This window comes from Papio anubis, chromosome 8 (assembly GCF_008728515.1).
Source record: "Papio anubis isolate 15944 chromosome 8, Panubis1.0, whole genome shotgun sequence".
NCBI lineage: Eukaryota > Metazoa > Chordata > Mammalia > Primates > Cercopithecidae > Papio > Papio anubis.
The window spans coordinates 98,033,393-98,104,954 of NC_044983.1; the positions used below are offsets into that span (position 1 = coordinate 98,033,393).

Sequence of the window (71,562 nt, forward strand, 5' to 3'; positions counted from 1 at the left end):
CTGATATTCAAGCTTCACACAGCTTAATCAGAGAAACAGGAAACTGCTTCTACCACAGCCTGGGTCATCTTTTCTTCATTTCAGGTTATTTCTTAACTTTTCTTCTCAGAATTTTATATAGATTTTTCTAAACCCAGACTGTGCCTCCAGTTTAGAATTAAAATTTAGAATTAAAAAGTAAATTCTTCCAAGAAAATAAAAGAAAGATAAGGTGTCACCTTTTTATATTTTGGGGGCATTTTCTCCCTTTCAGCGTCTGGCTGCCAAGCTGGTCAATCAAGGTCATGCAGGGATTGTTGGCATCCATGGTAGAGAGCCATGAATTTCTAATCTCTGTCAAGATCAGGATGCCAACTGGCAGGGGAAGCTTAAAACAACAGACGGCTCCATTTAGTTTTATTCCTTCCGTTAGAACAAGCCAAAGATGAGAGAGTTGTGCTTCCTTGGAATTCTGTGTCTGTCAATTTGAGGCTGCATTATGTGGGCAGACCTGGCACAGGTGTGGCCTGATGATTTCCTTGGGGCAGGGATGTTTTTGTCACTCATGCTGATCCTCATTCCCTTGGGATTGTGAATTCCTAGAGCTCTGGGCATAACTTTATATCATTTTTAGCCCATGCTTGATGGGCATCTGAGATTGGGCACTTCATCATGAATGAACTAAATTCAGACTTGGAGAATTCCCTCAAGCTGCGATCATTATAAAGAGAACAAAGGGATTTCGGTAAATTGACGAACTCAGTTCATACATTGGAGGCTTCTATGGTAACTCTACCCAAATGTGTGCTTTCTAATTAAATGATAAGTACTCATGCTCTAGCTTTCCTCAGCAAATGGCCATGGTTTCATGCTTTGTGCTTTCCTTCCCATTAGGTTGACCTCACTGCAATGAGATTTACTGTAAATGGGGTACCCAAATAATTACCATACGTAGGTAGAAATGTGGGCACCCTGGGTATCAAAATTCTCTAATCATCCAGTTCTAGGTGGCTTCCCTTTTTTAGAATTGGCAGCCACCCTCAGTGGGCATTCTAAAGCATCTGCTGCCATGCGTGTGTTCCCAGACACCGGTGCTGTAATGGTGCCAGCAAACATCGAATGCATTATACTTCCCAGGGGCTTTTGTGTACAAAACTTTATTTGAACTCATCAGTAGCTTGATGAGCTGAATAGGGCAGGTGCATTTAGTCTCATTTTTAAAGGCAGACCCAGACCCAGAATGATAAAGCAAGCTTCTTAAGGAATAAACTAGTTATCAGTGTAACCAGGACTGGAACCCAGGTGTGGTGTTTTGTTTGTTTTTGTTCGAGACAGGGTCTCACATGCTGTCGCCCAGGCTGGAGTGCAATGGCGCAGTCACAGCTCGGCAGCCTCCCAGGCTCAAGTGATCCTCCTACCTCAGCCTCTAAGTAGCTAGGACTACAGGTGTGCACCACCATGCCTGGCTAACTTTTTATTTATTATTTTTATTTTTATGTATGTATTTATTTATTTTTACTTAATCCCCAGTGTGATGGTAACGCCTGGCTAACTTTTTCCTTTTTTTTTTTTTTTTTTTTTTTGTCCAGAGGGGATGTCCCTATCTTGCCCAGGCTGGTCTCAAGTTCCTTGGGCTCAAGCAATCCTCCTGCCTTGGTCTCCCAAAGTGTTGGGATTACAAGTGTGAGCCACCACACCTGGCCCATGGTGGGTAATTGTATGTGACAACTCGATTGGGCCACAGGATGCCCATATATGTGGTCAAACATTGTGGGGGTGTGTGTGAGGGTGTTTCTGGAGGACATGAACATGTGGATTGGTAGAGTGGATATAGTAGATTGCCCTCCCCAATGGAGATGGGCCTCATCCAATCAGTTGAAGGCCTGAATGGAGCAAAAGGCTCAGAAGAACCCTTGCTGCCTGACTGCCTTCGAGCTGGGACTTTGTCTTTGTTTTCCAGCCTTTGTAGTCAGATTGAAACATAGTCTCTTCCTGGTTCTTGAACCTGCTGGCATTTGGACTGGAACTACACTATCGGTTCTCCTGGGTCTCTAGCTCGCTGACTGCTGATCTCGGGATGTCTCAGTCCCCATAATCACATGATCTGATTCCTTTTATTCAGTTTCATATAAGGAATACATATGTGTATCTGTTCTGTTTGTTCCATTGGTTCTATTTCTCTGGGAGAATCTTAATATACCAGGTCTTTTAATTTGATCACTACTCTTTCCCTGATACTGACACCTCCAGGGCACAGTTACCTGTGTAAAAAATTAGAGGCAGTGCTCTTTGAAAACCAGCTTTATCATTTTTCATGCTTTGCTTAAGTTGGTCAACAAAATGCCAGGACTGGATTAAGGCATCAGAATAAAATTCCCCTAAGGTGTTGCCCAGAAGATCTTATCTAGTTCCAGGGCTTTGCTGATGTCCAGTGCGCTTGACGGAAGTCTCCATTTCTGTCTCCGCCTTATTCTGAAAGTCTTCTAAACAGAAGGGGTAGGGTAAGAGCCAAGGCAACACTTCTCGGCCCTTCCAGGCTGAAGCATTAGACTCACACGAAGGGCCTTAGTGAGCCTAGTGTATGTCTGTCTTGATCAGAGTTCTTCCCTGCCCCCTTAAAAATGCAATGAAGAGAATTCAAATGCCATGAGACTTTTTAAGAGTTTGGAAGATGGAATAAATGGTCCTTCCAGCATGATCAAAGAATGATGGGAACAAGAAAAAGGCAATCTTCAGCTTCTCGCCTCCTTTTTCTGTATCCTGCACGTCATGTAACAACTTCCTAGTTGTTCTCCCTCCCGAAAATTGCACAGGCCTCTTTGTGGCTCAACTTTCAGTTTGGTAAAATTGTTAAGCCCCTAGCACATGTCGGGGACTGTGCTAGATGCTGGTAATGTAGCAGTGAGCTAGACCCACAGGATGCTTGTCCTCATGAAGTTCTACAGTCAAGGAATAAAAGACATGAAGTAAAGGGTAATAATGATTATTATGATAGTGAAAATGTCAAAGCAAAAGGGCAGGGAAGACCGGGCGCGTGGCTCACGCCTGTAATCCCAACACTTTGGGAGGCCAAGGCTGGTGGATCGCCTAAGGTCAGGAGTTCAAGACTAGCCTGGCCAACATGATGAAATCCCCTCTCTACTAAAAATACAAAAATAAGCCGGGTGTGGTGGTGGGCACCTGTAATCCCAGATACTTGGGAGGCTGAGGCAGGAGAATCACTTGAACCTGGGAGGCAGAGGTTGCAGTGAGCCGAGATTACGTCATTGCATTCTAGGCTGGGCAACAGTGAGACTACGCTTGGGGGGGGGGGTAAAAAAAAAGGGGTTGGGGGGCAGGGAAAACATTCCCGGAAGACATAGCACATAGGAAGGCTCGGAGCTTAGACACAATGTACAGTATAAGATGGAAAGTGGTGTGGTGGGAGGTTGGTAGAAGCCAAAAGGTGCAGGGTCTTCTAGACCTGTTTAGTCCACTGCAGCAGCCGCCAGCCACCTGTGGCTACAGAGCACTTGGAATGAGGCTAGTCCCTACGGAGACTAGACTAGATTGCAAAGATTACTACGAACATTAAATTAAATGTTTTTTAAATAAAAATTTTAAATTTAAATATAAACTTTTTTTTTCTTTTTTTTACTTTTTTCATGTGGCTACTAGAAAATTTCAAATTACATATGGCTCACATTATATTTCTATTAGACAGCACTGTTCTAGACCATGTTATAAAACCTAAACTTGACTCTGAGGGCACTGGGAGATTTCTGAAGTGTTTTAAACAGAAAAAGTGGCATGATCAGGTTTGCATTTTCAAAAGACTCTGTTGTGAGGAGACTGGATAGTAAGAAGACAGGACAGAGTCAGGGAGGCCAGTTAGGGGTGGCTGCACTGGCTTGAGTGAGAGATGCTGGATTAGACAGGGTGGCAGCAATGCAGGTAGAAAACACTTTTAAAGGCCGGGCGCGGTGGCTCACGCCTGTAATCCCAGCACTTTGGGAGGCCGAGGCGGGCGGATCACAAGGTCAGGAGATCGAGACCACGGTGAAACCCCGTCTCTACTAAAAATACAAAAAATTAGCCGGGCGCGGTTGTGGGCGCCTGTAGTCCCAGCTACTCGGGAGGCTGAGGCAGGAGAATGGCGGGAACCCGGGAGGCGGAGCTTGTAGTGAGCTGAGATCCGGCCACTGCACTCCAGCCTGGGCGACAGAGCGAAACTCCGTCTCAAAAAAAAAAAAAAAAAAAAAAAAAAAAAAAAAAAGAAAACACTTTTAAAAAGTAGTTACTAATACCAAACAGGTCTCGTTCCAGTGAGAAATGATAGGTTGAACCATATAAAATTTTCATCTTCAGTTATTAAAAATGGTTGAATACTGAAAGAGCTAATAAGGGCTGAAGATGGAACAACTGAGTCACAGAATAATTAAGTATACTGTTAGAACTCAAAGAATGAGATAAATATTCAAGTCCATGCTGACATTTAAAAAAACTGAATAAATGGAGAAGAAACAACTCTTACAGAATTCCAACTTAATATATAATGAGGGAATTAGCATATCACAGTAATAATTGCCCCAGGCAAGATTTCCTTAAGGATACTAAAATAAATGGGGAAAAGTGTAAGCAGAAACAGGTTATTTGCATAGTCTTAAAGTATGTCTCTCTGCATATTTAATAATTATAAAGAGAAACATGGTAAATTTACAGTGGAAAATTCCAGCAGATATTACCCTAGCCAAAGTGAGTGAGGTTAGCATCACTAGTAATGCATATGGACACCATGTGTTCGTAGGTAAGATGTGTTGAGAAGGGCATTATCACTCTGGGGCATCTTTCCCACATACCCCATAGCCTCAATCTAATCATGAATAAACATCAGACAAACCCACATTAAGAGATATTCTGCAAAGTAACTGACAAGTAATATTCAAGTGACAGGACTCACAAACCACTACAGATTGGAGGAGGCTACAGAGACATGACAGCTAAATGCAGTTTGAGATCCTGGATTAGGTCCTGTAATAGAAAAAAGCAGAAAAGCTAGTAAAAAATTAAGCTAGTAAAAAGGTGTTTGTGCTTCAACTTTTCTCCATTTTAGTATCCTTATGAAAACTTAATAGTATTGTACTAAGTTTAACTTATTAGTTTTGGGCGCCTGTAGTCCCAGCTACTCGGGAAGGCTGAGGCAGGATAATCACTTGAACCCAGGAGGTGGAGGTTACAGAGCTGAGATCATGCCACTGCACTCCAGCCTGGGCAACAGAGTAAGACTCCATCTAAAAAAAAAAAAAAAAATTAGATCCTGCTTCAACATTCAACTCAAAAACAATAACTCTATTTACAAGATTCTTAAGGAAAGATCTCGGATACTAACTAGGACTGCAAAGAACACAGCCAACGGGTGGCACAGTTTCACTGGCCACATGATTACAAAGGACTGGGCATTAGGGGAGGCAGAGAATATTTCAGCCGTCTTCCTCCATTCCCACTTCTGGAGACCTGCCACCATGAAAAGCTCTAAAGGAAGAGGATCTTCCAGGCGCCCAACACCAAAGCTACACAAGAGGCCAGAATGGCAAAGCCTCTCTCCAGCAGCTGTGTCATACTCATGTGGTATTAAGTTTCCAAGAAAAGTAGCAACAGGTGTACAGATGTCCCAAGACACTTGTCCTACAACTAGTGCCAAGTCAGTACACGGCCCCTTACCATGGTGTTTGTTCAACAGTAAGGCAGACTCTAGGTCACTGGTTAAGTTGGGCATTGTGGAAGATGTTCTCCTGACCACAGGGGGATTTCAGTGCAAGCTAAAATAGTAATCTACAAAATTATACTCTATGCACCAAGTAGCATTTACAGCCCTTAGTTTTTTCTACTGATGAGTGACTAACAAGTGTTTCTTTTCAGAAGTGGATTACTTTTCATGCAGCTTAAGTACCAATATGTTTATTGCATTTAAGGCATCACTTAATTGTCCGAGTTAACTTCTAGAGGTGAGCAATTTACTCACTGTTTAATAAGTCAGCCTTCTTTTCATTTGCCACAGCAGTTTCATTGCTTGTAATTATTCACTGTGGTGTTCCCTTCAACTTGAATACTACTTAACAAGATTTTATTGAGAGTCGGGGCTGTATTTCAACCCCAAATCACCAAAATATTCAAGAATGCTTAAAAAGTAGCACTTTGGGAGGCCAAGATGGGCAGATCACTTGAGGTCAGGAGTTCGAGACCAGCCTGGTCAACATGGCGATACCCCGTCTCTACTAACATAAAAATTAGCCAGGCGTGGTGGCGCACGCCTGTAATCCCAGCTACTCTGGAGGCTGAGGCAGGAGAATCACTTGAACCTGGGAGGCAGAGGTTGCAGTGAGCTGAGATCATGCCACTTGCACTCCAGCCTGGGTGACAGAGTGAAACTGTGTCTTGAAAAATAAAAAACAATGTTTAAAAATTAAATGTGGTTTCTTTAGAACTGGGTGGTTCACATATTACCTCACCAGATAGATAGATACTTGGCCTTACTTTGTATACTCTCTAAATCAATTCATGTTAAAGACATACTCCTACAGTTCTAAATTTGAATGAGATCCTTAGAGAAATTCAGACGCTAAGTCCTTGGATAATAGAAGTGATCAATGTCAAGGTGAGAGTTGAGAATGGTTTTTAAGAAATGCAATGACCATTCTATATACCAAAGGAAATTCTTTATTGTAAACAAGATATAAAGTACAACAAAAGAAATATTGTGCAAATTGTAAGTCACAAGGAATTTTTTTAATTAAAACTTTTGTTTTCCAAGGGTCCGAGTTTTGATGTCAGAAATCCACACCCAATATACAAAAACAATGTTAAATGGGAAGATATAGTGACATTTTTCACTATATATTTTAAGCAATTTACTTTTGTTTTGCCACTGTGTATATCATCCACTATATAACAGAATAAAAGAGAAATACTGTTAACAAAAGTGAATGTTCTAATAATAATTTTTCTACCCAACTACCTCCACATCCCCAAAAAACTCCTATAAATTAACAGGACAACATTTGTCCACCTGTGAATAATGGTCACTAATTTTCTAATTCCATAAAGCACACATTATATCCTCATAACATAAAGGTACTTTACTGATGACATAAGCCATCTTTTTCAAGAAGTTATCTAAGATTCTTAATATCCCTTCTTTACAATATATATTTTCATCTTCAGATTTTTTTTCTAAACAAAGTGCAGTGTATCTTAGAGTCTACAGAAAACACATTGGTATACAATTTTCAAATCTACACAAGAAACTGCAGGCAAACTAAAGTTCAAAGCATAATGAAATGCCTAGATACAGTCATTTGTTAAACTTTCAAAACAAAAATACAAAAACAAATTGTAGCTGTGCTTCAAAGCAATTAAATTAAGGAGGATTCCAATTCTTTGGGCCCTCTTAGCAATATACAGCCGTTCAATTCCAAATATTCACAATAGTGTAAAAACGACAGTTCTAGATATATTTAATCACTACATCCACGATGTTGACTGGAAAGACTAGGAATAATAAAGAAGATAACTCTAGAAAAAGATGACAATATTTGTAATAATACAAACTGATTTTACATCTCCATCTCTGTACCGTAATGTTTATTTCCAGCCTCCATATTCTTGAAACCAGTGCTTTAGAAGAATCACATTGAAAAGTTGGTCTCAAGTATAAACAGCAAAAGTAAAGTAACAAATATGCACACAGATTCAAAATCTGTGCTACCTGTGTTGACCTCATCTGAAACCTTCAAAAAAATATTCAAAGGAATAAAAGCTTTCTCATCTCTCTTATGTGATAAGAAATGAAACCTGCCATTCTGTGACCTGCCTGTGGCCGAAGCCCTTTTTGTCACCTAACCCAGGAGGGGCCTTCGCACCAGGCTATGGGGCTTCTGCTTTAAGCCCATGTTGTGGGGCCACAGACTTGCAGTGGAAGCATTTTTACATCACCACTGGCTCCCGCTGAGACCAAAGTTAGTTCTGACTCTTCACTTTCCAGTCTGTCACTGTGTGGGAGCAGGGGTTGGAGGTAGAGCAATGTCGTTTAACTTGCTCACTTCCATCTGCCAGTTTGGTAGTTTCTTGGCTGATAGATGGCGCCGTGCATGCTTGGTCAAATGGTCACTCCTCATGAACCGCCGGTCACACATGGGGCACGCAAATTTCTTCTCACCCGTGTGGGTTCGCCTGTGTCTGGACAGTTCATCAGAACGGGCAAACCTCCTTTCACAACCTTTCCAGCTACAGCTGAAAGGTTTTTCTCCTAAAACAAAGAAATACAAATCATTGTTATGCATAAGATTGCGGTAAATTATATGTTCAATTCTATCTAAAAGTATATGAGGAGATATATTTTAAATAATAAAAGCTAATAAATCAAACCATCAAATGAATACGAGATATGTATTGCTCCAATTTCAACTTGTCACTTGATCACATTTACAAAACTCTTCTCCTCATGAAATAAGGCAGCCGAGTGGGGTGGTATGTATCTGTAGTCCCAACTACTCAGAAGGCTGGGGCAGGAGGATAGCTTGAGCCCAGAAGTTTGAGACCAGTTTAGGCAACAGAGCAAGACCTCATCCCTTTAAAAAGCCAAAAATGAAGACTTCCAAAAATGAAAAGACTTCCTGACTTCAACTATGATTCAAAAGCTTTAAAGATACCTTATTAAAGTAACTACTCAGACATCTACAGAATCATCATTTGAGAGACTGAAACAAAAGCACATAAATCAAGTCTTTATTTATACACTTATTTATTTTTAAATTATTTGTAGAGATGAGGTCTCACTATGTTGCACAGGCTGCTCTTGAACTCCTGTGCTCAAACAATCCTCTCACCTTGGTCTCCTAAAGTGCAGGGATTATGGCACTCGTGAGCGGCCTCCAATAAAGCCTTTTGGAGGACCTTGCACTGGTAAATACCATCCTCTAAACTAGCTAAGGCAAGTTCTTCCTTATCATCCTGGGTTTAAATGTGTGATCACAGCCAAAACCTCTTCATTTAAACACTAAAGACATAAGTAAGAAGTGGCTGGTACCTGTGTGCGTCCTCGTGTGGGCCTTCAGATGGGAACTTTTAAAGTATGTCTTGCCACATCCTGGGTGGCTACAGATGTGACTTCTTATCCTTGATGAGTCAATCTGAGGAGTGACTTTTGCTGCTGAAGGGGAAAACCCAGGAGCAGGGGCAATGGGAGAGAGTCTGGTGCCATTCGGGCTCACCACTGGAGGCTTTGAACTTTGCACAACGGGCTGGGGTACCACAAACATGACGGCGCCTTTGGGGACCTGTGTGCCCATGAACACAACAGGGGGGCAAACGGCTGGTGGCTGGCTGGGAGGAGTGCTGGGAACGACTGTTGTCACAACAGGGTTGCTGGCAGGAAGGGGAACCATCTGGCAGATGACTGGCATAGGTGGCACTCCCCCTGCAGATACTGCAGGTGGAGAGACCAACACTGACTTCTGCTGTGGGGACACGGGGGCTGGCTGAGACCTGCAGATGACCGTCTCTGAGGAAGGCACGGAAAAGTCATAAAGTGCAGCACTTGCTTTCTCATCAACATCTGCCACTGTGCTTCTCTCACATTTGGATCTGTTTGGTGACACAGCGGCACATGGTATGTTCTTTCTTGCAGCCTCAACAGTTAGGTGGGTTCTTCTTCTAAAAGAATTGTCCTGATAGTTGAGGATGCTGGCTGCTTTCACTGGGCAGGACTGGTGGTTACACAGCTGGGCATCAGCTGTATGACGAATCACACTTGTTGCCTGAGCTTTGGGGAGTTTGGGGGCAGATCCTGGGCTCTTTTCTTCCTCTTTGAAAGGTGCAGCAATGTGAGGTCTGGCAGTATCTGAGAGTGACTTGAAGTGTACAGTAGATGGCGCTGGTGCCATCAGATTGGACACTTGAGAGGGTTCAAAGTCAGAAGGACTGTAAGGTGGAGTCAAACACTAAAGAAAAGGGAAATATATAAGCATGAGAAATCTACAGTTTATTATGTAAATTTTAAGAAATTCTGTAATTTACGTCTATCTTAAAAACAATAATACTTACAAATGCTGGGATTGTATGAAAATCAGGTGTTCCAGGAAGCAGATTCTCTTCCTCTGACAAATCAGATACTGGTGTAACCGGTCTGTTTTCAACGTATTTCTTAAAGTCAGACTTCCAACTGCAGCTCATTGACATAAGTGCTTCTACAGCTTCAAAATCACTTTTCTCTGCAGTTTTGTTCCAGGAATACATACTCTCTTTTGGCCTTTCAGAAATCATTTTCATTCTTTCTTCCTATAAAAACAAGAGGAAAGTTTATAAGCATATTTTTTTTTTTTTTTTGAAACGGAGTCTTGCTCTGTCGCCCAGGCTGGAGTGCAGTGGCCGGATCTTGGCTCACTGCAAGCTCTGCCTCCCGGGTTTACGCCATTCTCCTGCCTCAGCCTCCCGAGTAGCTGGGACTACAGACGCCCGCCACCTCGCCCGGCTATTTTTTTGTATTTTTTACTAGAGACGGGGTTTCACCGGGTTAGCCAGGATGGTCTTGATCTCCTGACCTCGTGATCCGCCCGTCTCGGCCTCCCAAAGTGCTGGGATTACAGGCTTGAGCCACCGCGCCCGGCCTATAAGCATATTTTTTGTCATCCAAATGACACACAGAGATATGAGCAAATACTGTTTTTTTTATTAACAACTCACACAACTTTCCAAGTTAAAATCAGAAATAATTTTCCTCTCACACCTACTATGATACTTAGGAAGTTCAGCTACACTTGTTAGGTAGGTAACCCAAACCTCACAGTAGTGGCAATAAAATCTTCCTCATTCTTTCTCTAACACTTAAGACTTTAACATTGATATCCTTTCATGGGAGAGAGGCACACCTAGTCCCATTAAGGGGACTAAGACGAAAATTATCAATGCATTTGTGATCCAAAAAGAGAAGTATTCGGCTAAGAAGAAAAAAAAGTGTTTTATAAAGACTTTCCAGAGTAGCTACTTGCAACTAGAGTCGGACAAAATAAGGGAGAGTGCTGCGAAAACTTTATCTTTTTAAAATATTACAGGTATGGTATGAGGTCTTTTGAGGTACAAATTCCTGATAGACAAAAAGAAAGCCAAAACCTTCTAATAAAGACAAAATGTAGTAGAGCTCTGGCCTGTTGCTCTGGGTCTGACCTTTGGAAAGTCACTTTGCACTTTGGGATAAAAATCAAAAGATAAGGGATCCTCAGGGTATCTTTCAAGTTAAAATTGTACTATTTAAGATCTAAAGTTATTTGGTAACTTGATTATGGTGAAGAAAAATCAAGTGAAATACATAGAAAAAAATTCCAACGCTTATTTTAATTAACTTTCAACCTATTCATATTTATGCTCCCTTTTACTGAATCTATTTGACACAATGGTTTGCCATGCATAACTACAACTTAGTTAATGCAAAATTACTAAAAACTGGATAATCAAAAAATGTAACATTCTACTTGGAATTTGCGAAAACCGACTTTAAAGAGTGAGCATAATCAAATAGAATATATTTTAATTCCTTAAAGAACTGCTTGATGACAAAATAACAGCACGTTTTGCACTTATGTGTAGACTTCCTACCTAATGTTTTATAGTAAACTTCTTTGAACTACACTATAAAAAAAGGTACTACCCACCATTTCTCCTATTTTTCATTAAAAAAAAAACAACTGTTCAGACTTGTTTGGTCAAAGCAGAGATTGTGTAAAAATACCAAAAAAAAAAAAAAAAAAACCATTCTTTACGTTGCAAGGGACTATCCTCAATACTAGTTTTTCAAAAATGCATGATGCTTTCGTGTTGAAATCCTGACAACGAGCCATTGCTCTCCTCTTGAAATATCGCTAACAATGCAATTGCATAATCGCGCCCGCCTTTATGTAAGCTGCAATGGACAGCGCGCGTGTGTGTAACAGCCCCAAGACGCCAATGCAAAGAAAGGAAAAAAGAAAGGCAGGCGGCAGGAAAGGAGAGCGTGAGCTGGGAAAGACAGGAAGGGAAACAGGGAGGGGAGGAAAGGGAGTGGGGCGCGAGGCAGGAAAGGGAAGCGCGGGCGGAGGAGCTGGCGGGGGAGGCAGACGAGGGGCGGGGGCGGACGGCGGGGGAGATCCTCGCTGGCCGGGACCGACGGATGGGGCCGCCCTAACCTCAATGAGGCTAGCGGGTGAGTCACTGGGAACATTCCTCGCCGCTCGCACGTCCCCGCGTCCCTGCCCCCGCCATTGGCCGGCCGGCTCGGCGGCCCGGGCCCGGATTGGCTGTGCGGCCCGGGGCGGGGGCGTGGGCGAGGAGGGGGCGAGGCATGTGAACAAAGCGTGATCAGCGGCTGCTCCGGGAGGCGCAGGAAACGTGAACTGGGAATTGCCGCGCCGTCACCTTTCCCCTACTTCCTGAGCCTGCGGGCCCCCGCCCGCGCCCGACCCGGGGGAGGGGCCGCGGGCGCCGCCGCCAACCGCCCGGCCGTGCGCGCCGGGCCCTCGGGGAGGGGCGGGGCTGCGGGCGCCAAGCTCCGGGAGGCGCCCGCCCCTTCCAGCTCCCCGCGAGCCGCCGTTCCCTTAGGAACCGACAGCGGGGCCGGGCCTCGCTCCCGCCCCTGGCGGAGGCCGGGGCTGGGTCACTCGGGGACGAGAAGCTCCCCGGGCGCACCCGCTCCCGACCCACCCCCGGCCTCCGCCTCAGATGCGGGAGGAGGAGCCAGGTCCCCGCGGAAACCCGGCCGCCGCCCTCCTCCCGCCAGCAGCCCCCGGGAACCCGGCCGAGCCCTCGGCACTTCCCGCCCACGCGGCCCACGGGACCTCAGACCACCCCGTCTCTCCCTGCAGACGCGGCGCCCCCTCCCCGTGGCTTCCGGCAGCTCCAGGCCCCTCCCGCCGCGCGTCTCCACGGGTTCCCAGACGTGCAGCCCCCACAGGCCCCGGCTCCAGACGCGCGGCCCCCGCGTCTCGCGGCCCAGCTCCCCCCGCCCACCTTCCCGCCCCAGCTGCTAAGTCCCGCTTCCCACCCTCCCGCCCCCGAGGCGGCTCCCCGCCTCTTCCAAGGGGTCGTCGGAAGGCGGCCACCTGCCCCTGGGGTAAGAGTCCCCCTCCAGACGTCTGGAGGAGCAACTCGTCCCCCAGGGCGGTCGGCGGGCCCTCGTGTCATCCCCTGCGCCGACGCCAGGCGCCCCTTCCCCCAGCCGCCGGCTGTCTGCTGAGCAGCCCCCGTCTTCCAAGCGTGGGTTCAGACCCCCAGGATGGGTAGCCCACTAGCCTCTCCTGTGGACACCCCGCCTCCCGAGTGCTTGCGAGCAGCCCACTCCTACCCTGGCTCGCGTTCCTGAGCCAGACCGGGCATCTCTCCTCGGTGCCAGGTGCAGGGTAGCCCCCTTGTCCCTCTCACGACTCCCCTTACATGCCGTACCCCAACCTCGCTGCAGGGCAGCAGCCCCCTCCTCACTCCTCCCCCGCTCCACAGTCGTCCTCCTCCTCACCAGCCCTCTCGGGTCTCCATGCGGAGTTGCCCCTTCCCCTCCTCAGTACATCTAGAGCAAGACCCCTGTCCCCGTCTCAAGATCCGAGCCCCCGGCTTCGACCCCCTCCCCAACACACACGCCCTCACTAATGCCCATAGTCTGCAGGCAGGAAGCCCTTTCCTTCCCCACGACTCCGCTGCAGCCCCGATTCTCAGGCGTGGCTGATGTCAGGGGCTCGGGGTTCGCGCCCCCTTTGACCCCCCCAGACACGACCAGGCGAGGAAGCACAGGGGCATCCCCAAATGACTTACCGCAGTCTGCTGGAGAGAGGCACCGAAGTTGAGCATGGTTGGCTGCTTGGCCGCCGGCGGCAAGCTGACTGGCTGCTAGGCTGCTGGCTGCTTGGCCACAGACGGGCGCCCGGAGACACTCGACGTCGCTCCCGCCGCCGCCGCGCTCAGCGCCGTCTGCCCCCTCCCCATTCAGGTAGCCGCTCAGCCTGCCCCGCGCTGCGGGCGGGGGCGGGGGCGGAGCCTGAGGCTGGCCAATCAGCGGCAAAGGTGTGTGAGGCGCCGGCCAATGGGCTCGCGGGGCCACGCGTGATCAGCGACTGCCCGGCAGCGTGAAGCTGGTGTCAGTGGAGCGTGTACACAATCCCCGGCAGCGTGTTCCCTCGGCCCTGCCCGGGGGAACTCCAGAGGCCACCTGATTCAGTGACGCCCCCCGCCCCTCGCCCACTCCTCGCCCCTCGTCCCCCGCCCCTGCCTAGAGAGGCGGTGCAGCGGGCGGGGAGGCGCGGCGACGGCAGCGCGCCCAGGCACTGCGGAGGGCCGGCCCCACGTGGGGGGTGGGGAGGGATGCCCGCTCCGCCCAGTCCCCTCAGCGCCGGGCCTCGTCTCAGCCCGCCACGGAGTGGGCGGGACGCCAGGCAGGCGGGGGACGCGGCGGCTGCCAGCCAAGGGGCCGGAGCCAAGAGATTTGCATTGGAAGCGCCATCCTCTTGCGCGTCTGATGAGGAAGCAGAACCCGGTGACCGACTGAGCTGCATTTCTGAAGCATTTGCTGGGTTTTGCCTCGCTGAGCCTCGGGGAGCACTGGGGCGCGGGATGGGGGACCCTGTCACGGAGCCGACACCTGCTCGCGAGCCCCTCCCCCGCTCACGCCGTGCCGCGGGCTCGCCCTCCCCATCTGCAGTGCCCGCAGCGCCTGCCCGCCCCGCCCATCCTTCCTCCTGGGCAACCGAGAGGACGGCGTGAGGACTCCTGGAAGCCCCAGGACGGGCCCAGGGGCGTGGTAGGGAGCTGTAGACCCGAGTTTTTATCGTCCTCTGGCGCCGACACTCGGCTGCGGAATCGAGTTTGAGCTCGGTGTAGCTGAAGTTTAAATTGTAGCTGTTTCAAAGGTAGACCCCATCTCACCCCCACCCCCGACCAAGACCTCTGGAAGCGTCCTGCCTGGAAGCCGCTTGTGGGGAGGGCTTTCCTAGGGTCTCCAGGCTCCCGCTGGAGCACACCTGGAGGTGGTTTGTCGGCCGTCCCCAGAAACCGCCACCACTACCGCCCCACCCACCCGCTCCAGCCGGTGGGAGGCAGGCTGGGTTTCTGAAAGGAAGCCGCCCGCGTGTTGCGCCCGGGGCTGGGGCTGGGCCTTCTGATCAGGAAAGCCCATGGCTCTGCTTTGGCACGGATTTGCTCCCTTTTGGCCGTTTGTGCGCGATCACAGCAGCTGTTGTTGGAGAGGAAGGCAGTGATAACGGGGCTTAAAGCAAATCGGAGATAAGATCTCCGATTTAGACAGGCTGAATTTAAGGCAAAATTCACTGTCCCTCCTGCGAGCACTCACGTCTCTGTAACTGAAAGGCTGGTAATGCAAATGGCATTTCTATCCCAATGATCACAGAATGAGCCTAGAAAGGGAATTAATTGTTTTATAAACTGCCAATGCTATCCGTATCTTCCGATGTTTTTTTTTCTAATATATCTAAGGCCCAGGCTAGCGAACAACAGCAATAATAATGATAATACTGTTGGCCAGGACCAGAGAGGCCCAGGGCTGCGGGGATGAGGACGGAATGGCCTCCTGTCACCGCCCCTCCTGAGTCTGCTGGAAAGGCGCCAGCTCAGCAGCCCGGCAGCTCTTCCTGCCTCTCCCCACCCCATGTCCCTGCTTCTGTCTGCGGGGTGTCCCTCCCCACAGGCTTCCTTCCGCCTGGGCTGTCCCATCCTGTTGACCCAGCCTGAGGGCTGGAGCAGCTGGCCCTGGACACTGCGGCGGGAGAGGAAGCTCCTGTGTGCCCCTCCGCAGGCCTACCTTCCTTCCTGTCGGGGCCCTCCCCTGGGGTGGCTTCTGCCAGACCCTCCAGGCGAGAACCCTGTCCCTTCCTTACGAATGTGGGGCCTGCTGGCCTGGCTCCCCAGCGGGCTGAGAAGCAGGGAGCGGTCTTGACTTGTGAGAGTGATTCAAAACAGGAAAGAAAAGAGAAAAGGGGTAGGAGGAACAGTGTGGTGGTGGCACAATTCCTAGAGATTCAGAGAAAGATGTTTCCCGGACTCCTCAGATTCAACATATCCAAAACTAAAATTGCTGTTTCTACTCCTTCCCGGATGCAAACCTTGCCTCCTTCCAGTCTTCACCTTCTCTCTCAAAGCCCTGGATCTGATTGGTCCCCAGGACCCAGCAGTTTTGCCTCAGAAATGTCTCTGTTCTCATTTTCCATTTCTACCCTGGAAATGTTGCACTAGATCAATCTGTCATCAAGTCTTGCTCGGATTAAACAATCTGCAATCCCCCCACCCAACCTCCACCCACACTCCAGCTTATTTTCCACTGCCCAAGCTCCACACTGTGACTGGAATGGCTTTTTAAAAGTCATGATCCAATCATAACATTCTCTCCTTAAAAATGATCCGTGGCTCCTGTTGCCAGGAGATGAAAGGCCATTCAGTTCTGAGCTATCCAGTCCGCCTCCAACTATAGGACCCTCCCAACCCTCCCCACCTCGTCTCCCACCCAGACTTACCCTTGCCCACAGCCACAGCAAACTGCTTGCTGTTCCTCAAACATATGGTGCATTTTCATGTCTCGGTGCCACATCCTCATTCAGGAAACACTGTGTTGTGCATGCCTTTGTTCGTTTATCCACTCCATTCGACAACTATTTGTTGAGCATCTACTGTGTTCTAGGCACTGTTCCAGGCACAGCAGCAGTGAACAAGGCAGGCCAGGGGAGACAAAGATAAGTACACGTCAAATACACACACACACACACACAAGTACCATGAAGGTAAGTTCACTGCAGTGCACCAAATTGTAACAGGGTGATAAGAGTGTGACTGGGCAACTGGTTTGGTATGAAATATAGGAGAAGCTTGCTCCAAGGAGATGTTTAAGCTGAAAACCTCATGAGAGGATAGAAGGATCCCAGGCAAGTGCACCTAAGTAGAGGGAGCAGCTAAGGCAGTCTTATAGCAGGAAAGAGCTGGCCCCGTGGGATGCAGTGTGGCTGGAGGTGCAGAGGGTGTCAGGGAGAGTGGGAGGGGATGAGGTTGGAAAGTAAGGCAGGAGGAGCTAGGCTACTGAGGAAGTTATAGGTCATGGTTTGAAATGGGGATTTTTTTTCTTTTTTTTTTTCAGACAGAGTCTTGCTCTTTCACCAGGCTGGAGTGCAGTGGCGCGATCTTGGCTCACTGAAACCTCTGCCTCCCAGGTTCAAGCAATTCTCCTGCCTCAGCCTCCTGAGTAGCTGGGATTACAGGCACACGCCACCATGCCCAGCTAATTTTTGTATTTTTAGTAGAGACGGGGTTTCACCATGTTGGCCAGGAGAGTCTCAATCTCTTGACCTTGTGATCTGCCCTCCTTGACCTCCCAAAGTGCTGGGATTACAGGCGTGAGCTACTGCGCCCAGCTGAAATGGGGATTTTCTAAGTACAAGGGGAGGCCATGTACAAGAAATGTACATTTGCATCCCTGAAGGCCTCCTTTGCCTTCTTGGCTTTCAAGATCTTTGTACCACTGTCACCTGGTTGAAGCCGTCCTTGATAACACCAGGATGAATCGATGGTTCTCCTTTGCTCCCAACGTACATTGTCCACACCTTCATGCTGGGAGTGGAGCAGTCATTTTGCAAGAAACATTTTTTACAATACTGAATCCTGCCCATGCTCCACCCAGATCTGAACTCCTGAGATGGTGATCGTGTATAATCGTCTATTTTTTTTTAGCCAGGGTCTTGCACTGTCACCCAGGCTGGAGTGCAGTGGGGTAATCACAGTTCACTGAACCCTCAGCCTCCTCTGCTCAAATGATCCTCCCACCTCAGCCTTCTGAGTAGTTGAGACTACGGGTGTCTGGTTTGAAATGGGGATTTTCTTTCTTTTTTTTTTTTTTTTTTTTTTTACAGACGGTGTCTTGCTCTTTCACCAGGCTGGAGTGCAGTAGCGCGATCTCGGCTCACTGAAACCCCCACCTCCCAGGTTCAAGCAAGCACTTGACTAATTTTTTTTTCTTTTTTTTTTGGAGAGTCTTACTCTGTTGCCCAGGCTGGAGTGCAGTAGTACAGTCTCAGCTCACCGCAAGCTTCGCCTCCTGCTTTCAAGTGATTTTCCTGCCTCAGTCTCTGAGTAGCTGGGATTATAGGCACCTGCCACCACGCCTAGCTAATTTTTGTATTTTTAGTAGAGACAGGGTTTCACATATTGACCGGGCTGTTCTTGAACTCCTGACCTCAAGTGACCCACCTGCCTTGGCCTCCCTGTTGGTGTTACAGGCGTGAGCTGCTGCACCCAGCCTTGGCTGATTTTTTTTTTTTTTTTTTTAACTATTTGTGGAGCTTAGGTCTCACTGTGTTGCCCAGGCTGGTCTTGAACTCCTAGGCTCAATCTATCCTCCTTTGTTGGCCTCCCAACGTGCTTAGATTACAGGCATGAGCCACCACACCCAGCCTATAATCATCTTTTTGATCCAGTATCTGTTCTATACAAAGCACTCAAGTTTTTTGGTTTTTTGTTTGTTTGTTTGTTTGTTTTTTTAATGGAGAAAGTAATTGTAGATTGTCTGAAGACCCACTGGAGTTACAGACAGGATATGTGCAAACACCTAGGTGGAAGTGTGGGTCCTTCTATGCCTTTCCCTTAGCTTGTGTCATTGTAGGGTCAGACATGGAAAACTGTCATCTTGGGCATATATATGGTGGATATGGCTTGGCTGTGTCCCCACCCAAATCCCACCTTGAACTGTAATCCCCATAATTCCCACTCGTCGAGTGGGGGACCAGGTGGGGAACTTAGGCTGTTAAGGAAAGCAGCCCAGAACATGAAGTGCCTTTGCATGCCATACTAAGGAATGTATAAGTGGAGCTTTTATCCTAAGGACAAGGGGGACCTGCTGACAGGTTGTAACAGGGATGATGGTGTAGGAAGCTCATTCTGGCCCAGTGTGGAGAATTGAGGGTCTGTCACCATTGAGAAGGCTTTTGCAGGCAGCAAAGATGATGCTGGCCTAAACTAAGAAATGGTGGCAGGTCTGGAGAGGATGGAATAGAGATGCCAAGAGCAAGCAGGATTCGGTAATCAATTGGATGTAGACATAAGGAAGAGGGTAGTATCGAGAACTGCCAGGTTTCTGGCTTGATTCACTGTATGAAATAGAAGGGACCACAGAGATGTAGTGGGCTTTGGTGGAAAGGAAGAAAATGCCATATTTCAGGTCTGGAGTCCAACAGAGAAAGATCTAGGCTGGAGATTAAAATTTTAGCAGGGTGTAATGGCTTATGCCATTAATCCAAGCACTTTGGGAGGCTGAGGCAGGAGGATTGCTCAAACTCAAAAGTTTGAGACCAGCCTGGGCAACATAGGGAGACCTCTGTCTCTACAAAATGTCAGAAAATTAACCAGGTATGGTGGTGTGTGCCCGTAGTCCCAGTTACTTGGGATGCTGAGGCATTCATTGCTTGAACCCAGGAGGTCGAGGCTGCAGTGAGCCGAGTATAAAATGAGTATGTTGAAAACTGTAGCTGTCACTGCAGAGCTGAAAGAAACACACATGGACTGTTTCAGTTATCTCTTGCAGTACAGCAAACCACCCCAAAACCCAGTGACACTCCTGCGGACAGAAGCGGGACCATGGAGTGGAGGGGAGGCAGCCTGGGCTGCACTTCTATTTATTGTTCATGATTCTGTGGGTCAGGGCTTGGGGATGGCTCATCTCTGCTCCATGTGGTGTCAGCTGGGCCTGCGTGACTGGGGCTGGCGGGTCCCAGGTGGCCCTGGTCATGTGACTGGAGTGTTGGTCCTGGCTGTTCATTGGGGTGCCTTGGTTTTCTCCATGTGGCCCTTCTCGTTTCACATGTTCTCTCATTATTCAGTTTAGCCTGGGCTCCTCTGCCTTGTGGCTAGTTTCCAAGAGGATAAACACAGACATTTCAAAGTCTTCTTAAGATCTAGGCATGGAAGTCCCACAGCACTGCCCCAGATTCTCCTGGTCAAAGCAAGTCACAGGCAGGGCCGGCCCAGAATCAAGGGTTAGGGTAACAGACTTTACCTCTTGATGCAGAAATGGCAGAGTCACAGTAGAAAGGTTACACGGGACAGGAAGGGTTGTGGTGGGCTTTTAAGCTCATAAAATGAAGTTCATAAGATTACAAATGAAGCCATTATATTGATAACACAGTTATCCAAATATAAAAAGATAGGCTGGATGAGGTGGTGCACGTTTGTAATCCAAGCACTTTGGGAGACTGATGCAGACGGATCTTTTGAGCCCAGGAGTTCAAGACCAGTCTGGGCAACATAGGAAGACTTCATCTGTATAAATAATAAAAAAAATAATTAGCCAGGCATGGTGGCACATGCCTGTAGTCCCAGCTGCTCAAGAGGCTGAGTTGAGAGGATTGCTTGAGCCTGGTAGGTCAAGGCTGCAGTGAGCCATGATGGTGCCACCACACTGCAGTGTAGGTGACAGAGAGAGACTTTGTCTCTAAAAAATAAAAATATTACATATGTATACACATATATTGTGGTACTTTGGCATTATAGTGCTGCTTTAATACATTTATTTCTTTTATTATTATTATTATTATTATTATTATTATTATTTTTGAGACAGAGTCTCGCTCTGTCACCCAGGCTGGAGTGCAGTGGTGTGATCTCAGCTCACTGCAACCTCTGCCTCCCATGTTCAAGCGATTCTCCTGCCTCAGCCTCCTGAGTAGCTGGGACTACAGGTGCGTGCCACCACACCCGCCTAATATTTGTATTTTTAGTAGAGATGGGATTTCACCATGTTGACCAGACCGGTCTCGAACTCCTGACCTCAGGTGAGCCGCCATCCTCAGCCTCCCAAATTGCTGGGATTACAGGCGGGGGCCACACTGCGCTCCACCTATTAACACGTTTAATAACAAGATCTAGTGTGGGTCTAACAACTGAGGTAATAATGAAGTTATCATGAGCATAAATGAGATTTCAAGGTCTGCAGTAGGTGTTATGCAATATGGAAATATCTGTGATTTCTCATAGTGACAAAGTCACAGGTCACAGGTCCTGCTGAACCTAGTGTGGTTTGTTTCCTGTAGTTATAGTAAAGAAAACGCTAGGTGTGGTTAAGAGGTTAGTGCAAATAAAAATATGAAATATTTTTCTTAGCCAATATCACAGACTCCTTGAATTCTATCCACAGATGCCTTGGGAGTCTGAGGAACCCCAGATTCAGCACCCCTGCTTAACCTGCTTTTAAGAAGAAAAAAATGCAACTTGGTAAACTTCACTCAAAGGAGAGACCCACTAATACCTCCACCTACCTCACACCCAGTGAAGGTCTGGCTGTCCCTTTCTTCATCTGTTCAGGCTGCTGTAACAAAATGCTGTAAGTGGGTGACTTATAAACAACAGACATTTATTTCTCACAGTTCTGGAGGCTAGAATGTTTGAGATTAAGGTGCCAGCAGATTCAGTGTTTTGTCAGGGCACTGTTTCTCATGGATGGAGTTTTCTCACTGTGTCCTCAGACAGTGGAAGGGACAAACAGGTTCCCTTGGGCCTATTTCCTAAGGGCACTAATCCAAGAGCCCGCATGACCTAATGACCTCCCAAAAGGCCCCAGGTCCAAGTACCGTCATCTTGGGAACTAGGATTTGAATCATAAATTCTGGAGGACACAAGCATTCAGACCATAGCGTGCTCTGAACTCCTAACTGAGACCTGCAGTGAAGGTAGAGAAGAAGGACTGAGGCCAAAAAGCAGTGAGCATTTTTGGTTCCAAACCAAATCTGCCATATTTCAGGTCTGGAGCCCAACAGAGAAAGATCCTGAGGGTTGCAAGACTTGCAGACCTCGCCTCCAGTGGGCAGCTGGAGTGAGGAAAAACAAGGCATGGGGTGAAAGGGATATAAACAAAGTATGGCCTTGGGGGTTAAAAAGTCTGTTTTCATGGGGTTCTTCTGAATATTCTTGGGCCAGTTATTTTAACCTGCTCAGCTTCAGTTTCCTCAACTGCAACGTAAGATTTACATAACTATACCCAAGGAAATCAGGGGTGTTGAGAAGAGTTTAAGTGAGATAATCAATGTGAATATGTTTGGCAAAGACTGAAGTAGTGCTATTCCAACTGTAATGTGCATGGAATCCCTTGGGGATCTTGCTCAAACAGGTTCTGCTTCAGTGATTCTGGGTTGGGCCCCAACATTCTGCATTTCTACCAAGCAGCATCCCAGGTGGTACCTAAGATGCTACTCTGAGGACCACGCTTCGAGTAGCAGGGTCTAAACTACTCTACAAATGTGCCTTATTATTATTGCCTTTTTTTTTTTGAGACGGAATTTCGCTCTGTTGCCCAGGCAGGAGTGCAGTGGCACAGTCTCAGCTCAGGGCAACCTCCACCTCCCAGGTTCAAGTGATTCTCCTGCCTCAGCCTCCTGAGTAGCTGGATTACAGGCATGTGTCACACCCAGGTAATTTTTGTATTTTTAGTAGAGACGGGGTTTTGCCATGTTGGCCAGGCTGGTCTCAAACTCCCGACCTCAAGTGATCCATCCACCTCAGCCTCCCAAAGTGCTAGGATTACAGTCTTGAGCCACCATGTGTGGCCCTATTATTGCCATTTTAATATTCTACCCTCTGACCCAAGGAGAATGATAGCTGAAGATAGGGAGGTAGGCCCAGCTCATCTCATGAGGCCAGTCTTCTGCTCAGCAGGACACGCTGGTCTTGGAACTCCACCTCCCCTTTGCTGCCTACCACCACCAGGTCATGATGAAGACTGGCCACAGCCAACTCAAAGAATGCTTCAAACCAAGTCAGTAGAAACTAGTCAAACATGGGGGGTGGGGGCAAAGACTGAATGGGGATATTTTAGCAAAAGAATAGCAGAAAATATTTTTAGTATTTAATGCAGAATATTCATTTCCTTAGAGAATATACAATATAGCAAGTTTCATCTTCTGGTTTTTGCAGATCACTTCGCATTGCCGAAAGAGTCCTCTCATGGTTTCATGAAGTGAAGAGCCTTTGACAGCCCTGCTGGCCGTACTTACCTAAGCTCTGCCCAAGAACGAACGTGAGCAGCGTCAGCATGAGAATGCACACAGAACCTTGGGCACTGTTGGAGGGAGTGTCAACTGGAACCAGTACCACCACTTAGGAAAGCAATCTGGCTTTAGACAGAAGCTTAGAGTAAATGTAACCAACAAGAGCTATCAAAGGCTCTTCACTTCATGAGAGCCATGAGAAAGGGGATGCTTTCGAAGAACTGTGCAGGAATGATTGATCTTACTTAAAAAACCAGAAGATGAAACATATGTTGTATTCTCTGGGAATTTGTGAGATATTCTGCATTACAAATGCAAAATATTTTCTGCATATATTTCTTTTTTTGCACAAATATCCCATTCAGTCTTTGCCCCACCCCCCATGTTTGACTAGTTTCTACTGACTTGAGATGTTGAGATGAAGCATGCACATATCCTGTGATCTGTGAAAAACTCTGGAATATATATTTTTTCCGAGGAAGTTCTCCCACAAGTTCATAAGGATGCTCATCATGAAACTGATTGGGGTAGCTGGATGTTGAAGGCAGTTTAGGTGCTTATCACTAGAGAAAGGGATTAATAAAATATGGCAGATGTGGACTGCTGAATACTAAGTAACAGTAAGAAATAACCAACTGGAATTATACTGCAGCACTATAGATCTTTAAAATCCAGGGGTAGCCAGGCACAGTGGCCCATGCCTGTAATTACAGCACTTTGAGAGGCTTGGATGGGAGGATTGCATGAGCCCAGGAGTTTTCAGATTAGCCTAGGCAACATAGTGAGACCCTGTCTCTACAAAAACTAAAAAACTAAAAAAATAGTTGGGTGTGGTTACAGATGCCTGTAGTCCCATATACGTGGGAGACTGAAGTGGGAGGATCACTTGAAGCTTGGAGATTGAGGCTGTAGTGAGCCAAGATCGCATCACTGCACTCCAACCTGGGTGACAGAGTGAGACCCTGTCTCAAAAAACAAACAAAAAAATACCGAGGGGTAAGGGAAAAACATAGGAAATAGGAAAGGATATATAGTACATTATCATTTTTAAAGACATCTCACCTAAAATAATGTAACTTTTGTAAGAAGGCATCCATGCATATCTAAAGATATATTAAACATATTAAAGTAGGTGCTATGAGTTGAAGGAAATATAATTAGGGTTTAGAGGTATAAAGGAAAAATAAAAAGTAAAATAAGGGAAGAACTTTGTTTGGATTAATGATGAAGTACTTAAAAACTGAGCTTTTAATTCAAATTTCTTCACCTGCGGTAGAAAAGTATTAGAGCAAAATCACTCCTCACTCCCCAAACCCTCTTCTACTACAGTGTGTAAGGGTCTTCACAGTCCATCCCTGCATGACCTAAACCAAAGCTAGTTCTCCATCTCGGGTGCCATCTTCCTCACCATCACCTCACAACAGGTCTTTAACTCTTCCTCTTTGACATTTTTTGTCTAGAGTCAACTTCTTTTCATCTTAGCTTCTTGCTACATCCACCTTCAATATGTCCCTAGCAGACAGGGCTGAGTCCCAGTGTGATGTGGACAACTTCAGATAAAGATGTATTAGGGCCAGGTGCAGTGGCTCATGACTGTGATCCCAGCACTTCGGGAGGCCAAGGCAGGGGGATTGCTTGAGTCCAGGAGTTCAAGACCAGCCTGGGAAACATGGTGAAACTCCATCTCTACAAAAACCACAAAAATTATCCATGTGTGGTGGGATGTGCCTGTAGTCCCAGCTACTTGGGAGGCTGAAGTGGGAGGATTACTTGAGCCCGGGAGGCAGAAGTTGCAGTGAACCAAGATCATGCCACTGCATTCCAGTCTGGGTGACACAGCGAGACCCTGTCTGGAAAAAAAAAAAAGTTAAGATGTGTTAGATCAGGGACTTGTCTTCTGTGGGTTTGGTGACACCACTGATTTGACATAGAACCTTAGGAAGTCCCTTCATTGTGTTTCTCTCCCCTGTAGCACATTCCACACAGCATGATCATCTGTAATTCAGGTGTCTCTGTTCTCCGTTAGACCGTAAGTTCATGGAGGATCAGAACCTTAGTTACTGATGTCCACTGCCCAGAACTAATCACATAAGAAGCCTGTCTCTAATAATGTTTGAGAAATGAATGGATTCCCCAGTCCCCTGAATCAGATGATGGAACAATTTGGCCTCTAACTAACTTACACATCTAATTCAAAACTTTAATTGGTTGCAGTTTCAAAGTACTTGTGTAATGGTCCTAGAGTATGCCACATAATAAATATGCAATAACAAGGAGAGTGTTGGCATAGTTCTGAAGTCCTGGCATAAAGTACCATGTCCATATTTCCCTTTCCTTCAGGACGCTGAGAGAATGTATGTGTGCTCCAGGCAATGACTGGATGAAACAAAAAAGAGAGTCTGGATACCATTAAAGTGTTCGACTCTTGGATTCCTACGGTTTGGGATGGGAAGCAGAACTGGGTGAAACTGTAGGTGAGTGCCCGTGCAGGAAAATAGTGGTTATACATCACTGGCACCTTGCCTCTTTCAGAAAAATCAAACCTGTCTTCTGTGCAGTCAGATCTGGCGTGCCCATTACCAACAGGGTTGGATATGTGCCTGGTTGGCTGCTTATGGGAAAGTCTGCATTTTTCCCACTATTGGAGTGATAGATACACGCAGCAGCGGCCACACCCACCTCCAGCCAAACTGTACAGCACATGACTCAGCATCCTGGGACTCTCTGGCCTAGCTCGGACTACAGGTGCACCCGTCCTGATTGGCACATTCTCCAGGAGGTGATCAGAGCCTCTTGAGATCTGGAGGGAGTATGGCCTGGGAGTGGGGAGGAGCAGGCTGTCATGCCTGTGGGTAGAGGTCGCAGGCTGTCATAACCAATGTGGACGCAGTGCCCAGTACAAGGCCTTGGGTCTCTGGAACTGGCTTTTCTTGTACTGATCACTTTCTCAAAAGGAAATATTTTAAAATGTGCTTTTTCATGACTGCCTTTGTCGGACAAGGTGAAAGGCAGTGGTGAAAAAGCACATTTTAAAGGACAGGACATTGTTTCACACCCAGCTAAGTGGAATGAAAAGACCCTCACAGCCCAAGGGAGAGCAAGTAGGTGGTGAAACGGGTTCAGCTAGGGCCTGCCTCTAAGGTCCCATCAGCACAGCAGCAGCGGTGTTCAGTTCCAGAAGTCATTTGTGGTCTGCTGGGACTCCGGGTGGTTGGCTTCTGCTGCCTGCTGCTCCAGGATAGAATCCAAACTCCAAGCATAATGCAGAACGTTTCAACTTAAATTTGGGTATACGGCTGCTGCGGGAGTGGTGTTTGTTCCCTGGTGCATTCAGGTTTGAAAGCTGCCGTCTGTCCAGCTGTAAGCAGGCTGGAAGGACTAGGAACGTGCTGCTCGGAGGTTGTTTACCTCCCCTGTTCCCCACTCCTGAGTCTCCAACCCTCCCTCTCCTCCATTCCTCCCCCAATCCCGGGTCCCCACCCCACCCCTCCTCCTCCCCGACTCCTGGGTCCCCAGTCCCTCTACCCTCCTCCACTCCCTTCCCTGTCCCTGGCCTTCCCTCCCCTCTGATGCTCCTCCCACTTTCCTGGGTCTCCAGGTTCCCTCCCATCTCTCCCCAACCCCATCCCCACCCAGTCCCCAGCCCTCCCACCCTCCTCCGCCCACTGCCTGTGGCCTGAGTTCACAAAACTCCCTTCACCCTTTGGGGCAGTGGGCTTTAATAATTCTTGGGATATAGCAACACTAGAAAAGGAATAGGATTAACTGGGAGGAAAAAGTGGAAAGATGAGGAAAAGGGCCGTAGTGGAAGGTGATATAGGTCCTTTAGCAAGAGCAAAAATTTGGAAAGATTAGTGTATCTCAACCTTGGCTGCATGTTAGAATCACTTGAGGAGGTCTTAAAAATCACCACTTCAGGCCAGGCGCGGTGGCTCATGCCCATAATGCTAGGACTTTGGGAGGCTGAGGCAGGTTGATCACTTGAGTTCAGGAGTTTGAGGCTAGCCTGGCCAACATGGCAAAACCCTGTCTCTACTAAAAATACGAAAATTAGCTGGGCATGGTGGCCCACACCTGTAATCCCAGCTACTCGGGAGGATGAGGCTGGAGCACCCTTTGAACCTGGAAGGCGGAGGTTGCAGGGAGCCAACATCGTACCACTGTATTCCAGCCTTGGTGACAGAGTGAGATTCCATCTCCAAAAAAAAAAAAAAAAAAAAAAAAACCCCACTTCAGCCACATCCAATACCAATGAAGGTGAGACTCAAGACGTGTGTAGTTTTTAGAGCTCTCCAAAGAGATTCTAATGTGCTGCTAAGGTCGAGAACCGTTGCTCCAGATTCAGACAAGACATTAAGGAAAGGACAGTGGCTCTGTTTGTTTGTTTCTTTCTGCTCGTTAGCTGAAGAATTAGACAATTGTCCAAACGATCGCTGGTGCTTGTGCGCACTCTGTGTCTTACCACATCTGACGATAATTGCTATCAGGCAAGGACATTTAGTATGAATCCACTTAAAAAGAGAATCATGATTTTGTAATCAATGTGAAAAATGTTTGATTGGAACTTCCTACTGAGAAGTGAAATTAAAAGATATTAAAATATATTTTCTTAGTTTAACAAATCTAAATTATAATTGCAACTATTCATTAATTGTTACAAAATGAATTATATGTTAGTTACTTTTCTCAATATTCGTTTCCTAACAGAATTCTATATGATAACATGTTTCACTTGGACTTTTAAACCCTATCATAGAAGAGGTGGAGTTTTTTGGTTTTGTTTGTTTTGCAAAATAAGAGTTTATCAGCGTGGGCAACGTGGCAAAACCCCATCTGTATGAAAAAGTACAACAGCAATCAGCTGGGCATGGTGGTGCCTGTGATCCCAGCTACTTGGGAGGCTGAGGTCAGAGGATCGCTTGAGCCCAGGAGGTGGAGGTTGCAGTGAGCCAAGATCATGCCACTGCACTCCAGCCTGGGCAACAGAGCAAGACCCTGTCCCAAAGAAAAGAAAAAATATAAAAAAGAGTTTATTAGTTTTCCTAAAAGCCTTTTTTTATTCTTTGATATTTAAATTATTTTCTTTTGAAGGGCCAAGTGGCACTGTCCTTCTCAGCACTCTGCTCTTCAATTGTGAACTGGTCTAAACATGCCAAATCTTCATTTGTCAATGTCTTGACAAGTATTTGTCAATTTGCCAATATTACTTTTGTCACTTTCATGAAATCCTGTATCTTTTGCAAGTTTTGCAGCTTCACTCTGAAGGCAATTTGCATAATATTTACATTACATTTGCTGAATTTTTACAATGGCAAGAGACTGACCCACAGAAACCTAATCAGTGGGGCAGTAGTGTTAACTGAAGTGATGTTTTTTTTTTTTTTTTTTTTGAGACGGAGTCTCACTCTGTAGCCCAGGCTGGAGTGTAGTGGCCGGATCTCAGCTCACTGCAAGCTCCGCCTCCCGGGTTCACGCCATTCTCCGGCCTCAGCCTCCCGAGTAGCTGGGACTACAGGCGCCCGCCACCTCGCCCGGCTATTTTTTGTATTTCTTAGTAGAGACGGGGTTTCACCGTGTTAGCCAGGATGGTCTCGATCTCCTGACCTCGTGATCCGCCCGTCTCGGCCTCCCAAAGTGCTGGGATTACAGGCTTGAGCCACCGCGCCCGGCCTGAAGTGATGTTTTAACCTAATCGGTGGGGTAGTAGTGTTAGCTGAAGTGATGTTTTAATAGGGACCAGTTTTGAAACTGACTAATATATTCACTAATATGTGTATTGTGAATATATTATATTCACTAATATGTGTATTGTGTATATAATGTATATAATATATTCACTAATACATGTATTGTGAATATAATATATTCACTGTATATTAACTAATATATGTATTAGTGAATATTTTCACTACTGAACTTCCTAACTTCAAGGAATTGGATAATGAACACCTGAGTAATGATAAATAGACATATACTTATTGCATATTGACCCCATATATACACAAAAGAGGTAACTGTGCACTGTAAAGTATATACTGGTTAACACAGATTATTGTACCTTGTACGTAAATGTGGCATTTCAGACAATGTTACTATTTCCTGTACCTGAAGGAGTAGGCATGTTAACTGAGTTTTAGTCAGTGTGTCTTCACAAAGGAAGTGACTGCTAGTTTTTCTGTATAGTAATCATAATAATCTCTAATACTTATTGAGCTAAGGCTCTGCTCCAAGCCTATTACCGTATTTACAGCAGCTCTCTGACCAATATGAATAATGCTATCTCCAGGTTGTAAATGAGTTCACATGGATGCTCTATGTTGCTAATGCCTCTTGAAATAACTGGAAGCATTCTGCAACTGGTCTTCACCGGTAGAAAGCCTCTCTCCTTAGTCCAGCCTGAAAAAGCATTTCCTTGGCCCTGCACAGGAAGATAGCTCTGTATATATGGCTTTCTGGCCTGAACATTCATCTCAGAACCCTGAGCTGGGTTGGACTCCTCCGGCAGCAGTTCAGACCCCTCCCAGTACAGCCCCTTAGCCCCACTTCTACACCCCAGTGCTCAGATGTCCACCAGCTCACGAGGCACCTTGTTTTCTTTTTCTTTTTAAACAATCATAATTGTTCAAAAGTTTTTCCTTGTGCCAAGATTTTTCCACCCACCCCACCAATCCCAGTTCCGCTGTTGGGGAATTACTACCCCAAACCAATAGAATTCCTTTTCTTTCTTCTTTTTTTTTTATAGGCAAAGGCTCACTCTGTTGCCCAGGTTGGAGCCTAGTGGCTCAAACACAGCTCACAGCAACCTCAAACTCTTGGGCTTAAAAGATCCTCCCGAGTAGCTAGGACTGCAAGTGCACACCATCACACCTGACTAATTTTTTTACTTTTGTAAAGAAGAGATCTCATTATGTGGCCCAGGCTGGTTTCGAACTCCTGGCCTCAAGAGATCCTCCCATCCCTGTCTCCCAAAGCGTTGGGATTACCGGCATGAGCCACTGCATCTGGCCTAGAATTCCTTTTCCGTGGGGATATTCTTCAAGGAGTGGAAGGCACGATCACCTGAACTGTGGCGAGATCCTCCATGCTGTGGGTATACACCTCTGAAGCACTTGTTCAGCAGGCTGTAAACCTAGAACCAGAGATTTTACTGGAATTGAGCAGTCAATTAGTGAAATAAATTAGGACCCATTGAATAAAGGTTAAAAACAGGCCAATAAATTACTTGTAAAATGTTTGCCTCATCTTCCAAAACAAAGGGTGGGTTTTTCCCCCAGACACCGTATAGAAGGTGCCTGAAGCTATTAAGGAGAATGTGATAAAGGGTCATGAGGTTAATAACCCACCTCCCGGGCCTGGCTGCCTACAGTTTGAGATTCCCTCGGGGAAGTGCCTCTGCATCCGTTTGTTTTGACAGCTGACCTCTTTCTGAAGCAGAGGTTCTCTCAGAGATGGCCCTGGAGTCTCAGTGGCCACCATCTGGCTGGCTCCTCCCTTTCAGAAGGATGACAAGCTTGGTGCAGGAGAAGAAGCAGCCTTGCAGTTCTATTTCGCTGGGCTCAGATGAGGAAGGCAGGTGGACTGTGTACAGAAGGGAGGAGGCCATTTTTAGTTTCCTCCTTTTCTTATGTTTTTTGAGACGGTGTCTCGCTCTGTCATCCAGGCTGGAGTGCAGTGGTGTGATCTTGACTCACTGCATCCTCCGCCCCCGGAGTTCAAGAGATTCTCCTGCCTCAGCCTCCTGAGTAGCTGGGACTACAGGCACCCGCTGCCACACCCATCTAATTTTTGTATTCTTAGTAGAGACAGGGTTTCGCCATGTTGGCCAGGCTAACCTCGAACTCCTGACTTCAAGTGATCCGCCCACCTCAGCTTCCCAAAGTGCTGGGATTACAGGCGTGAGCTCCTGGCCTGCTTTCTCCTTTCATATGTTGAAGAATGTTTCTGGGTTTGGGAGTTCAGGGGCTTTTCTCTGTTCACCTGTCTCCTCATCATTTACCTGGGGAGAGAATTGGCCTAAAGGAGCAATGTGAAGGATGGCACCCTCCTGTCCTCGTGAGGGGACTCGAGACCTGCTGAGGGCTCCTCTGTGGCCTACAGCATCAGTCCTCCCCACAAGCACATGCCTGTCCATCTGATGGCCCAGCTGGCAGCCCAGTTATGGGTAAGGGCAGGAAGAGTGAGGGTGCTGGATCTAGAGAAGAGAGGGCAGGAGGCATGGCTGCCTTTGAGAGAAAATAGCAGTAAGACTGGCACTAAACCCTAAAATCAGGGTTTCAACCCAACTGTTGGGTCCTTGATGGAAGCTTCCTCTCTGGGCTTCACAACTCCCTCAGAGTTTTCTGAGCATGTGTAAAGCTTCCACCATAGCCATCCAATCCTTTGATGCCAGGTCTGACTTTGGTGGAGTCCAGAAAAGGAAACTGAGAAGCTGGGTGTGTTGCTAGAAAGATGAGTGTGATAAGGACCAAACACAACTGCACTGGGCGCTGGGCTACATCTCTGTGAAGTTATCTCCTTTGGCCTTACTACAAGCTGCCAACATGCCCTCCTCCACAGAGGAAGGAACAGAGGTGCACAGAGAGAAGTCTAAAAACAAGTCACATCGCTGGTGGGTGGACAGGAGCCCAGGCAGGCTGCTCATTGCTTCCCTGTCCTGGTGTGGTGTGTGCCTGGGGACCATGGCCACCCTGCCAGGCTGGGCCCACCAAGTGTTCTCTAAAACCTGGAGTCCTTACTCCTGGTTACAGGAACGGTTCCCAAGCCTGGGTGATCATGAGCTGCCCATTAGGAAGTCCAAATACAGATTCCTGAGTCCCTTCCCTGACTTCATACCTCTGGCATAGGGCCTGGGAGTCAGTAATTTCCAAGCTGTCCTCAAGTGGTTTTGATAATCAACCAAGTGCAGGAACCATTGGGTTAGATCATTAGTGGGGCCTTTGTAATGAACATCACCTAATTCCAGGCACGTGCTTTCCTGGACTTAGACTCAATTATAAGGCTGCAAAACACACTAGTGTATATCTCTGGAACTCTAAGTCTGGCTCTGGCCATTTAGTCACTTGACCAATGTACATGAAATACCTATCTTGTACCTGTGCTGTTTCAGGAATGGGGATATACCAGAAGAGGCAGGGCTACTGCTCTCATGGAGCATGTAGTCTAGCAGAGATATCCAAAACCCCTTTGCTTCCACTCCAGCACCTTTCTTTCCACCACCTTTACCTCCTTGCATCTTTTTTATTTTCCTGGTCTTCAGACCTTATGAGATCATAAACTTTCTTATTAAAAAAAATTTTTTTGAGACAGGGTCTCACTCTGTTGCCCAGGCTGGAGTGCAGTTGTGCAGTCATAGCTCACTGCAGCCTTGACTTCCTGGGCTCAAGTGATCCTCCTGCCTCAGCCTCCCAAAGAATTGGGATTACAGGCCTGAGCTACTGCACCTGGCCCATAAACTTCTCCTTTCAAAGTGGAATCTGTGTCCAATTCATTTCTAGACTATCATTTTCTCCTGGACTCACCCCTACGCCCAGTCACCTATACCTAGTATAATAGTTTACACTCAGTAAATATTTGTTAAATAAATGCGTTTATTCATTCATCAAAGATTTAGAGTGCCTACGATGTGCCAGGCATCGTTGTTGGTACCAGGACAATGATGAGAGTGAAGCAAGCAAGGTACTTAGGGTGCACAATTTAAGGAGACACTTACTCTAGGATCATGCAAGTGCACCTGAGCCTGAGGACCTCCTTAAATGTTGTGCCCTAGGTGCCCTGGCTCTTTGCAGGGATATGCATGTTGCCTGTCCTAAGTCTTTTTCATTTGTGTGTGATCTGCCTTTTCAACCAGATTGTGAGGCCTTTTTCTGGTTTGTCTCTTCCTCCTCTTCCTGCACTACCTCCTGCCTCATACGGTGTTTTCTAGAATCTTGTCCCCGATCATCTGCCTGGGAATCCCTGGTAGCCCTTGTTTAAAATTCAATTTTCCAGGCCAGGCATGGTGGCTCATGCCTGCAATCCCAGCACTTTGGGAGGCCAAGGCCGGTGGATCACTTGTCGTTAGGAGTTTGAGACCAGCCTGGCCGACATGGTGAAAACCTGTCTCTACTAAAAATGCAAAAAAATTAGCCAGGTATGGTGACATGCTCCTGTAATCCCAGCTACTGGGGAGGCTGAGGCAGGAGAATTGCTTGAACTTGGGAGATGGAGGTTGCAGTGAGTCAATATCGTGCCATTGCACTCTAGCCTGGGCAACAAGAATGAAACTCTGTCTCAAAAATAAAAAGTAAAAAAATAATAAGAAGATAAAATTCAGTTTTCCAAGTCCCACCTATTGAGTCAGGTTCCTTGAAGGTGACACTGAGGAATATGCATCACTGACAAGCTCCCTGAGTGGCTGAGGCACATTGAGGACCCCTGGCTCACTGGTTTGTTCAGTCAGTAGGATTAATGCTGAACAATACTAGAAGAAGAACACAGGGAGAAGACGGGGGAACAGGGGTATTTAATATGCATCAGTGCCTTTGGATTCTGTTTACAAAGACAGAAAAGGAAGGCAAGGGAAGAAGGCAGTCTAGAGGTGTACATGCTGGCCTGGACTCTGCCCTATATGCTCTATAGGAAGATCTTGGTCAGCTCACCCTTGCACTTTAGCTGGGCCACTCTGGGCCCTGCCTCCTCCTCCCCTCCTCCTCCTCCTCCTCCTTCTTCCTCTTCCTCTTCCTCCTCCTCTTCCTACTCTTCCTCCTCTTCTTCCTCTTTTTCTTTCTTCTTTTTTTTTTTTTATACAGTGTCTCACTCTATCACCTAGGCTGGAGTGTTAGTGGCATGATCTCGGCTCACTGCAACCTCTGGCTCCCAGATTCAACCAATTCTCAGCCTTCCAAGTAGCTGGGACTATAGGCACATGCCACAACCCCTTGCTAATATTTTGTATTTTTAGCAGAGATGAGGTTTCACCATGTCGGCCAGGCTGGTCTGGTACTCCTGACCTCAGGTGATCCACCTGCCTCAGCCTCCCAAGGTGTTGGGATTACAGACATGAGCCACTGCACCAGGCCCTTTGACTCTTTTTGAGTTGCCCACACTGCCTGCCCAAGGAGCTAGAGGCTGACACTGTCAGCTGCTTTGGCAGCTGTGCCAAAAGTTTCTCTGGTGTGGGGTAGGGGCAAGTGGGTTGATGGCTGGCTGGGGGATGGGCATGAGTGTGGCAGGGCAAACAAAGCACGTGGGAAGGTCTGTAAGTTCATCTCTGACTTCTAAGACGGGTAGCTATCATTTTTACGTGCTTCACATGGTACGCTGCATCAATGCCCACACACTTTGGGGTGACAGATACATATTGTTTAATGGTAATTATCTGGATGAGAGAAATCACTTGTGTGAGTTACCAGTAAACCCAGTTTGCAGGGTGGAGCACACCTTTGGCTTTCCCAATCCATTAGCCCCTTGGCGGTATCACCATGAGATTCCTCTTGCTGTCCAACCACACCCAGCTCCCTCATAGAAGAGTTCAGGAGTGAGTCTCAAATCTGCATTTTAGCTTGTTCTTAAAAGGATTCAGGCAGGGAGATGGAGGACATAAAGTTCAGCTCAGGAGGCAATTTGGGACACTGTTGGCATCTGGGTAACCATCCAAGTGCCCCTAAATGACAAATTAGTGACATAAGGCTTCCAACAGCAGGTCATTAAAGTTGAATTAATTAATAACCTATTATTTGCTTGTAAGGTTGAGGACAGTGGTTTTGAAGCTTTTATGTGTATCACTATCACCTATTAAGCTTGTTAAACAGGTGCCCCACCCCAGACTCTTAAGAGCTGAGGCCTGGAAATTTATCCTTTCACCAAAACTCCCCAAGCACTTCAAACACACACACACACACACACACACCACGAGCTTATCTCTGGTTCTTTGAACTAGGAAGTTCTGCAGTGTTTTTTTCTTTATTTCTTTTTTTTTTCTTTTTGAGACAAGATCTGGCTCTATTGCCCAGCCTGGAGTACAGTGGCGCAATCTTAGCTCACTGTAACTTCTGTCTTCCAGGCTCCAGTCATCCTCCTGCTGCAGCCTCCAGAGTAGGTGATACTACAGGCACACGCCACCACACTTGGCTAATTTTTGTATTTTTTGTAGAGACAGGGTTTTGCCATGTTGCCCAGGCTGGTTTCAAACTTGTGAACTCCAATAATCTGCCGGCCTCAGCCTCCCAACACTGAGATTACAGGCATGAGCCACCGCACCTGGCCAAGTATTTGCTTCTTAATTAAGGCAGGGTATTCTGCCTCCACCCTCAGCCTTTTCTTCAAATGTGATGGTTTCTGCTCTGTCCACTTGGCCAAGATGGAACTACCTTTTCGAGATCCCCTTCCCTGTACAGTTCTGAGTTAAATTTGGCCAGAAGAAGAATTTGTACCAGGTTTGGAAGATGTGAAGCAGCAGCCATTACTCTCAGAAGGTCGTCAGGGTTAAATGTGGTGACAGACACAGGCCAGCGGGTTCCAGCTTGTGCTTGCTGTCCTGCACTGCACATCCAGTCCTCTTCCTGACTGCTGATTCCAGGACCGGCAGCAGCGCCAGCCCCTCCCTCAGATGGCATTTCCACGGAGGAGGGACCACAGGCTTCTCTTTTCCGCCCCTCCACAGCGGCAGGATGTGCTTAGCTTGTCCAAGGGACTGCTTGGCAGCTCCTTCTCTGATCCTCCCATTCCTCCAGGGCCTTCGCCTCTCCAGTTCCTCCCAAAGTTGTGTAAGATCTAATTCCTATAAGTGTGTCCCTTATCCCATAACTCCAAGGGGTTCCCTTCCCTGACTTAACCCTGACTGTTCAGTAAAGAAGTACTTCCCATGTCTGAAATAAATCAAGACCTGGGAATTAGGACTTCCATTTAGATCCAAAGGAATGTCCATGGGATGTAAAGATGTGTAAACACCGTGAAGGCAGCTAAAAGCTCACCCATCGGTCTTACCTTCCATGATTATAGGGTAATTGAAAAATGTGATTTCCCCAAGTTCTCTACTGGCAAATACAGTACCTTGGGCAAAAGCAGTACAAGTCACCCTTCCCTTTTCCTCCTGCCTTTCCTTTTAAGCTGGTGTCCTTGTTCAGACCACAGCGTGCATATATGGTATGTATGTGGTAGCTTGTCATTTACTGCAAAGAAGCCCTGAGTCCAGCCTGTAACAGAGTCCATTCCTAGAATCATTAAGTATAGACAGGTCACAGAATGGCCCCACCAAAATGCTTCATGAAAGGATAGGCGTTCTTTGGCTTGTTGTACAATTTTTTCTCTGCTCCAATGCCAGAGCATTGGTCAGCCATTCTTTTCTGACCACCCATGTGAAAAAGCTCTGGTAGGATCCTGGATCGTCCCTACCATAGCCTTCACAATACTGTGCTGCTACTATTCACTGGATGTCTGTGTTATGCACTAGATGGCAAGTACTCTTTTTTTTTTGAGATGGAGTCTCGCCCTGTCGCCCAGGCTGGAGTGCAGTGGCGCAATCTCAGCTCACTGCAAGCTCCACCTCCCAGGTTCACGCCATTCTCCTGCCTCAGCCTCCAGAGTAGCTGGGACTACAGGCACCTGCCACCACGCCTGGCTAATTTTTTGTATTTTTAGTAGAGATGGGGTTTCACCATGTTAGCCAGGATGGTCTCGATCTCCTGACCTCATGATCCACCCGCGTCAGCCTCCCAAAGTGCTGGGATTAGAGGCGTGAGCCACCGTGCCCGGCTGATGGCAAGTACTCTTAGGATGGTGTCTCTCATCCAGTCACTTGGCTCCCCAGTGTCCAGCACAGCACCCGCACAGAGAAGCATGCAGTAAACATTGGTGGTGTGAGTGATGAGCCATGCGGAGGTCACATCTGCTTTGAGGCTGGGACTTTCCTATCAGGCTATATCCTCATTTGAAAGGGCCTGGAACCAGGGGCCAGGTCTGTGCCCCCTTTAGAGTATGAGGCCCACATACCAGGAGACGGAGTTGTAGAAGGGCCAGCTACTGGCCACCAGAGACCTGACTGGTGTGTGACCTCCTGTGGTGCCTGGCCAATGTTGGCTGATCACAGGCTACATCAGGGTTGATAATCCTGTGGCACAAGAGCCCCCCACTCCATTCTCCAGAGCCCACACTCCCTAATCTATTATGGCCCTTGAACCTTCTCAAGATAACACCTAGGCAGCTGCTACCAGTCATCAGAGTGGCAGCTATAAATGGAAGCCATTCTTCACCCTCAGGCAGCCTCTGAGATCTGTCTCACCATCATCCCTGCCATCCGAGGCATCACTATTTTTGTTTATGGGGAGGCATGAATACCAAACCAAAATATCAACAAGTGAAGTAGAAATTGAGTTGTAAATAAATGATACCAAGTTTATCCAACTCAAGCAACCAATAAACCAACCACTTGACTGGGAGAAAAACATTTTTCTCCCACTCAAATGGAAAAGGCAAAAAGATGGCTTTGTTTATACGCTATGATGTCACTTTTATTTATTAATTAATTAATTTATGTATTTATTTATTTTTAGAGACAGGCTCTTGCTCTGTTGCCCAAGCTAGAGTGCAATGGCATGATCATAACTCACTGTAACCTTGAGCTCTTGGGCTCAAGTGATCCTCCCACTTCAGCCTCCTGAGTAGCTGGGACTATAGGAATGTGCAGCTAATTTCATTTTTATTTTTAGAGATGTGATCTTGCTGTATTGCCCAGGCTGGTCTCAAACTCCTGGTCTGAAGTGATCCTCCTGGTCCTGCCTCCTAAAGCACTGGGATTACAGGCACAAGGCATTGCACCCAGTCAATGCCACTTTAAAATGGGAGTTTGGTATGGACTCAAATGTCTGGGGACAAGACTGCCCCCACTGGGGACTCCTTTACTACAAAGAAACCTCCTCTCCCCCTCCACAGCCCCACATGCAGGTCCGGTAGGAGTCTCCAAATCCCATCTGTCTCCCTGCACTGCAGTTGCCTTGCTTTACCTGCAGAGTTTGGCATCTGGTAGCAATGTCTTGAACCCCTGGAGTGTCAGGTGAGGAGAGGAGAGGCCAGCACTGTGGTACAATGGAAGGAGGGGACAGGAGGCAACCACTTGGCTTCTCGCCCCAGTTCTGCCACTTACAAACCATGTTACCTGTGATAAGTCAACATTTGGGAGCTTCCACTTCCTCACCTGTTAAAGGAAGTCGAGGCAGTAGTTATTAGTTGCCTGTATGTATGTATCTCGTTGGGATATTGATAATATCATATAACACTGAAAAGGCTAATGTGAAAGTGCTTTAAGTAAGAAAGGGGAAAGTTTTTGTTTTGTTTGCTACTTTATAGCACACAGCCTGGCCCATAGTACAGTGGGGTGTTCAGTAAAAGGTTTGTTGAATGAACAAATGTGAACACAAAAATCTTGCTCCCCTGGGAGTGGAGGGGGAAGTGAGGTGAGGAAGGTGCACACAGGGGGGCCTCACAGGTGGAGGAGATATTGTATTATGAGACTGAAGGGGGCTACATGCTACATGCTTTCTAGTTCCTCTCTGTGTTTGTGTGTTGAATATTTTTTGTATGTATTCAACGTATAATGAAAGCATTTTTAAAAAATTAATGAACAAACAAACAAGTAGACAGAAAAAACCCCTGTGAAGTGCCTTCCCAAAGGAAGCTATTATTAGTGTGAGTACAGCTTTTGCTCTGCCATTAAAACAGTTCTAAGTGATCTCACTTAATTCACAAAGGTTCTATGTTGGGGCCAAACGTTGCTGAAAGGTGGAAGAATTCATGGAGAGAAGGTTATACCAGAAACCAAGATCTGCTTTTTAAAAGGAAACATGCACGCTTATCTTTTTTGGCTTGAATTCACTGCCTTTCACTATGTGTGGTCCCTCCTGTGCCGAGTCAGCATAGGGTTCAGGTAAGTTGTGGTTCTTTGCTTGTGCAGTGGCCTCTGCCTCGCTTCTCCTTGCGAGTCTTACTCATCCTTCAAGACCTATCCCAGGCGTCATCCTTTCCGGGAGGTTTCTCTGAAGCACCTCACTGGATTAAAAAGCATTGCACACCTTAGCATGTCTATGGCAGTGGATCTCCATTGGGGGTGGGTGACCTTGTTTCACTGGGGACGTTCAGCAATGTCTGGAGACAATTTTGATTGTCATGACTGGGGGTGGGGATGGAATGTGTACCACTGGCATCTAGTGGGTAGAGGCCAGGGATGGTGCTAAACATCCTACAGTGCACAGCACAGCCATCCCCACAATAAACTGTCTGATCCAAAATGTCATTAGCACTACTGTTGAGAAGCCCTGCTTGACGGTATGAAGTTATCTCTTTGCGTCTCAGTAAGGACCCATATCAACCTGGGAAGACCCAAGGTTGATTCAGCCTTTTGTCCCAGCACCCAGTACACTGCCATTAACCACACACACAGATACACGTGTGAATATGTATATATAAACTATGTATATCGATATTGGGTGGGGTTTTCTTTGAGACAGGATCTTACTCTATCACCCTGGCTGGTGTGCACTGTTGTGATCATAGCTCCCCACAACCTCCACCTCCCCAGGCTCACATGATCCTCCTATCTTTAGCCTCCTACAGGCATGCACCACCACACCTGTCTAATTTCTGTATTTTTTGTAGAGACAGGTTTTTGTCATGTTACCGAGGCTGGTCTCAAACTCCTGGACTCAAGTAATCTGCCTGCCTCAACTTCTAAAAATGCTGGGATTACAGGCTTCAGCCACTGTACTTGGCCTTTTTTTTTTTTTTTTTTTTTTTCTTTTGAGACAAGGTCTCGCTCTGTCACCCAAGCTGGAGTGCAGTGGCACGATCACGGGGCTCACTGCAGCCTTGACATCCCTGGTTCAAGCAATCTTCCCACCTCAGCCCTTCTGAGTAGCTGGGACTTCAGGCAAGCACCACCGTGCCCGGCCAGTTTTTTAAATTTTTTGTAGAGATTGGGTCTCACTGTGTTGCCTAGGCTGGCCTGGAACTCCTGGCTTCAAGTGATCCACCCACCTGGGCCTCCCAATATGCTGAGATTACCGACATGAACCACTGTGCTGGCCTGTGTTGTTTTTTTCATTCATTCATTCCTCTATTCAGTGTAAAGTGCAGTACTTAGCTGGAGATGCACAGAACTAAGGTTCCTGCTCTCAGGAAGCTTGGCAGTCAAATGGAGGAAAAGTTCACGTCAACACCCAGTTATTCACAAGACAGGTTGAAACAGGGCCCTAATAGAGGATAGGCAGAGCGCTCTGGGAGACCTGATGATTAGGTTGAACCAAACTAAGTTGCTGACATGCTACCTTTTTAACTGGAAAAAACAGCAATTTTGTATGGTTCACCCCAAAATGTGGTTTAACCTACATGCTTTGGACTGGGTTGAAGGTGACGATCAGACTTCACAGAGGAGACACAGAAAATGTTTCCAGTCTTGACTTCTCCACTGCATGGTCCTTCCCTGAACACAAGACCATGTATTTTCTTCCCCAACATCACACTTCCTGGGAGAGTGTCTTGCATTTATAAGGCCTTAGTAATTGTTTTGTTGACTAGGGTTCAGGTAACTATTGGTACTGCAAGTTGGTTTTTATTATTGTGACTGCACTTTTACCCCCAGAAACTCTGAAGAACAGTGTTACACAGGCACAAAATTTGTAGTATTTTCCTAGTGGCAACAGGTGTAAGAAAACACAGTCCCCTAATACCACCCAAAGCCACAGCCTGTCAGGGGAACCATCGTGGAAACTGTCAGGAGCTAAAGGTCCAGGGCATAGCTGGTGGCCATCTGGGAGGTCAGCTGCCCCTGGCGGTGTCAGGCAGCCCCATGCACACCAGGCCATGAGCCTTGGCCACTTACTCACCTTGTGTTCTGCAGCAGGTGGTGGAAGATAAACAGCTCAGAGCTGGACTCAGAACTTGGCAGAGTCCTGCTTTCAACTATGTGCAGCCAGAAAACTCTGGAAAACTGAACTGTTTATTAGGGTCAAACTTTGGTAAGTCTGATAAAGTCTGGCTCCAGGTGTCAATCTAGTCTCTTGAAAGAATTGCCCAGAAGCTCATTGCTGACGGCTGGATGTTACCAGTGGCATACAGCCTCTGCTTGTGGGTGGAATTCAGCAGTTCGGACACCGCCCCACGGCTCCTGATGCAAGCCTGGGCAGGAGCTAGAGCTAGGGGCTTGAAGCCAAGGAGGAGATAAGCCCAGGGGAACCCTGCAGCTATCCAAACATCTGCCAGCTGGACTAGCTCCAGGCCACTGGTGACCCCTGCCATGACACTGGACACCAGTAGCAAGAAAGCCTGCAATCCAGTATGCTTCTCCTTTCCTTTCTACAGGTCTCCTAGAGAGTGGAGCTAGCTCCCATCCTTCCAAATGCAGCAATGACATTAAGGACATATGTTCACATGGATCACAGTTGGTGTTGGAAAGTTGTCCTACCTGGACATTGCTGTCAGAGCCATGGACTAAAATACTCAGTTCTGGCGTAAATAAAGCAAGCTCTCAGTGTCAAAGACTTCTTTTTTTGAGATCGAGTCTTGCTCTGTTGCCCAGGCTGGAATGTAATGGTGTAATCTCAGCTTACTGCAACCTCCGCCTCCCAGATTCAAGCAATTCTCCCGCCTCAGCCTCCTGAGTAGCTGGGATTATAGGTGCACGCCACCACACCTGCTAATTTTTGTATTATTAGCAGAGATGGGGTTTCACCATGTTGGCCAGACTGGTCTCCAACTCTTGGCTTCAAGTGTTCCGCCCGCCTCAGCCTCCCAAAGTGCTGGGATTACAGGTGTGAGCCACAGTGCCTGGCCTTTTTGAGGACTGTTATATGTAAAAGAAAATTCAGACCATGGGCATAACATTCCTTTAGCTGTTTTGCATAGACATGTTTTTTTGCTTTAATATGGGTCCACTGGGAAAAGGTTTGTGGAAATCTGAGCAGCTGATGTTTGTGCACTCAGATTCTTTGGGATCTATCTGTGAGACTTGGTGAGGCAATACGGCTTCCACCATTTCCCTAGGGAAAAGGTTACTCAAGGTTACTGAACTCATGAAGCCATGTGGATTTCCAGCATGTGTTATTATAATCTCACTATCCTTCTGATTTTAAAATGCTGTAAGTCTGCAACTTTTTTCTGTGGTCATCCCTTCCCCAAGGTATCCACCTTCCAGTTTGTCCTATGGAGCATGCTCTTGGCAGAGTTTGGCATTATTTCTTATTGGGGGTTTTATTTTTGTAAAATTGTGTTAAATCACTAATAAGGAAGACTTTGCTTAATTTGTATTTTTGGAGGGAAAGAAATATTTTTTGGTATAACCATCATAAATCTTACCAGCTCGTAAGTGGAGCTTCATTTCCAGATACTGTATGTTAAAGCCACCAATGTTTCAAGAGATTCTAGAGACTATGATGTTTGTTGAATGACTGAGTTTTCCAGCATCATTTCTAGCCTTCATCATATGTTATCATAACAATAATTATATAAGTTATAAAGAGTCTAAACCCATAGTTGGATAAATGAAATCAAATACCCTTCATTTTTTGTAAGGTTTTCCAGCCTGAGCAATGTCTCACAGGTAAAGAAACAACACAAAATTAAGGCAATTACTTTATTTTGAACAAGGAAGTGGCATAATAATTTTGGGAGAAATAGCTGTCTTCTATCTGGTTAGTTATCTACTGTTGCACCTTCTTTTTTTTTTAATTTTTTGAGACAAAGTCAAGCTCTTGTCACCCAGGCTGGAGTGCAATGGTGCGATCTTGGCTCACTGCAACCTCTGCCTCCTGGGTTCAAGCAATTCTCCTGCCTCAGCCTCCCAAGTAGCTGGGATTACAGGCACCTGCCACCACACCCGGCTCATTTTTGTATTTTTAGTAGAGACAGGGCTTCACCATGTTGGCCAGGCTGGTCTCGAACTCCTGACCTCAGGTGATCTGCCTGCCTCGGCCTTCCAAAGTGCTGGGATTACAGGCATAAGCCACTGAGCCCAGTGCACCTTCTTATAAAGTAAGCACCACATCATCTCTAGAATGAGCATCTAACTGCTCATTGGGAGATGAAACTTTCATTCTGGTTTGAGATGAATGCATGGACTCACATGGGGCTACAGAACCACTAGTCTTGACTGAGTTAGAGAAAATGAAGGTAACATGTTTATATTTCCAAGTTGCTTCCATTGTAAAAATAAGTTTTATATCTCCTTTTGTTAGAAAATATTCTGGTCAAATAATCTTGCAAAGGGAAGATAACCTAGCCTCAAGTCTATCATATAAAAGCAAAGAGACAATGATTGATTTTCTGCTCAGTTATCATGTTTAGGACTTTTACAGGGCACATGTTAATTCCCAGGGAACACTGCTATGCTGTTTGTGCCAGAAATTTCCTGTATTCTCCCCAGGCATCAAAAAGGTCACCTGGCCAGTTGTACACAGTCCACACTGGGTCTCCCACAAACAGCCACGTGGCCTTCATATAGATCTTTTCCTCCAGAAGAAGTGATACATTCCTGTGGGGAGAGTTATAATGTCTCCTTACTCCAGAAAGATCCCCATCCATTTGTACTCTTTTATCTCTCACATCAAAGTGCCTGCTGCAGGAGGTGTGGTGGCTCGGCTCACCTTGTAATTCCAGCTACCTGGGAGACTAAGGTGATCCCTTGAGGCCAGGAGTTACAGACCAGCTTGAGCAACATAGTGAGGCCTTGTCTCTAAAAATGAAAAAAAAAAGGCAAGGGCGGCGGGGGTGGGTGGGGAAGAAAAAGAAAACAAATGTATCAGAACTCATCATCCAAGTGCAAATACCCCTCATAAAACATCTTAATCTTTTCTTCATAACTTGATAGTTTATCTTTGCACATGGTTGTTATGTCCATCCAGGAGTAGTTTCTCTCCTTTCGTATTGTTCTAATTCGGAATCATTCTGATATTGGTAAGCATCCAGCTTCTAGTAGTGCACCCGAGGCAGCACGGGTGCTTCAGACCCATGAGCAGAGGAACGCAGGCAGCTGTCATCAGGGGCTCATCCACATATCAGGACTGGCCATGGCCTCAGATGCCCTGGCAGAGCAGGCCCAGCAAGCAGACAGTGGCTGCTGGAGAGGGGAGGGGTCGTGGTGGTCCAATCTGAAGGTTGGCAAGCTCTCTAAGAAACACTTAAAAAAAAAATCTAATTCATCTATACTAGAGGCTACTGGGACTCCTATATGATCAAGCCCATAGTTTGTTGCAATTAGTATTTAAAGCCTTTTCTCCAAAGGTCACAGGGATCTTTGCAGCAGCTTCCTGGAGGTGGTTCATACCAACTCCCCAGAGTCAACATGTGCCTCTCTTCCCAAGTCTGTGCTCAGAGACCAGGTATTGATAGTTTGAAATCAGCCCCAGTGGAGTATTTACACCAAAGAAATTGCAAATGCCACAAATCAGGATTTTTTTTTTTTTTTCCCCTGGAGATGCTGGTTTTTAAACATTTGCTGCCAGTCCGCCAAACAATTGTCTCAAATATCATATAATAGTAGGTTATGTACCCTATGTCATGATATGTTTTTAAAAACTAACTAGTGGCTACCGGGCTCGGTGGCTCATGCCTGTTATCCCAGCACTTTGAGAGGCCGAGGTGGGTGGATCACGAGGACAGGAGATCAAGACCATCCTGGCTAACATGGTGAAACCCCGTCTCTACTAAAAATACAAAAAAAAAAATTAGCCGGACGTGGTAGCAGGCACCTGTAGTCCCAGCTACTCAGGAGGCTGAGGCAGGAGAATGGTGTGAACCCGGGGGGGATGGAGCTTGCAGTGAGCCGAGATAGCGCCACTGCACTCCAGCCTGGGCAACAGAGTGAGACTCTGTCTCAAAAAAAAGAAAAAGAAAAAGAAAACTAACTAGTGACTGGTCGTGGTGGTTCATGCCTGTAATCCCAGCACTTTGGGAGGCCAAGGTGGGCAGATCACTTGAGGTCAAGAGTTTGGGACCAGCCTGGCCAACATGGTGAAACCCTGTCTCTACTAAAAATTCCAAAAATTAGCCGGACATGATGGTGCACGCCTGTAATCCCAGCTACTTGGAGGCTAAGACAGGAGAATCGCTTGAATCTGGGAGGTGGAGGTTTCAGTGAGCCGAGATTGCGCCACTGCCCTCCAGCCTGGGTGACAGAGTAAGACTCCATCTCAAAAAAATGAAAAAATAAAAATAAAACATAACTAGTTTTTAAATAGAAAAAGCCATACATGCAACATGTGTGTTGGATAGAGTACAGTATAAACTTTTGTTTAAAAGGGACCTAAAAATATAGTGGTTTAAATAAAATAGAAGTTTCTTTTTCTCCCAGGTAAAGGTCCCAAGTTAGACTTCCCAGAATCATGAAGGCAACTTGATTTTCCTCAATATATTGCTTCTGTCTGTGGGTCTAAGGTGGCTGCTCCAGCTCCCACCATCATGTCTGCATCCCACTGATCCAGAAGGGGAAAATGACAAGGGCAAACTTTATCTATTCCTTTGAAAGGCATGGCCCAGAGATTACACATATCCTTTCTGCTCTCATTCTACTGTCTAGAACTTAGTTACATGGCCTAGTACAAGGGAAGCTGGGAAGCATAATCTTTAGTCTGGCTCCTCCAGGCCCAGCTAAAACCCAGGATTTCTATAATTAAAGGAAGAAAGAGAGAGTGGATATTGGTGGCTAACTAGCAGTTGTGGTCCCTATAGTGTAAAAATTCAAGTGATATGACAGATTGGACAGAGAGCTGGTATCCCTCCCCCAACTCTGGCTTCTAGTCTTCCTCCCTAAAGGGAGTTTCCAGAGTTTCTGTGGCTGTAATAGGGTATGTGTATATGTTCTCTCTTGGGAGGCCACGTAGCCCCAAAGATTAAAATATGGACTTAGATGTCAGAATGCCCTGGGTGTTGATCCCACCTCCATGGCTGACTAGCTGTGTGAACATGGGCAGTATACTTAGCCTCTGAGCTGTAGGTCTCCATATGTAAAATGGAGATGACAATAATACCTACCTTTCTGGGTTCTCATGAAGACGAAATGTGATCATATATAAGTAAACACTCATATAGGGGCTGTTATAATTCTACTTGTATCAATTTAATAACATGGAATGTTTATTTATTTAAAAATAACACCATTGATTTTGTGCACCTCAGCTTTATGGTCCCCTTGGCTCTGTTGCTCAGAAGTGATCAGTTCTCATCACAGAGGAAACAGATGGGTTCTGGAGTTAGAAGACCTGGATTTGAACTAGTATTTGAATTAATTTGAACTAGTATTTGAATTAATCATTCCAACTCTGAATCTGCGTTTCTCAATTTATAAAATAGAGAAAATAATATTATCTCCCAGAGCTGTAATGAGGATCTAACAAGACCATGTAGGTGGAAATGTGTCATAACTATTAAATTGCTATTCCATATCAAATCTGAGAATAACCACATTGGGAAGCATTTTAGAGGTCATTTGGTCCAACTAGTTACAGGGTGACGGCAATAGGATGGGCTTCTTGCAATGAAACTGACCCAGTGGTCCTGTAGACAGTTTGTTTTTGGTTTTTTTGTTTTTGTTTTTGTTTTTGATAAATGTAGAAATTAACCCTTCTGGTCTTAAAGCTTGATGCTTAGATTGGTTTTATCTGAGTTCCTTCACTCAGCAAAGGACCCCCAGGCCTCTCAAAAAATATCGCAGAACTGAAACTCACAAGATCATCAACGAGACGCCAGGCCCCTCATTCATCGTGATTGCTTCCTTACTCCTACTGAGTACCTGTTTTCCCATATCTTGTTACATTTCTTTCCTGCTGTATAAAACCCTAGTTTTAGTGGATCAAGGAGTTGGATTTGATACTAATCTCCCATCTCCTCACCTGTAGCAACCGATTAAAACCTTCCTTGGCAATAATCATTGTCTCTGTGATTGGCTTTCTGTGCAGCAAGCATCAGGACCTAGACCAAACCCCTGGTATTTCGCTAACAGCAGCACCTGCACACAGAGGCAGGTTGCCGGCAGTCATCTGTACAGATGACTCAAGAATTCACATTGAATTGGTTATTTTCTGTCTCCCTCACTGCCACCTCTCCAGGCAAGGCCAAGCAAACACCCATCCACATGCGAAGTACTGGAATGACCTCTTAAATGATCTTCCTTTTTTAAATTTTGTCCTTTAATCAGCCCATTCTCCACACAACTGTCAGTCATCTTTTAAACAAAACAAAACAAAAGGTCTGATACTGTGTGTCTTCTCTGCTTTCAAACATTTAATGGACTTCCATTTTCAATAATATGATGGGGTAAGCTTCAGACAAACCCTCCATTGTACAATACATACTCAGAATCTTAAAGGTATCAATGACTTGGCAGGATAATAAAGAGTTGTCTGATAGGTTCAAATCCAAGTAAAACTGCGAAGCCAGAAAGGTAAACAGAGGATGGGAGCTATTTTTTTTCCTGAGGAGATTTGCCATAACTGGTGAACTCTGTAATGCACATTATTGTCTGGGAGTGATATTCAAAATGACATCAACAAAGTGAAGCCTAGACCAGATCTAGCCTCTAGACTGCAAGTAGGTTAGGGGGAAATGTGGATAATGGTTGGTGTTCCCTAAACTCCAAGTTTGTGTTTATTACCATTGCACTCTTGATACTGACTCTCAGAGATTTCCCTAAACCCTTGGCTCTATGCCTACCGCTTAAGGAGGTTTCTTCTAAACAGGTGAGAGAGTTACATTAGAGAGAATTACAGAGTCTGTATCTTCTAAATGTTTTTTAATTCTCTGGCTTTCTTTTCCCTTCCATGGTTTCTGAGTCATTTCTCTGTTGTTAGGCAAGGTGCCCAACACTTCGTAGCTCGTAATTCCTCTTCACTTTTCAGGAAGTGACTAGACTTTTCAAATCCAGTCTTAGGGCACAGCCTTCTGCTGGCAGAGCTCCCTCACCGGGCCTTTGGAGCTGCACGGAGGCAGAGATGCAGGATATCCAGGTAGACAGACCTTCTTGACCGAAGGGCTCCAGACTTTTAAAGTGGGGAGTATCCGTGTTTCAGTATCTCTGCACCCTAGCTTAGTAGAGAGGGTGGACAAAATGGAAGGACAAAAATCCAAGAAGGACACAGTGAAGATCTGAGAATCAAAATAGTGCAGTGTAGACATTAAGAATCTGGACTTTAGGATAAAAGAGATCTAAGACTAAATCCTGGCTCTGCCACTTTAAAATGGTGTGATCTTTGCCAAATTATTTAAGCCTCAATTCTTTCATCTGTAAGCTAACAATACTATGAGGTTGAACCACAGGAAATGGCTTTTATGTAATTATTTTCAAATTATTACCAAATATTTTCAACTTCATATGGTCACAACCTGATAAGTTGGTACCTACCTCATACAGTTGCTGAGAATGAAAGATCATTTATTTAAAAGGGCATAGCAGGCCAGGAGTGGTGGCACGCATCTGTAGTCCCAGCTACTCAGGAGGCTGAGGTGGGAGGATTACTTGAGCCCAGGAATTCTAGGTCAGCCTGCGTAACATAGAGAGGTCCTGTCTCTCTCTCTCTTTTTTTTTTTTGAGACGGAGTCTAGCTCTGTCGCCCCGGCTGGAGTGCAGTGGCACCATCTCGGCTCACTGTAAGCTCCGCCTCCCGGGTTCACGCCATTCTCCTGTCTCAGCCTCCAAAGTAGCTCAGACTACAGGCACCCGTGACCACACCCAGCTAATGTTTTGTATTTTTAGTAGAGATGGGGGTCTCACCATGTTAGCCAGGATGGTCTCGATCTCCTGACCTCATGATCCACCCACCTCGGCCTCTCAAAGTGCTGAGATTACAGGCATGAGCCACCACGCCCGGCCGAGAGAGCCTGTCTCTAAATAGAGAGAGAGAGAGGAAAACAAAGGGCCTAAGACAATGTTTTTTTGTTTTTTTGTTTTTTTGTTTTTTTTTTGAGACAGTCTCACTGTGTCACCCAGGCTGGAGTGCAATGGCGCAATCTTGGCTGCAACCTCTGTCTCCCCAGTTCAAGCAATTCTTGTGCCTCAGCCTCCTGAGTAGCTGGGATTACAGGCATGAACCACCACACCCTGCTAATTTTTGTTTCTTTGGTAGACATGGGGTTTCACTATATTGGCCAGACTGGTCTTGAACTCCTGTCCTCAAGTGATCCACCCGCCCTGGCCTCCTGAAGTGCTGGGATTACAGGCCACCACGCCTGGCCTCCTAGGACAATTTTTAAGGAGTATTTGAGTAGAGAACTGAAGGAAGTATGTGAACAAGCCAGGCAGAAGGAATGGGGAGTGCAAAGTCTCCAAGGCAGCAGCATGCTTGACAGTGTTCCAGGGACAGCAAGGAGACCATTGTGGCTGGACCTGTGAGGGAGTGGGCAGGACTAGACCACACAGGGCCATGTGGGCCTGTGTGTGTGTGTGTGTGTGTGTGTGTGTGAGACTCAATGATGAAAACAAGAGCTAATGTTTATTGTGAAGGATATTCTGAACACCTATGCAGCACAGAGTAAATGCTCAATAAACAAAAGTTCAAGAAGCCGAGGATGTAGATGGTCTGCAGGTGAATGAGACACAGAGAAGAAGGAGCAGACTCTAAATAACAGAGCTAGGCAGCACTAAGTGGGACTTGCTAGGGGAAGAGCTGCGGATTGTGCTCCCAGATGCTGTCAAGAAGGACTCTTGGTCCAGGGTCCAGGATAAAGGGCTGTCTCATGGTGCTTGGCTCATCACGCATTGAGGGCAGGCCAGGAGGTTATTCATGGGTGACTAAAGCTGGTAAATTTAGCATCTTTAGCCATTAGGCACACAGACTCTGGACTCAGCTCTCCCAGTTACTTGTTCTGTGACATTGGGCAGGCTACTTAACCACTCTGAGCCTTAGTTTCCACTTTTGTAAAACAAGAGTAATAATGCTACCTGCCCCTTCTGGAGCTGCATGAGGATTAAATGAGATAACTCAAGTAGAGCACATTGTAACAGTCAGTAATTGTTATCATTCCTGGATGCCTCGAGCCCATTAACTACTACTTATGTTCAGGCACTTGTGTGAGGACCAAAGGCTACGTCAGAAGAAACCTGACAAGCATCTCCAGGGCCCAGGAAAGCCTGGATAGGAGACTGCAGGCCTTCAGGACAGGCTTCAAGTCAAGCACTGGGATTAGGGGAGAGAAAGGAGTTGTGAGAAGTGCTTGAAGAGAAATGTAGACTTTATTGCAAACTAGGATTTGATTTTTTGGATCATGAGTTAATGAGGAAGAGCAAATCTCCCCTGGCTTGAGGGAGAATGTAAGGGGGAAGGGGGTGATATGTGCAGAAACATCCTGTGCTCCATGCCCCGTATACGCCGCTCATTTAAACCTGGCTAAGGGTCTTCTCGCCTACGTAAGGAAACTCAGGCAAAGAGGCAGAGCCAGAAGTTGGAATCGACCTAATAATACTTACAGCCTAATATTTATGTGAATAACAAGGAGATCTCAGATATGACCCCTATGAGTTAAGATTCTGTTGGTTGCAAGAAGCAAAAATCAATTGGAGCCAGCTTACGTAAAAAGAGAAAAAATTTTAAAAAAAAATAATATTTGGGGGAGGATCCCAGGAAGAGTCTATCCACTAAATTTCAGAAGGAACAGAGATGATGGAGAGAAACTGATGGGCCCAGCTGTGTTGAGGGACAGGACCTAAAGGACCAACATGGCTGCTAGGCACTGCATGCCTTGGAGCTGCTTCCAGAAGATGGGAGTTGGTGGACCTGTGTGACACCCCCAGAGCAGTCTGAGACACAGTGGGTTTCTGCAAGATTCCAGAATGGGATGAGGCAATAAGAGAATAACTCTTAATTTTTTATTAAAAATAAATGTAATCACTTTGGAGTTTTAGTCAGGGTCATTACATAAATTTATTAAGTGCCATTGGATAAAACACAGACCACCCAGATGACATTTTTGAGGGTTCACCTATGGGTCTAGGGGATTATCTGGAGAGTACAGGTGGTAATGTATGAGGGTACTGCTCTGGTGACACTACCTGAAGGTTGGGGGACAGTGGGGCAGTGTCTGGGGGCATCATCTGAAAGTGTACTTTCTGAATTATGAAGGCATTATGGAAGTCACATGACAGGAATTTAGAGAGAGAAGAAAAATGTCAGCCATAATCCCACGACCATAATTCCATCATTCTTGTCACTTCAGTTGCCATCACAGTGTTTGTGCAATTGTTTAACCTGCTTTTTTCCTGTTGGCATGAGCATTTTTATGCTGCTCATAGTCTTCACAACCATGACCATTAATAGCAACACGACACGAATGCACTTTGTATAAAATGAGCAGACTTGGCATGGGGAGGGCAAAATTGACATTTTTGTCAATAAAATACTAATGGTGAATGAAAAGTCCTAAACCTGATGCCATCTACCAGCCGACCTGATTTTTAAGTCATCACCTGTTCCTGAATTCTTCATGGCCATGCTCTTCCTGCCTATTGTGATCTGTGTCCAGATCTGTTGCTTCAAGATGGGAGTGTGCAAGGCATAGAAAGTAAAGCTGGAATGAGGTAGAGTCCCTGCAAATTGTCTGGATGTCTAGATTGGTTCTCCACTAGAGGCACCCACCCACTGAGTGAATATTTGGCAATGTCGGGAGAAATTTATGGTTATTACAACTTGGGGTGGGAGAGGGGTGTTGCTGGCATCTAGCGGGCAAAGGCCAGGGATACTGCTAAACTTCCTACAGTGCACAGGACACCCCCACAACCAAGAATCATCCCATCCAAAACATCAGTAGTGTCAAGATTGAGACACCCTGATCTAGACTGGAGTGGAATTTCATTTAAAATGTTAATGGCGGCCAGGTGCAGTGGCTCACGCCTGTAATCCCAGCATTTTGAGAGGCCGAGGCAGGCGGATCACCTGAGGTCAGGAGTTCAAGACCAGCCTGGCCAACATGGTAAAACCCCGTTTCTACTAAAAATACAAAAATTAGCTGGGTGTGGTGGCGTTCGCCTGTAATCCCAGCTACTCGGGAGGCTGAGGCAAGATAATTGCTTGAACCTGGGAGGCAGAGGTTGCAGTGAGCCGAGATTGCGCCTCTGCACTCCAGCCTGGGTGACAGAGGGAGACTGAGTCTCCACATTAATTAATTAATTAAGATATAGTAAAATGCTAATGAAGCCAGGCACAGTGGCTCATGCCTATAATCCCAGCACTTTGGGGGGCCAAGGCAGTTGGATCACTGGAGGCCAACAGTTCAAGACCAGCCTGGGTAACATGTTGAAAGCCCATCTGTACCAAAAATACAAAAAGATTAGCTGGGCATGGTGGTGGCTGCCTGTAATCCCAGCTACTCCAGAGGCTGAGGCACGAGAATCTTTTGAACCTGAAAGGTGGAGGTTACAGTGAGCTGAGATCTCGCCACTGCACTCCAGCCTGGGCAACAGAGCGAGACTTTGTCTCAAAAATAAATAAATAATAAAATGTTAATGGATGAGCACACCCTAAGTTTTGTTTTCTGCCCTTGTTTCATTTGGGAAGAATTCTGATTTTTATTTTTTGTTTTTTTTGCTAAGGATTATGAGAATGAATTATAATAGGTTTGCAAAGGACTTGAAATATAGCACGAGGCAAAAGAATGCAGAGGTTAAACATAAAGACTTTGGAGTTTGAAATAATTTCATGGTTGAAATCCTGGACCACTGAGTAAACTTTCTAAGGCCTGCAAAATGGGATGACGCCTGCTTCCTAGTGCCACGGCAGGGACCAAATGAGGTCATGCGTGTGAAGCACCCAGCACACTGCCTGGTGGGGAGGGAGAGTGCCATGAATGGTGGCAGGGGGGATTATTGTGCCAAAGTTCAGGTTCACAGAGTTTATCACTTCCCTAGCCTCTAAACTGCAGTTGCATTTGGTAAATTCTTATTTCAGGAAAAATAGGTTTTAACTGATTTTTGTGATCTGGGCTTTTGAGATCTAGGCAATGTAGAACAGATATCTGACCTACGTAAATTTTATAGTATGAACTTTTTGGGTGTGAGTTGTCTAACTGAAATATCTAATATATTTTTCTGGTGATCTTTCTTTTAAATAACTTATTGTGTATTCTCAATTAAGAATTCCTGGGTTTTGGCTGGGCGCGGTGGCTCACACCTGTAATCCCAGCACTTTGGGAGGCCGAGGCAGGCGGATCACGAGGTCAAGAGAGCAAGACCAGCCTGGCCAACATGGTGAAACCCTGTCTCTACTAAAAATACAAAAAATTAGCGGGGCGTGGTGGCAGGCTCCTGTAATCCCAGCTACCTGGGAGGCTAAGGCAGGAGAATCACTTGAATCCAGGAGACAGACATTGCAGTGAGCCGAGATCACGCCATTGCACTCCAGCCTGGGCAAAAAGAGCAAAACTCTGTCTCAAAAAAAAAAAAAAAAAAAAAAATTCCTGGGTTTTTGTTTGTTTGTTTTTAACATTCTTCTTTGGTTATTTTGTATCTATTGAGAATTTAAGAGTGGACCAAGCTAAGGTAAAGATTGCTGTGTATCTGGACAAAATTATTGTTCACAGATACGATAAGAATCTTCAGTGCAGTGTAAGGAGATCTTTTATCCCCCATCCTGAGCTAAGTGTCTGATTATCAAAAAGCAGGAGAAGGGCCCAGCGTAGCTTGAAGGCTGGCAATCACTTTATGTTCTACAGCTTGTTCTTGTGTGTCTGAGAATCCATGAGGGGCATTGAACATCCCTTATGAAAAGCATCCTGGGCTTCCTGGGGGAGGCACATTCTTGAGTCCCAGTAGATGGAAAGGGCACACCCAGGACAGCCTGGTGCAGGGGCCATTGCTGGAGGCTGACATGGGCACATTGAACAGGCAAGGGTGGAGAGGGTAGGGTGGGACATGCAGGAATTCTGGCCTCCAAAGAAGAAAGAGGAGAAAGGAGATCCACAGGGTAAGAGCTGCTCCTGACACGGCAAACACTGGTCCTGGAGAAGGAAGATGCAGCCAAAGAGCACAGGGGTGCAGAAAGGGGGGCTTGGGGATTAAGCCTGTTTTTGCCTTTGGAAAGCTGACTCATAGCAGAATATTCACAGCCCTTCCAAGCCGGCATGTTCCTCCTTTCGCTCCTCCTCTCATCCACCCTCAGCATTGTCATGAGGCTCCGTGCTGTTTTTATGAGTTCCTGGATGCTTTGGATCCCCTGGGAGTCCTGGCTGGGAAAGACCACTTCTTTCTTCTTCAGCTGGCCTGTGCTTTGGGGCCCACTGCAGCCCCTGGAGGAGGGCAGAGGAGCACCCATGTGTCATCTTCATTCATGGCCTTGATCTAGCACATTTCATTGTCTTTTTGTGAGCCATTTCTCTTCTCCCCAGAACTTTCAGTGAGCTGAAAAGATAACAGATATGCAATAATTGGTTTGGGTTCTATAAATAGTGTAGAAGAAGAAAAGGGAGAGGGTTATAATAAAAAACAATGTGTGGGAACGTAGTTATTGAAAAAGTGTGAAAATCGGGGGTTGAGAGAAGGGACAAAAGTGAAGCAAACGGCGGAAGAAAGACAATGTGTCTGCAATGCAGCCTTGGTGGGATGAGGCGAAGTCAAAACCAGCAGGCCTTGGAACACGCTCCTGAGATGAGGAGGAAGCACTGAGGGAGCCTGGCCAGAGGATCCTGGAAGTTTTGCATTAGCCTGGGGCCTTCTAAGCTGTAAAACTACAGATCACATAGGATGTTTGGGGAGCGTTAAAGCATCTTTCAGGAATTCCCAAAAGTTGTTGGAAGATTTGTGTGTATTGGAAATTTGTGGTTTTTCTAGGATGAGGGTACAGAACCACCCGCGTTAGTCCATTTGTGCTGCTATAACAAAATACCCAAGACTGAGTACTTTATGAAGAACAGAAATTTACTTCTCACAGTTCTGGAAGCTGGGAAGTCCAAGGTCAAAGTAGCAGCATTTTCCTCACTGGTAAGGGCCGCTCTCTGCTTCTGAGATGATCCTTTGTTGTTGCACAACAACAAAGGGGAAAAGCAGTGTCCCTGCAGAAGGAGGAAGGGCAAGCAAAGGAAGCTGAACACTGTGCAGTGTGAAGCCTCTTTTATAAGGACTTTAATCCCATTCGTGAGGAGTGGAGCCCTCATGACCTAATCACCTCTTAAAGACCCCGCCTCTTAATACCATCACATTGGCCATTAAGTTTCAACATCTGAGTTGTGGACGTGACATATTCAAACCAAAGCACCACCCAGGCGGCAGCTGCATGCAGAAGCCTAGATCATGAGAGGAGCTGGACCTCTAGACTGGGAGAGTGGTTAGCATGGAGGTGATGGGGCAGGCCCTGTGTGGGTGGATGGTCCTGGATGGGTCCAGACTGAGAACAGAGCCTCAGATGACCCCTGGCAAACAAATAAGAGGCCCCAAGTGAAAGGGGATCCAGAAAGAGCTGGAAAGCTGAAAGGGAAAAACCTGGGAAAGAGTGTTATACAGCAACCGAGAGAAATGGGAGTTTCATAAAGAGAGAGTGAATAACAGATCAGATCATGTAAGAAAAGACCTACAGGGGTTTATCGGATGTCAGTAACGGTATGGTCAGTGGCGTCTGTGGTGGGAGCTGTTTCCCTGCAATGGTGTGGTAGGAAACCAGGTGGGGGTATGAAGGGAAATGCCAGGAGAAGGAAGGAGAGAGCTAGTGCCACCTGCTCTTTGAGAAGGTCAGCTTGGAAAAGGAAGCCTACAACACTTACTGGGAGTTGGATGCAGGATCAAAGAGTTATTTTTCCTTGTCTGGTTTTTTTTTTTTTTTTTTTTTCAAAAACCCAGTCTTAGCATGGGTGCAGCCTGATGGAAAGAAGCCAGGACAGGCCAGGGGAGAAGGGTGCAGGAAAGAGAGTGGACAACGGTAGAGCAAAGACCTGGAGCAGGCCATATGGAATGGGATGGAATGCAGAGCCCACGGTGCAGCTTTGTGCATCGGTCTGGAGGATGACAGTTGAGACAATTCATGCCTGGTAAGCTCTCTTCTCCGTGAAGTGGGAAGCGTGCTCAGTCCTGAAGGGATGGGCCAGGGAAAGGGTGAATTGCCCAGGGAATTGGGGCGGGGTCTACGGGACTGAGCAAGCAGTTGCTACTGGAAACCATATGTTGGTGGCAGCTCCGGGTATCTTGCCTGGGCATTTTCTCCAGCAATGAGACTACCATGGATGCCCCATTCTACCAGCTGGGCTCCTCCCAGCCTCCTGGGACCCAGCCCCTGCCTATCTACCCACTGCCCCTTCAAGAAAGTGTGCCATGCCAGGCAGGGTATGTGTGTGTGTATGTGTGTGTGTCAACACCTGTCAACACCCCATTGCCTGAAATGAGTCCAGCCTCGTTTGAAAGTTCTCATCACGTTGACCCAAAACCCACTTCTCAGGCAGTCTGTGTTTTGGAGTCCTGATAACTTCCACAAAGCTGTTTTAATTCTACCTTCCAAAATCAGACCAATCTAGGTTTGAATCCTATTTCTGCCCCTCATTAACTCTCTGTCCTTGGGCAGAGTTTTCCATAACTGTTTTCCAGTTTCCTCAACTGTAAAATCAGAATAATAATACCGTCTTATGAGGTCATTGAAGGATTAAATGAGAAGGCATGTGAAGCATTTTGTACAATGTCTGGCTTATAGTGTGAGATCAATGCACGATCAGCATAATAACAAAAAATTAGAGATGATCCCTAATGTTAATCTTATTAAGGTTAACAATAATTATAATCACAGTTCTGCAAATATCTGATGTCCGTGATGTTGCCATGAAACTCTGTTTTCTAGTTTAAAAGTCTCCAGTTCTTTTGACATTTTCTGCTGGGGAAGTTTTCAAACAGCAGCTCTGTTGGAGGGAAGTGGGTCCCACGTCTCTGGAGGAATGCAAGCAGAAAATGGAAGGTCACTCGGCAGGGATGGGGCTGCAACTTGTGATTGAGGTTCCAGCTGGCAAATCCTAGGGGCCCTTCCCAGCCCTATGTCCTTCCAACCTTCTGACTTAAAAACAAGGTCAGAAAATGAAGTGTGCACTAAATGCTACTCAGTATCATAATAGTTATCACTGTCGAGGCCAGGGTTTTAATAGAAACGTCTATCTTCTAAACTCTAAAATTAATGGAGAGTGGTCTCATTAATCTACAAAACCTCAACAGCATCATACTTGATTCCTAGAGCTGTAAAGGTATGTAAAGTGTTACTTTTCTGGATAAAAATAATAGCAACACTTGTATAGATAGTACTTATCCTTTAAGTTCTGCATATTTCACATGTATTAGTTTCCTTACTCTTCATGAAAACCGATGAGGAAGGTACTGCTGTTATCCTCATTTTATAGAGGGGGAAACTGAGGCTCAAGAGGATGCATGACATTCTTTAGGCCACCGTGCTGGGGAGTGCCAGAGCAGCGCTTGAACCCAAGCAATCTGGCTTCAGAATACTTTCTTGACCACTAAGCTATACTGCCTCTCTGGTGAGGATGGAAATTGTAAACATTTCCTTTTGAGATTTTGTTCCTTTTGCCAGAAAAGCTCAAGCCACTTAAACCAGAAATGAGTTCATTTTCTAGCTACAGTCTTTGAAACCACTTTGTTCAGCCCCCATACCACAGATGAGGATGCGGAGACCGGCTGAGTTTGGGCCTTGCCTGGAGCCCAGGTCTTTGGTTCTCTGCATAGTAGCTTCTCCACCCACCATGCTGTTGATCTTTGTCACTTCTCTTCAAGGGGTTGAATCCGTCCCCCGCTTGGGCATTGAGCCCCGTTTTCTGACCTTGCTGGGTGCTGACAGAGAGGGTCAAGGGAACACAGTTTCCCCATCTCAGAGACTGGTGTTTCTGGGCCACAGTCAACAGGCCTCATCTGAGCCTTTCCAGAGGAGTGGACTCAGTCCTGTTGGTGAGTAGACGCCCCTCTGACCGGGCACCTTGATTCAAACAGGCCCTTCCAGGCCACATGGGGTAGCTCTTTGCTGATCTGCCCCCAGCTTTATCTGTTTGTGCTGAAACCAAATAAACAATCTCACCACTCAGGAAGGGTTAGGAGTAAATTGGGAAATCACTATCAGAGGAACAACTTGATTGGGAACAACTCCAGATGAGTAATTATGACTTCAAAGGGAATTCGCTGAGTCGCTGCAGCTTTGGAAGAGGGACTCTTCACGTGTAAACGGGGCCATCTCACAGCTTTGAGTCTAATAATTTAATTAGCCCCATAGATAGTTAGACGTTATCAAAGCCAGTGCAGCATGTCAAATAGACAGTTTTACAGTCGCCGTGCGGGCGCCTTCATGATCCGTGTTTGTGAATACCAGACATCCTGAGCTGTCTGCAGAGGCTGCAGTGCTGATCAGGGCTCCCCAGGGCTGTACCAGAAACCCTCTTAGCATCTCACCAGGTACCTGTTTTCCATCTGATCTGAACTGGGAAAACTCTGCAGTTCAGCTCTCAAATTTTATTTTATTTTATTTTATTTTATTTTATTTTTTTTGAGACGGAGTCTTGCTCTGTCGCCCAGGCTGGAGTGCTGTGGCCGGATCTCAGCTCACTGCAAGCTCCGCCTCCCGGGTTCCCGCCATTCTCCTGCCTCAGCCTCCGGAGTAGCTGGGACTACAGGCGCCCGCCACCTCGCCCGGCTAGTTTTTTGTATTTTTTAGTAGAGACGGGGTTTCACCGTGTTAGCCAGGATGGTCTCGATCTCCTGACCTCGTGATCCGCCCGTCTCGGCCTCCCAAAGTGCTGGGATTACAGGCTTGAGCCACCGCGCCCAGCCTTCAAATTTTAAAAATTAGTTTTATTCATTTGACTGTTTTCGAACATTTTAAACATACACAAATATAGAGAGAAGGGTCATGAAGCCCCATGGACTCCAACATTCAGCTTCAATCATTGTCCACATTTTTTCCCGCTGTTTTTTGTTTCCTCTGGCCTTCCCTGCCCCCCAAAACAATTCTATTTAATTGCTTGTTGGTTTTTGCTGAAGTATTTTAAAGCAAATTCCTGAAGACATATCATGTCATCCGTAAATACTTCAGGACTGATCTCTAACCAACAAGTCCTTTAATAAAAACGTAACGTGCCAGGTGTGGTGGCTCATGCCTGTAATCCCAGCACTTTAGGAGGCCAAAGTGGATCATGAAACCAGCTCAACGGTTCCATAGAACTGATGTTTATGGTTTCTTTAAATAAACACATAAATTAATCCTCCCAGTCTTTTTGTTTTTGTTTTTGTTTTTGTTTTTTTTGAGACAGGTTTCTCTTCTCTGTCATCCAGGCTGGAGTACAGTGGCACAAATGTGGCTCACTGCAGCTTTGACCTCCCAGACTCAAGGGATCCTCCCACCTCAGTCTCCCAAGTAGCTGGGACTACAGGCACTCACCACCATGCCCAGCTACTTTTTGTAATTTTTTGTGGACATGGGGTTTCACCATGTTGCCCAGACTGGTCTCAAACCCCTGAGTTCAAGCAACCCACCTGCCTCAGCCTCCCACAGTGCTGAGATTACAGGCCTGAGTCACCATGCCTGGCTGGGCCCTCCCAGTCTTAAAACTTGAGAAAGTTACATTTGTCTTATCTGAGTTTCATTCTCAAGAAACCAACCATCAAACCTCCCAGATGGTATCAAGGAGCTGAAATGTACCAGATCACTGTGTCCTGACAATAAGACATCAGACCCTTCACCCCTCATGATTACCTAACTGACCACCTGCTTCCTGTTAACCAACTTCTCTTCCTTACCCCTCCCTAATTCCTGTTTCCCCACACACGGTTAAATTTCTTCCCTGCTATGTAGACCCCTAATTTTAGTCAGTCAGGGAGATGGGTTTGAGACTGGCCTCCCATTTCCTTGGTGGCAGCACCTGATTAAAGCCTTCTTCCCTGGCAGTACTCATTGTCTCAGTGATTGGCTTTCTGTGCAGCAAGTGGCAGGACCTAGACCAAACCCCCGGCATTTGGTAACAATCACTTGAGGCCAGGAGTTTGAGACCACCCTGAGCAACACAGCAAGACCTTGTCTCTGTATATTTTTTTAAAAGTATTTATCACAGCTACCACTACCCAAAACTCCTTAACATCATCTAATATCCTGTCTGAGTTAAATCTTCCCCAGTTGTCTCAAAAAAATGCCTTTTAACAGTTGGTTTATTTGAATAGAATCCAAATAAGCTCCACACATTGCCTGCCTGTCTCCCTTCCTTCCTTCCTTCCTTCCTACCTTCCTTCCTTCCTTCCTTCCTTCCTTTCCTTCCTTCCTTCCTTCTTTCCTTTCCTTCCTTCCTTCCTCCTCCCTCCTCCTCCCTGCTGGCTATTTCTTTCTTTCTTTTCTTTCTTTCTTTCTTTCTTTCTTTCTTTCTTTCTTTCTTTCTTTCTTTCTCTTTCTTTCTTTCTTTCTTTTCTTTCTCTTCTCTCTTTCTTCTCTTTCTCTCTTTCTTTCTTTCTGGCATTTCTTAAATGCTTGTTAAATCTGTAACAGCTTCCCCTCCCCAACCCACCTCCATTTTCATGCCATGTATTTGTTGAAAAGCGAAGTCCTTTGTCATGTAGTTTCCCTCACTCTAGGTTTGGCTAAATGCATCTTTATGACAGTTAACGCGTTCCATTTATTTAAATTTATGTTTACCATAAAATGAAGAGACTCAATTGAGTCAGGTTTGGTTATTTATTTGCAAGAATTCTCCATAGGCAGTTCTGGGTTGTCTCCATCACATCACCTCAGAAGGCACATGGTGTCTGGTAGACTCAGTCTTTGAAATTCAGATTGATCAGGGGCTTCAGATGATATCAGCCTGATCCATCCATGCTGAAGTCACCATCATTGCTTGCATCTATTCCTTTATTAGGGTTTGCCCAGTCTGGTTCTAATAAGTCAACCAGACTTACTTTTACCTTTAAAGGATAATAAACTTAAGTTCCTATTAGTTGTGATAGTTCATTTCTAGCATCAGGGTTCTTTTGCTTTATAAATTCTGTATGCCATTTTAAATGACCTTGCTCCTGTTCAGAAATGTTCCCCCTTGGGAGAGCAACTGACTTCTCTCCTTCCCTGGGGCTGATGAGCTGAGACCTCCATTTGGGGAGTTTTGCATTACATCAAGGCTAACTCCACAGCACCACCACCAATCCCGAGCTGATTTTGTTAGAAAATCAAATTTTTTGATTGTTTGAGTTCCTTTTTTCCTTTTTCTTTCCATCCCTCCCTCTGTTGTTTTAGATTGATGAGACAAAGAGTATTTCCACAGAAAGTCTGAATCCTTGGGTTTCTCATGTCTTGACCCACAGTTCAAGTTGACATTTGTTGGGTACATCCGTGTGCTCAGCTCTGTGCAAAGCATGTTCTCTGTATGTTCTTGCTTGATCACCACAACATCCGTGTGATGTAGGGTGTTCTCACTAGCCCTGTTTTTCCAGTGGAAAAGCTGAGATTCTGAGCAATTCAGACTCTAGAGCCCATGCTCTTAGCCACCATGTCACTGTTTCCCAGGCTATGCTGGGGGCTAGGGGCTCTGTAGAGCTGTGTTTGCCTGTTTTCCAGGAATGTTTACTCTTGGTTACAGGAAACTAATTCAGAGGTCATGAGGGCTGCAGAGACAGTGAGGAGTCAGAGCGCCCAGCACTTAAGCTCTTAATAATAAAAATGTGTTGAATGAATGAACTCAGTTATTTAGTTGTTTTGATCCTTAATTTGTTTATATTTATTTATTTATTGAGACAGAGTCTCGCTCTGTTGCCCAGCCTGGAGTGCAGTGGCGTGACCTCGGCTCACTGCAACCTCTGCCCCCCGGGTTTAAGTTATTCTCTTGCCTCAGCCTCCTGAGTCACTGGGACTATAGACGTGCACCACCACGCCTAGCTAATTTTTGTATTTTTAGTAGAGATGGGGTTTCACCATGTTGGCCAGGGTGGTCTTGAACTACTGACCTCCGGTGATCCACCCACCTCAGCCTCCCAAAGAGCTGGGATTACAGATGTGAGCCACTGCGCCTGGCCCTTAATTGGTTTATTATTTTTTTTTAATGGAGATTTTTAAAAGATCTTTTCAGAGTTGTTATAAGATTCAATGAGATTCTAGCACAAAATAGGTGCTGGGTAACTGGAAGCTATCATCATATGAACAATTTTAAAAAAACAGATAATCTCAATTATCCCTATATTTAGCTTTGGAACTGCATTGCTATGGTCTGAATGTTTGTCTCCAAATTCATATGTTAAAATCCTAGTCCCCAAGGCGATGGTATTAGCAGGTAGGGCTTTTGGGAGGTGATTAGGTCACGGTGATTGGTAATTACAATCAGTGCTCTTAGTAAAAGATACTCCAGAGAGCTAGCTAGCCCCTTCCACCATGTGAGGTTACAGCAAAAGGCAACTGTCTAGGAAGTGGGCCCTCACCAGGCATCAAATCTGCCAGAGTTCTGATCTTGGGCTTCTCAGCCTCCAAGAACTGTGAGAAACAAGTTTCTATTGTTTTTAAGCCACCCAATCTATGGTGTTTTGTTATAGCAACCCAAATGGACTAAAGCATGCATTTTCTGATTTAGGCAAAGTTTCACTTTCCTAATTAGGTTTCGTCTGGGCTGGTGCCGTGAAATTCTTGAGATGATCTGCATGTGCACTGCTCTAGCCAAAGAGCGTAATAAATGCTCTGAGCAGGCTGGTAGCAAACAAAGATGTTTAAGTCAAAGTGAGTGTCCCAAACACTTCATTATGGAACCCCCTTTTCAAGTAATACTTATTGAAGTCCTACCAAATTATTTTCTGTAGACCACCATTGGATAATGCTGGTTTAGACAAATGTTAGAGTCTTTTTTTTTTTTTTTTTTTTTTTGAGACAAAGTCTTGCTGTCACCCAGGCTAGAGTGCAGTGGCACGATCTTGGCTCACTGCAAAATCCACCTCCTGGGTTCAAGCGATGTTCGTGCCTCAGCCTGCCGAGTAGTTGGAATTATAGGTGTGTGCCACCACCCCCAGCTAATTTTTGTATTTTTAGTAGAGACAGGGTTTCACCATGTTGGCCTGGCTGGTCTTGTATGCCTGACCTCGTGATCTGCCCGCCTCGGCCTCCCAAAGTGCTGGAATTACAGGCGTGAGCCACCATGCCTGGCCTTATCTTTATTGTAATTTTTAAGCTTCCTATTTATGGTGAGTGACACTGGCTTTCCACTTGTAAAGTACTATAAAATTCCATTTAAATATATTTATTTATAATTAAAAAGGTGATATGATTTAAAGGAGGCCTGATGACACAGATCTTTATGTGTCAACCCAAATGATCTCTAGGACATATTTGTTAAATGAAACAGCAAGATGTGGAGCTGTGTGTATAGTATAGGTACACATGGAAATAAAATAAGACAGTTATGCATATTTACTGTTAAATCTAGAAGGACGCAACAGATGACATCAGCTGCTTCCGGGGAAAGAGATTGTGTGACTTGGAGGTAGAGAAGGAAGGAAGATTTCACTCCATACCTTTCTGTTTTGTAATTATTTATTGGGTCTCACCCTGTCACCCAGGCTCTGGAATGCAATGGCATGATCATGGCTTACTGTAGCCTCAACCTCCCAAGCTCAATTGATTCTCTCACCTCAGCCTCCTCAGTTGCTGGCACTACAGGCGTGCACCACCATACCTGGCTAATTTTTGTATTTTTTGTAGAGATGGCATTTCACCATGTTGCCCAGGCTGGTCTTGAACTCTTGGGCTCAAGTGATCCACCCACCTCGGCTTCCCAAAGTGCTGGGATTACAGGTGTGAGCCACTGCACCTGGCTGTTTTGTAAATTTTAAATTTTGAACTGAGGAAATTGTAGAAGGCAGAATAATGACCCTGCAAAGATGTCCACGCCTTAATCCTTGGAACATGTGAATATGTTATGCTACATACCAGGGAGGAATTAAGGTTGCAGATGGAATTAGGGTTGCTAATCAACTGACCTTAAAATAAAGAGATTATTCTGGGTGATCCCAGTGTACTCACAAGTGTCTTACAGATGAAAGATGGAGGCAGGAGAGACAGTGTCAGAGTCAGAGTCAGAGTCAGAGTTAGAGAGAATTGAAGATGCTACCCTTCTGGCTTTGAAGATGGAGGAAGGGGTCAACAGCCAAGAAATGCAGGCAATCTCTAGAAGCTGGAAAAGGCAAGGAAACGGATTCTCCCCTAGAGCTTCCGGATAGAACACAGCCTTGACTACACCTTGATTTTAGCTCAGTGAGACCCATTTCAGACTAATGACCTCCAGAAATCTAACACAATAAAGTGGTGGTTTTTTGGGGTTTTTTTGTTTTTAATTATTATTCTTTAAGTTCCAGAGTACATGTGCACAACATGCAGGTTTGTTACATAGGTATACATGTGCCATGTTGGTTTGCTGCACCCATCAACTCGTCATTTATATTAGGTATTTCTCCTAATGCTACCCCTCCCAGCCCCCCACCCTGCTACAGGTGTGATGTTCTCATTGTTCAGTTCCCACCTATGAATGAGAACATGCAGTGTTTGGTTTACCATCCTTGTGATAGTTTGCTGAAATGATGGTTTCCAGCTTCATCCATGTCCCTGCAAAGAAGATGAACTCATCCTTTTTTATGACTGCATAGTATTCCATGGTGAATATGTGCCTAAAGTGGTGTTGTTTTAAGTCACTAAGTTTGTGGTAATTTTTTGCAGCAGTATTAAGGTAACACTTATTTTAAATACACACACATACACCTACATACATTTTATATATTCAAAATATATACCATAATGTTTAGAAGCTTGGACTTGGATGCCAGAATTATCTGGGTTTTAATGGCTTTCCTAACTGTGCAACTTGGGCAAGTTGCTTAACCTTTTGTGTCTAAGTTTTATCATCTATAGCATAAAAATACTAACATTTATTTGTTTAGCAGGTAATATCCACATCAAAGGTTAAATGAGTTAATATGTGCGCTTCCAACACAATATGTGCACAAAGAAAGTGCTAATAAACGTTGACTGCTACTAGGTTTAACCATCTTCTCTGATAGGTTCAGTTGCTAAGAAAAGATTCCCATTTAAAATGATATAAGTGGAATAAACTAATGTAAATTACTGTATTCAAAAACAAAAACAGAAAAGAAACCAAAAAAGTGTTTCACATCTGCAGATATCTTCAGAATCTGTTCTGAAGGTCTAGAGTCATTTGGTGATGTCCTAAAGTGGTGGAATAAAAGTTTCCTTGTATATTTAACCACTGCCAGTTTAAGGAAAATGCTTATGGAAGCCTTTTTATTAAGTCTTTTAAGTGTCTTTTTCTTTTGCTTTCTTTCTTTTTTTTTTTTTTGAGATGAAGTCTCGCTCTTGTCCCCCAGGCTGCATGATCTAAGCTCAGTGCAACCTCCGCCTCCTGGGTTTGAGCAATTCTCCTGCTTCAGTCTCCCATGTAACTGGGATTATAGGTGCCTGCCACCACGCCCGGCTAATTTTTGTATTTTTAGTAGAGAAGGGGTTTCACCATGTTGGCCAGGCTAGTCTCGAACTCCTAACCTCAGGTGACCTGCCCTCCTCGGCCTCCCACAGTGCTGGGATTACAGGCATGGGCCACCGCGCCTGGCCTTAAGTGTCGTTTTCTAACACATCTTCAGATGAGTTCATAGCCAAGTCTTTTAGGCAATGGAAAAAAAATCTTGCTCAAATCAAAGTCTGTGGCACCAGATTTGCCCCACTTTTTAGTCCCTAGTCTTGAGTGGGGAGTACTCCAGCACTTCCTCATAACCGTACAGCTAGGGGTTTAGATGAGCAAGTAAATTCATTTACAAAGCCAGACCCATTCAGTCATAATACCTCACAAAGGGAAAGTTTTCTTTTTTTTTTTTTTCTGGAGACGGAGTCTCACTCTGTTGCCCAGGCTGGAGCGCAGTGATGCGATTTTGGCTCATTGCAACCTCCACCTCCTGAGTTCAAACGATTCTCCTGCCTCAGCCTCCCAGGTAGCTGGGACTGCAGGCACCTGCCACCACACCTGGCTAATTTTTGTATTTTTAGTAGAGACAGGGTTTCACCTTGTTGGCCCAGCTTGTCTTGAACTTTTGACCTCAGGTGATCCGCCCGACTTGGCCTCCCAAAGTGCTGGGATTACAGACATGAGCCACTGTGCCTGGCCTCACAAAGGGAAAGTTTTCTAAGAAAAGGAAGTAGGCCGGGCGCAGGGGCTCACGCCTGTTATCCCAGCGCTGAGGCAGGCAGATCACAAGGTCAGGAGATCGAGACTGTCCTGGCTAACACGGTGAAACTCTGTCTCTGCTAAAAATACAAAAAATTAACCGGGCATGGTGGCACGTGCCTGCAGCCCCAGCTATTCCAGAGGCTGAGGCAGGAGAATCGCTTGAACCCGGGAGGCAGAGGTTGCAGTGAGCCAAGATCACACCACTACACTCCAGGCTGGGTGACAGAGCAAGACTCCATCTCAAAATAAAAAGAAAAGAAAAAATGAAGTTCTCTTATAACTGAACTAAATGAATGAAAGCTTTTCTAGTCAAAAGACATTGAGCTTCTATTTGAAGCAGCAGTTCTTTGTAGACATTGCCAATCTCCTCACACAGCCAAGAAAAAAGTCAGGTATTTAATTGCCTGCTTGTGACATGGCTGTCAATTTTACGGGCTTTCGTACTTGTCTGAAATCTTCATACCTGTTCTGGAGGGTGATGGTTTCCCTGCATGCAGTAGCATTGAGGGGACACAGCTCTGGTATAACAGCTTGACTGTGGAGATATTTACCATCCACAGCCTCAGCCCATCCATGCCTATCCCAAATCTTCACTTCTAGTCTATGTCATGAGTGATTAGTGAGTTGTCCTTGCAAGTTGCAAAGGTTGGCAGTGTAAAATATCTTCATTGACTTTCACTCGGCTCATGGCTGACAACCGTAAAAGAATGCAAGAATTCATAGTATCACCGGATTTGCTAGTTTGCAGTGACTCATTTCACTTCATTGTGCTTTATATCAACAGCAAAGTAAATAAATTCAATCTCTGTAATTCAATGATGAAGTACATTACAGAACAGAGATGCCTTGTCAATCATTTAGCTTACTTTGCTCTGATCATCACTCACCACATTTCATTGGCATCAGGACTGACAATTTGTCAATAAACTTAGCAGTTCCAGGCCTTGCAATTAAATATGATCATATACATTTGGCTTCCATAGATTTTGCATTTTTATCTTCTAATGTACTGTGTTCTTGTCCTAACATTAAATTATTTTGATAGTTTTTATGTGGAATTCTGTGTACATTTCAAAATGATGTTTGAAATTGGACAGATTTATCCCAGAATTTAGGAGCATCTCTAAAATGTGTGTCACGTGATGGCATAGTTTCACTTTCATCCCAGCTCATTGGTTATCCAGATTTCAAAGACTACCACTGCGTGTGTGTGTATGTGTGTGTGCTGTTTTGTTATTTTGTTTGAATCTGATACTTTTGCAACACTAATAGGCAGTTCATAAGATTCATTAATTTGATTATCACACTTGTCCAAAGACAAATGCCTTTTTAAATCACAATCCCTAGGAATCCTCCCATTTCCATCATAACTTTTTTTTTTTTTGAAATGGAGTCTCTGTCGCCCAGGCTGGAGGGCAGTGGCGCTATCTCAGCTCACTGTAACTTCCGCTTCCCCAGTTTAAGTGATTCTCCTGCCTCAGCCTCCTGAGTAGCTGGGATTACAGGCGTGCGCCACCACGCCTGGCTAAGTTTTGTATTTTTTTAGTAGAGACGGGGTTTCACCATGTTGATCAGGCTGATCTTGAACTCCTGACCTTGTGATCTGCCCGCCTTGGCCACCCAAAGTGTTGGGATTACAGGCTTCTGAGTAGAAGCCTAGCACCAGCGCACAATTATGCATTCTTAAAAGGGATGTTTTGATTTATTACTGAAAATAATGCTCAATACATACAGGAATTTAGTATTTGATAATCCATTCCAGCAAACTGCTTTTATTTTTCCATAGCACGTATAACTTTCTGACATATTATTCTTGCTTATTTTAGTTATGTTTATGGTCTGTCACTTTTTTCTTTCCACACAAAAACATAGGTTCCACAAGATGGGGATTTTTGTCTGTTTATATTTACTGCTATATTCCAGCATGTAAAACAGTGCCTGGCACATAGTAGGTACTCAATAAATACTTGTAGAATGAAGGAATGAGTGAACTGGCCATGTAGACACAGGGTAGCTTCTTAATGAACCCTGTGACAGCATCAAGGGCCCAAATTCTTCTTGTCTCTCAGGTCTGCCATCCTCAGTAAGAGCTTTGTCTGCCCCCCCACCATCCCCAGGGCACTTTTTGGTTGCAACATGGCTACCAGAGACAGTTGGCATTATCTTGTCCACATCTATGAGGAAAGCGAAGACGCTTGATTGGGTCAGCTTGGGTCCTGTGCCCCAGTCAGGGCACACAATGATAACATACATGCAGAGAATGGCTTAACTTATCAGGACCCACACTCCCTCTGACAGCCAAGTTGGTGCTTAAGAATCAGCTTCCCCCAAAAAGGTGGTGGGCTATGCAGAGGTTGATGGATATCTGAAGGAAGGAAGGAGAGTTGGGGAAGAGGTGGTAGACAGGAACTCAACACCTTCCACTACAACACTATTGATTTTTAAAATCTCAAATAGCTCAGAGGGTAAAGAGGAAAAATAAATCTTCCTCTCTTCCCTCTGTCCCAGTCGGCTGCATTCTACATTCTGGTGCTTAATTCCAAGGAGCCCGAGAGTTCTGAGGTTGATCCTGGCCTTCCAGAGCATTGGGACGTTACTGTTAAGGTAGGTAGACAAAATATATTCTACTTAACATGTTGTGGTTTAATACTTTGTAAACACTTAGGCATAGGAAACGTGAGCCTCCACTTGTACTCTTGCCCTGGGTCCTGCAAATGTTAAGGGCAGGCCAGGTGCAAAGACTGGGTGGCACTCTCGCACTATCTGTGAGTGGACACATTTTGAAAGGAATTGTAATGAGGAGGTGCAAATACAGCTTGAGCAACAGAAGCATTTCCTCAGCCCGCTCTGAGGCATCAGGAGGAACTTACGATGCACAATGCCATCAACTAATAAAGATCATTTCTGGCACTTCCTCTCCTCTAGCCTTTCTCTTTACATGTTCTCAGTTGTGGTGGATATAAAATGGGCTGGCCTTACATAAGACCAGAATTGCAAGGAGGTGCAATCACTACTGACTTAAGAAAATAATCTCAAAAGAGAAGGGGAGGCCAGGCCTGGTGGTTCACGCCTGTAATCCCAGCACTTTGTGAGGCCAAGATTGGTGAATCACCTAAGGTCAGGAGTTTGAGACCAGCCTGGCCAACATGGTGAAACCCTGTCTCTACTAAAAATACAAAAATTAGCCAGGTGTGGTGGCGGGTGTCTGTAAATCCCAGCTACGTGGGAAGCTGAGACAGGAGAATCACTTGACCCCAGGAGGCAGAGGTTGTAGTCAGCTGAGATCATGCCACTGTATTCTAGCCTGGGCAACAGAGCAAGATTCTGCCAGAAAAAAAGAAAAAAAGACAGAGAGAGAGAGAAAATAATCTGACAAAATATAATTTAATTTATCAAGAGGCATTAAAATGTAAATAAACATATTCTCTGATATGAACATTGTATCTTATTGATTAGTGTGGGTGTTCAGTTCTATGAGAGTGAAATCTATTGAAGGAAGAATCTGGAAAGCTTTCTGTTTTGTGCTTCTGAGAGAGAGCTTCTAGGGTGGTTTCTGACTAGCACTGTACTCCCTCAAAAATGACCCTGGTTTAGACGGCCACCTGCAAGCTCAAATGGCTTCTGAACTTTGTCTTCTGCCCTGGCTGCTCTCCCAAGAGGACCTCTGTGCATCCACCTGCCTCGTTAACTCCTCTTCCTGGCTCCCTAGACTCATCATGGAGTGGTCTGTTTTAGCATCCTGTGGCTGCCATAACAAATCAACACAAACTTGGTGACTTAAAACAACAGTAATTTTTTCTCCTAAGGCTGAAATCAAGATGTTAGCAGGGCCGCACTGCCTCCAAAGGCTCTCAGGGTGAATGTCCTCTTGCTTCTCCCAGCCTCTGGTATCGCAGTTGTCCTTGGCATGTGGCAGCACAACTCCCATCTCTGCCTCCATCTTCACACAGCCGGCTCCCCTCTGTGTCTGTGTCTCCATCTCCCTCTCTGCCTTTCTCTCATAAGAACACCTGTCACTGGATTTAGGGCCCACCCTAAATCCAAGATGACCTTATCTCAAGATCCTTAACCTAATTAGATCTGCAAAGACCCTTTTTCCACATAACGTCACATTCACAAGTTCTGAAGGTTAGGTCTCGGACTTGCCTTCTTCTATCCAACTGGACAAACCGCTGTTCAGCCCACTGCATAGTCCATTCCCTTCCACCCAGGTGGGCTCATCCTGCTGTCTCTTGTCTGCCTGGGGGTACCCACATTCCCGAAGTGGACATGGGAAGTCCCTCTACCTCATATCCAGTCAGTCACCAAAGGCTGTCAATGAACTCCTAATTACTCTCAAGCGCACCCTCTTTGATTTCCACAGCAACCCTCCGTGGCCTTCTTTCTCCTCCTCAAGCTCCTACCAGAGAGCCTTTGCAAGGACTCTTCCCCCTCTCTGGAAGGTTCCATCCCTCAAGCCTCACGAGTGGGCTCACTCTCTTCAGAGTTCTCAGCTCAGCTACCACCGCCTACAAGAGAGCGTCCCTCCCTACCAGCCTCCAGAAGCCCCAGTGACTCCACCGTGTCACTCTGTTTATTCTTCCCCTAGGCCTTCATACCATCCGGTATCTTCCTGTTTATTTATTTGTAGATTTGTTCTCATCTTATTCCGACACACACACATACACACACACACACACACACACGACAGGCTTTGTGAGGGAAGAGAGCCTCACCTGGTTTACCACCTCTGTACTACTAGTGTCTAAAGCAGACTAGCACAGAGTAAGCATTTAATACAAATCTACTGCAGAAACGATTGATGCTTTCATGCCTGCCTTTATTTTGTTTGCCTGTTCAGACACAGCTACCTTTTACCTGTCTCCAGTCACATCTGATCACTCTGGGCTTAAAAATCATGACCAGTTTCCACAAGCTCATCCTGGCTCCTTGCCTGGGCATCCCAGGCCCTCGGTGACCCACCCCTGTGGTGCTACCCACCCCACCCCAGACGCTTCCTCACTCTTTCCCTCTGTTCACACCTAAGGACTCTGCCATGGCCCTCGTGCTAAGTCTTTGCACCTGGTGTCGTCTCTTCTGATGGCTTGCTCTTTTTTCAGCTTGGGGTCTGTTTCTTCATTCAAAACCCAGTTCCTGGCTACACACGTGGTTCACTCCTATAATCCCAGCAGTTTGGGAGGCCAAGGAGGTTGGATCACCTGAGGTCAGGAGTTTGAGACCAGCCTGGCCAACATGGTGAAACCCTGTCTCTACTAAAAATACAAAAAAAAAATTTTCCAGGCACGGTGGTTCACACCTGTAATCCCAGCACTTTGAGAGGCTGAAGTGGGTGGATTTCTTGAGGCCAGGAGTTCAAGACCAGCCTGGCCAACATGGTGAAACCCCATCTCTACTAAAAATACAAAAAATTAGCCAA

General features: G+C 45.9%; 1 protein-coding gene and 1 long non-coding RNA gene across 3 annotated transcripts; one reads left to right on the plus strand and one right to left on the minus strand.

The window, feature by feature from the left end:
• Nucleotides 1-6,657: 6,657 nt before the first annotated feature.
• KLF10 (Kruppel like factor 10) lies at nt 6,658-14,120 on the minus strand. The gene is made up of 4 exons (XM_017962207.3): nt 13,789-14,120; nt 10,060-10,293; nt 9,044-9,956; nt 6,658-8,263 (listed from the first exon to the last, which is right to left on the minus strand). Exons 1-4 carry the CDS (start codon nt 13,822-13,824, stop codon nt 8,004-8,006), a joined length of 1,443 nt encoding a protein of 480 aa, XP_017817696.1. The 5' UTR covers nt 13,825-14,120; the 3' UTR covers nt 6,658-8,003.
• Nucleotides 14,121-14,375: 255 nt separating this feature from the next.
• LOC103887019 lies at nt 14,376-41,504 on the plus strand. Of its 2 annotated transcripts, XR_650934.4 has the most exons (4): nt 14,376-14,879; nt 21,155-21,340; nt 25,341-25,474; nt 41,328-41,504. It is a non-coding gene; the product is annotated as an uncharacterized LOC103887019 (long non-coding RNA). The 2 variants fall into 2 exon arrangements; XR_650933.4 differs by lacking the exon at nt 25,341-25,474 and having other exon boundaries at nt 14,381-14,879.
• Nucleotides 41,505-71,562: the final 30,058 nt, after the last annotated feature.

Excerpts from the sequence above, each read along its gene's own strand:
- KLF10 (XM_017962207.3), bottom strand. The coding sequence starts at position 13,824 with ATGCTCAACTTCGGTGCCTCTCTCCAGCAGACTGCG. Across the intron at positions 10,294-13,788 it reads CCTCTCTCCAGCAGACTGCG|GAAGAAAGAATGAAAATGAT; the intron begins GTAAGTCATTTG and ends TTGTTTTTATAG. Across the intron at positions 8,264-9,043 it reads CCACACGAGGACGCACACAG|GAGAAAAACCTTTCAGCTGT; the intron begins GTACCAGCCACT and ends TCTTTGTTTTAG.